The sequence below is a fragment of the Argopecten irradians genome, unplaced genomic scaffold (assembly GCF_041381155.1).
Source record: "Argopecten irradians isolate NY unplaced genomic scaffold, Ai_NY scaffold_0032, whole genome shotgun sequence".
Taxonomy (NCBI): domain Eukaryota; kingdom Metazoa; phylum Mollusca; class Bivalvia; order Pectinida; family Pectinidae; genus Argopecten; species Argopecten irradians.
In genome coordinates, this window is record NW_027187499.1 from 57,448 (window position 1) to 129,536 (window position 72,089).

Here is a 72,089-nt window from a genome sequence, read left to right on the forward strand (position 1 = left end):
GTGGCATATCAGATACAAGAAATACAATCCACTTAACTCCAACTTGTCACTGTAAAGTACTGGTACGTTAATCTCTGTAAAAATTGCTCTAGTTATCATGTTTGAAGAAGGATACATGACATTTGAGTTATACTTGTAGTTTTTTAACAGAGTTTACATTTAGTTTACATCTTACTGACACATCAAGACGGGCTTTACATTATAATTATGTGTTTTTAAGGCGTTGTTTTTATGTCGATTTAATTACAGTTTCTACAAAAAGCAACCTGATATTTTCACAATTCATTATTAGTTTACATGTTATTTCGACAGCTAAATTGTATAAATAATTGCAAAAAAACCATCAGTGATTCGCCAGTGATTCGCCCTTAATTTTACTAAATTAAAAAAAAAAAAACAAACACACACAAAATAGCTTTTTTCTTATATGAAAACGAAACCTTTCGGTACGAGTTACCTCCCTCCCAAAAACGTAAGGAATACGTTTGATGATACATTCCATTATATGTAAATGGGCTGTTACCACTGGCATCCAACATGTATTTTATATAAGAGAAATTATACGGCAGGGTGGGAGGGTGGCAAATCAGGTCCAAGCAAAGGTCACCCAATCCAACAGAGTACAGTACTGGAATACAATCAGGTAGATAACTCCAACTTATCACTGTAAAGTACTGGTACGGTAATCTCTGTAGAAATTGCTCTAGTTTTCATGTTTGAAGAAGGATAAATGACATTTTAGTGATACTTGTAGTTTTTTAACAGAGTTTACATTTAGTTTACATCTTACTGACACATCAAGACGGACTTTACATTATAATTATGCGTTTTTAAGGCGTTGTTTTTATGTCGATTTAATTACAGTTTCTACAAAAAGCAACCTGATATTATCACAATTCATTATTAGTTTACATGTTATTTCGACAGCTAAATTGTGTAAATAATTGCAAAAAAACCATCAGTGATTCGCCCTTAATTTTACATTAGAAAACTTGATATGGCAGGGTGGGAGGGTGGCATATCAGATACAAGAAATACAATCCACTTAACTCCAACTTGTCACTGTAAAGTACTGGTACGTTAATCTCTGTAAAAATTGCTCTAGTTATCATGTTTGAAGAAGGATACATGACATTTGAGTTATACTTGTAGTTTTTTAACAGAGTTTACATTTAGTTTACATCTTACTGACACATCAAGACGGGCTTTACATTATAATTATGTGTTTTTAAGGCGTTGTTTTTATGTCGATTTAATTACAGTTTCTACAAAAAGCAACCTGATATTTTCACAATTCATTATTAGTTTACATGTTATTTCGACAGCTAAATTGTATAAATAATTGCAAAAACAAAAAAAAAAAAAACATCAGTGATTCGCCCTTAATTTTACTAAATAAAAAAAAAAAAAAAAAACACACACACACAAAATAGCTTTTTTCTTATATGAAAACGAAACCTTTCTGTACGAGTTACCTCCCTCCCAAAAACGTAAGGAATACGTTTGATGATACATTCCATTATATGTAAATGGGCTGTTACCACTGGCATCCAACATGTATTTTATATAAGAGAAATTATACGGCAGGGTGGGAGGGTGGCAAATCAGGTCCAAGCAAAGGTCACCCAATCCAACAGAGTACAGTACTGGAACGCTAATCAGGTAGATAACTCCAACTTATCACTGTAAAGTACTGGTACGGTAATCTCTGTAGAAATTGCTCTAGTTTTCATGTTTGAAGAAGGATAAATGACATTTTAGTGATACTTGTAGTTTTTTAACAGAGTTTACATTTAGTTTACATCTTACTGACACATCAAGACGGGCTTTACATTATAATTATGTGTTTTTAAGGCGTTGTTTTTTTGTCGATTTAATTACAGTTTCTACAAAAAGCAACCTGATATTATCACAATTCATTATTAGTTTACATGTTATTTCGACAGCTAAATTGTGTAAATAATTGCAAAAAAACCATCAGTGATTCGCCCTTAATTTTACATTAGAAAACTTGATATGGCAGGGTGGGAGGGTGGCATATCAGATACAAGAAATACAATCCACTTAACTCCAACTTGTCACTGTAAAGTACTGGTACGTTAATCTCTGTAAAAATTGCTCTAGTTATCATGTTTGAAGAAGGATACATGACATTTGAGTTATACTTGTAGTTTTTTAACAGAGTTTACATTTAGTTTACATCTTACTGACACATCAAGACGGGCTTTACATTATAATTATGTGTTTTTAAGGCGTTGTTTTTATGTCGATTTAATTACAGTTTCTACAAAAAGCAACCTGATATTTTCACAATTCATTATTAGTTTACATGTTATTTCGACAGCTAAATTGTATAAATAATTGCAAAAAAAAAACCATCAGTGATTCGCCCTTAATTTTACTAAAAAAAAAAAAAAAACCACACACACACAAAATAGCTTTTTTCTTATATGAAAACGAAACCTTTCTGTACGAGTTACCTCCCTCCCAAAAACGTAAGGAATACGTTTGATGATACATTCCATTATATGTAAATGGGCTGTTACCACTGGCATCCAACATGTATTTTATATAAGAGAAATTATACGGCAGGGTGGGAGGGTGGCAAATCAGGTCCAAGCAAAGGTCACCCAATCCAACAGAGTACAGTACTGGAACGCTAATCAGGTAGATAACTCCAACTTATCACTGTAAAGTACTGGTACGGTAATCTCTGTAGAAATTGCTCTAGTTTTCATGTTTGAAGAAGGATAAATGACATTTTAGTGATACTTGTAGTTTTTTAACAGAGTTTACATTTAGTTTACATCTTACTGACACATCAAGACGGACTTTACATTATAATTATGCGTTTTTAAGGCGTTGTTTTTATGTCGATTTAATTACAGTTTCTACAAAAAGCAACCTGATATTATCACAATTCATTATTAGTTTACATGTTATTTCGACAGCTAAATTGTGTAAATAATTGCAAAAAAACCATCAGTGATTCGCCCTTAATTTTACATTAGAAAACTTGATATGGCAGGGTGGGAGGGTGGCATATCAGATACAAGAAATACAATCCACTTAACTCCAACTTGTCACTGTAAAGTACTGGTACGTTAATCTCTGTAAAAATTGCTCTAGTTATCATGTTTGAAGAAGGATACATGACATTTGAGTTATACTTGTAGTTTTTTAACAGAGTTTACATTTAGTTTACATCTTACTGACACATCAAGACGGGCTTTACATTATAATTATGTGTTTTTAAGGCGTTGTTTTTATGTCGATTTAATTACAGTTTCTACAAAAAGCAACCTGATATTTTCACAATTCATTATTAGTTTACATGTTATTTCGACAGCTAAATTGTATAAATAATTGCAAAAACAAAAAAAAACATCAGTGATTCGCCCTTAATTTTACTTAAAAAAAAAAAAAAAAAAACCACACACACACAAAATAGCTTTTTTCTTATATGAAAACGAAACCTTTCGGTACGAGTTACCTCCCTCCCAAAAACGTAAGGAATACGTTTGATGATACATTCCATTATATGTAAATGGGCTGTTACCACTGGCATCCAACATGTATTTTATATAAGAGAAATTATACGGCAGGGTGGGAGGGTGGCAAATCAGGTCCAAGCAAAGGTCACCCAATCCAACAGAGTACAGTACTGGAACGCTAATCAGGTAGATAACTCCAACTTATCACTGTAAAGTACTGGTACGGTAATCTCTGTAGAAATTGCTCTAGTTTTCATGTTTGAAGAAGGATAAATGACATTTTAGTGATACTTGTAGTTTTTTAACAGAGTTTACATTTAGTTTACATCTTACTGACACATCAAGACGGACTTTACATTATAATTATGCGTTTTTAAGGCGTTGTTTTTATGTCGATTTAATTACAGTTTCTACAAAAAGCAACCTGATATTATCACAATTCATTATTAGTTTACATGTTATTTCGACAGCTAAATTGTGTAAATAATTGCAAAAAACCCATCAGTGATTCGCCCTTAATTTTACATTAGAAAACTTGATATGGCAGGGTGGGAGGGTGGCATATCAGATACAAGAAATACAATCCACTTAACTCCAACTTGTCACTGTAAAGTACTGGTACGTTAATCTCTGTAAAAATTGCTCTAGTTATCATGTTTGAAGAAGGATACATGACATTTGAGTTATACTTGTAGTTTTTTAACAGAGTTTACATTTAGTTTACATCTTACTGACACATCAAGACGGGCTTTACATTATAATTATGTGTTTTTAAGGCGTTGTTTTTTTGTCGATTTAATTACAGTTTCTACAAAAAGCAACCTGATATTTTCACAATTCATTATTAGTTTACATGTTATTTCGACAGCTAAATTGTATAAATAATTGCAAAAACAAAAAAAAAAAAACATCAGTGATTCGCCCTTAATTTTACTAAATTAAAAAAAAAAAAAAAACAAACACACACAAAATAGCTTTTTTCTTATATGAAAACGAAACCTTTCGGTACGAGTTACCTCCCTCCCAAAAACGTAAGGAATACGTTTGATGATACATTCCATTATATGTAAATGGGCTGTTACCACTGGCATCCAACATGTATTTTATATAAGAGAAATTATACGGCAGGGTGGGAGGGTGGCAAATCAGGTCCAAGCAAAGGTCACCCAATCCAACAGAGTACAGTACTGGAACGCTAATCAGGTAGATAACTCCAACTTATCACTGTAAAGTACTGGTACGGTAATCTCTGTAGAAATTGCTCTAGTTTTCATGTTTGAAGAAGGATAAATGACATTTTAGTGATACTTGTAGTTTTTTAACAGAGTTTACATTTAGTTTACATCTTACTGACACATCAAGACGGACTTTACATTATAATTATGCGTTTTTAAGGCGTTGTTTTTATGTCGATTTAATTACAGTTTCTACAAAAAGCAACCTGATATTATCACAATTCATTATTAGTTTACATGTTATTTCGACAGCTAAATTGTATAAATAATTGCAAAAACAAAAAAAAAAAACATCAGTGATTCGCCCTTAATTTTACATTAGAAAACTTGATATGGCAGGGTGGGAGGGTGGCATATCAGATACAAGAAATACAATCCACTTAACTCCAACTTGTCACTGTAAAGTACTGGTACGTTAATCTCTGTAAAAATTGCTCTAGTTATCATGTTTGAAGAAGGATACATGACATTTGAGTTATACTTGTAGTTTTTTAACAGAGTTTACATTTAGTTTACATCTTACTGACACATCAAGACGGGCTTTACATTATAATTATGTGTTTTTAAGGCGTTGTTTTTATGTCGATTTAATTACAGTTTCTACAAAAAGCAACCTGATATTTTCACAATTCATTATTAGTTTACATGTTATTTCGACAGCTAAATTGTGTAAATAATTGCAAAAAAACCATCAGTGATTCGCCCTTAATTTTACTTAAAAAAACTTTTTAAAAATACCACACACACAAAATAGCTTTTTTCTTATATGAAAACGAAACCTTTCTGTACGAGTTACCTCCCTCCCAAAAACGTAAGGAATACGTTTGATGATACATTCCATTATATGTAAATGGGCTGTTACCACTGGCATCCAACATGTATTTTATATAAGAGAAATTATACGGCAGGGTGGGAGGGTGGCAAATCAGGTCCAAGCAAAGGTCACCCAATCCAACAGAGTACAGTACTGGAACGCTAATCAGGTAGATAACTCCAACTTATCACTGTAAAGTACTGGTACGGTAATCTCTGTAGAAATTGCTCTAGTTTTCATGTTTGAAGAAGGATAAATGACATTTTAGTGATACTTGTAGTTTTTTAACAGAGTTTACATTTAGTTTACATCTTACTGACACATCAAGACGGACTTTACATTATAATTATGCGTTTTTAAGGCGTTGTTTTTATGTCGATTTAATTACAGTTTCTACAAAAAGCAACCTGATATTATCACAATTCATTATTAGTTTACATGTTATTTCGACAGCTAAATTGTGTAAATAATTGCAAAAAAAAAACCATCAGTGATTCGCCCTTAATTTTACATTAGAAAACTTGATATGGCAGGGTGGGAGGGTGGCATATCAGATACAAGAAATACAATCCACTTAACTCCAACTTGTCACTGTAAAGTACTGGTACGTTAATCTCTGTAAAAATTGCTCTAGTTATCATGTTTGAAGAAGGATACATGACATTTGAGTTATACTTGTAGTTTTTTAACAGAGTTTACATTTAGTTTACATCTTACTGACACATCAAGACGGGCTTTACATTATAATTATGTGTTTTTAAGGCGTTGTTTTTATGTCGATTTAATTACAGTTTCTACAAAAAGCAACCTGATATTTTCACAATTCATTATTAGTTTACATGTTATTTCGACAGCTAAATTGTATAAATAATTGCAAAAACAAAAAAAACCATCAGTGATTCGCCCTTAATTTTACTAAAAAAAAAAAAAAAACCACACACACACAAAATAGCTTTTTTCTTATATGAAAACGAAACCTTTCGGTACGAGTTACCTCCCTCCCAAAAACGTAAGGAATACGTTTGATGATACATTCCATTATATGTAAATGGGCTGTTACCACTGGCATCCAACATGTATTTTATATAAGAGAAATTATACGGCAGGGTGGGAGGGTGGCAAATCAGGTCCAAGCAAAGGTCACCCAATCCAACAGAGTACAGTACTGGAACGCTAATCAGGTAGATAACTCCAACTTATCACTGTAAAGTACTGGTACGGTAATCTCTGTAGAAATTGCTCTAGTTTTCATGTTTGAAGAAGGATAAATGACATTTTAGTGATACTTGTAGTTTTTTAACAGAGTTTACATTTAGTTTACATCTTACTGACACATCAAGACGGGCTTTACATTATAATTATGCGTTTTTAAGGCGTTGTTTTTATGTCGATTTAATTACAGTTTCTACAAAAAGCAACCTGATATTATCACAATTCATTATTAGTTTACATGTTATTTCGACAGCTAAATTGTGTAAATAATTGCAAAAAAACCATCAGTGATTCGCCCTTAATTTTACATTAGAAAACTTGATATGGCAGGGTGGGAGGGTGGCATATCAGATACAAGAAATACAATCCACTTAACTCCAACTTGTCACTGTAAAGTACTGGTACGTTAATCTCTGTAAAAATTGCTCTAGTTATCATGTTTGAAGAAGGATACATGACATTTGAGTTATACTTGTAGTTTTTTAACAGAGTTTACATTTAGTTTACATCTTACTGACACATCAAGACGGGCTTTACATTATAATTATGTGTTTTTAAGGCGTTGTTTTTATGTCGATTTAATTACAGTTTCTACAAAAAGCAACCTGATATTTTCACAATTCATTATTAGTTTACATGTTATTTCGACAGCTAAATTGTATAAATAATTGCAAAAACAAAAAAAAAAAAACATCAGTGATTCGCCCTTAATTTTACTAAATAAAAAAAAAAAAACAAACACACACAAAATAGCTTTTTTCTTATATGAAAACGAAACCTTTCGGTACGAGTTACCTCCCTCCCAAAAACGTAAGGAATACGTTTGATGATACATTCCATTATATGTAAATGGGCTGTTACCACTGGCATCCAACATGTATTTTATATAAGAGAAATTATACGGCAGGGTGGGAGGGTGGCAAATCAGGTCCAAGCAAAGGTCACCCAATCCAACAGAGTACAGTACTGGAACGCTAATCAGGTAGATAACTCCAACTTATCACTGTAAAGTACTGGTACGGTAATCTCTGTAGAAATTGCTCTAGTTTTCATGTTTGAAGAAGGATAAATGACATTTTAGTGATACTTGTAGTTTTTTAACAGAGTTTACATTTAGTTTACATCTTACTGACACATCAAGACGGACTTTACATTATAATTATGCGTTTTTAAGGCGTTGTTTTTATGTCGATTTAATTACAGTTTCTACAAAAAGCAACCTGATATTATCACAATTCATTATTAGTTTACATGTTATTTCGACAGCTAAATTGTGTAAATAATTGCAAAAAAAACCATCAGTGATTCGCCCTTAATTTTACATTAGAAAACTTGATATGGCAGGGTGGGAGGGTGGCATATCAGATACAAGAAATACAATCCACTTAACTCCAACTTGTCACTGTAAAGTACTGGTACGTTAATCTCTGTAAAAATTGCTCTAGTTATCATGTTTGAAGAAGGATACATGACATTTGAGTTATACTTGTAGTTTTTTAACAGAGTTTACATTTAGTTTACATCTTACTGACACATCAAGACGGGCTTTACATTATAATTATGTGTTTTTAAGGCGTTGTTTTTATGTCGATTTAATTACAGTTTCTACAAAAAGCAACCTGATATTTTCACAATTCATTATTAGTTTACATGTTATTTCGACAGCTAAATTGTATAAATAATTGCAAAAAAACCATCAGTGATTCGCCCTTAATTTTACTTAAAAAAACTTTTTAAAAAACCACACACACACAAAATAGCTTTTTTCTTATATGAAAACGAAACCTTTCTGTACGAGTTACCTCCCTCCCAAAAACGTAAGGAATACGTTTGATGATACATTCCATTATATGTAAATGGGCTGTTACCACTGGCATCCAACATGTATTTTATATAAGAGAAATTATACGGCAGGGTGGGAGGGTGGCAAATCAGGCCCAAGCAAAGGTCACCCAATCCAACAGAGTACAGTACTGGAACGCTAATCAGGTAGATAACTCCAACTTATCACTGTAAAAAGTACTGGTACGGTAATCTCTGTAGTATATTGCAACTGAAATTAATTGTAAATTTTACCTTAGAACCTAGTTTAAAAACTTAACCATCCTGAACAGGTAATCCATCCAACATTCGAACTGCCGTAGGGGCGGGGTCCGATTTGGGGATAATGTGAATTCCTTTACATTAACGCTAATCATAAAGTACTATTCATGTGAGTAATACAAATTAAATGGGCCTCTTGTTATATAGTTTATCTGGATTCCGCCATCCTGAAAAATGTATTTAAAAGTTCTTCTATAATTATTGTTTTTGAAAACTTGTACGAATTTAATGCAAGGTCGCCCCAAGAAATGAAGTTTTTTTAAGACACATTCTACAAAATAATGCCCCGTTTGTGCAGAATCCAAATCGGCATAGTAAAGCATATTGAAATATTTTCTCTATTCAACATGTGCCAAAGTTGACAGACAAAGGTTATTTAATTGAATTACAAATGTATTGGGATTAAGTTGATAAGGTTTGAGGTATTAAAATTATATTACATTCAATGTTTTGTTATAGACACCAGAATCAACGTCGAAAACATCAACAGTAAGTCTGTTTTATTCATTTGTAAAATTCGAAAGATGGAAAATTATTATATTATTCGATGAAAATAGAAATACATGGAGTATATCAATCCAGAATAAAATAAAATGTGGATTTTATATATTTTTTCTCCTTTCAATAATATATATACCTGTATATATAGACTCAGTTACGATTGGACTCACTTATATATATATATATATAAACTCAAAAATACTTATATTATTACTTGATAGACCTCAGCGTCACAGACGATACATGTTCTCGCAGGAACACCAACTGTAAGTACAATTGTTGTTTTCTGTTTGCAGTATTTCCAAAATTAATCTTCCCTTTTACTGATAATAGTATCCACATTCGCCGACATGTTTTACAAAATTACGCGACTAAGAGTATTACCTTAAATTTGAGGTTTCATTTTTCATGGATTTATCAAAATTATATTACATTCAATGTTTTGTTTCTGAACAAAAGCCTACTGATAATTAAAGTCATTTTTATATTTTCATAGATCACATTCAAGCTAAGACCACCCGTAACAGAGTCACACAATACTTCTTCGTCGACTCCCACCACGATTTCATCATCATCGCCAAGTGGTATCCTGGCACTACCGCAACACTTAAAGCCAATGGCACAATCCCAGACAGCTGTGTCTCTGCTTCCTTCACTTCCATCTAGTTCTTCAACGACGGCATGGTCGCCTTTATCCACCTCCACAATATGGTCGACACAACAACAATCGGCGATATTAGAGACGTCTCAGACAATGCCCTGGTCATCGTGGCCTGAAGATTTGCCAGGAAGTCTTTCACCAGTAAGTCTTGTGGTTTTTGTATTGAGCATGTTATTCACTAAGTTTTACCAAATTCAGAAAATACACGGAAAACAATACAATGCAATTACTAAAAGATTAAACTCAGTGTCATACTTACGGTATGCTAATAAGTTTATTTTTGCAGTTATAAAGGCGTTCGTCAAACTAAATCAGCACCTCATTTAACATGAACAGCTTGGTACCAGTAATGCTACTGAGAAATTATCTGTCTTCACACTCAGACGTTGACATGTGATATGAAAACCTGCAAGTAAATCAGCTATATCATGGGATCATTGACGTGCTGAATTTTATTCTGACTTAGGGACTTTCAACAACGTTGCTGTAACCAATGTAAACCAACATGTGGTCCATCATATAGACTATTGTAAATTGCCAGACTTATATTTCATTAAACATCTTCAGTTTGCTTTGATTCTAGCTCGGATTTTTTGAAGTCTTCGTTAATTAAATTCTATGATATCATGGATTTTAAACACAATAGGCTTACCAACAAAGGATTCCTGGTGACAGCCCACAGAGAACGGTTTGCTTGGTCTGTGGCAAAACAATGGAAACTCAGGGTTGTTTATCTTGTGAACAGGATCAAGCCTATGCCCAAAGTCTTGCTATTGATCGTACAAGACAAGTATGTCAGACTCGAACGAAATATGAGTAATTGAATAATAAAAAAACTTATTTAGAGTTACTGTGACGAGTAAATTTTGATTATAACGATGAGCTGTCTGTTATTAGAGTAAAAAGATTTAGTATATTAACCTGAAAGAAAGTATTTGTTTCTGGGATAAGACATTATGCGATTTCATCTGAAATCATTACATTTGTGAATTATTTTTCCACTCTGATTAATGAACTAAAATGTATTTACTTCAAATGGCTACAGTTAGAAAAAAATATTCCATATACAAATAATCAAACATTTGCAATCATCGCATTTCATCGCTTAACATTGTATTCACTGACAGGAGAACGAGAGGACATCAGCAAGTAACCAATCAATATTTGACGATCTACCAGAAATACTTCCCAGGAAATGGTATGTTCAAAAAAATCACACAATTTTAATGAACATTTTACCAATATATTGCTAGTAATCTCAGCGCCATATCAAAAATTTGTATCACTTTTGATTTTAGAATAGTTCGTATTAATGAGGTTTATAACTTGATTGAAAATTTCCACAAGTATCAGAAATGGTCTGGAGATGGTGGTCTCACCGGACAATTGCAGGTAATGCAAAGGCCACGATCAGGTCCATAGGGTTGTTTAGTTTTGTTATAATCGCTGAAAAAGAGACATTGTGACAACGGAACAAACTTTCATAGTTTGCTTACAAGAGTTTCTTGCCGAATCATTATCTGTCATTTTATTTTTTAATATGAACATTTTGATACTGTACTAGTAAGATATTTAAAGTGTTATTTTTATCAGGTATTTTGTAATTGTGTAACGTAATAAATAAGATTATCTGTTTCCAAAATAAAAATAAGCCTAATGTTTAATATGAACTTTCATTTTATATTATATTTTTTTCCAAAAAAATGATTAAAAGCTTTAGGTTATGATATGATTATTGTAATATATTTTGTATCACACCCTCTTACACTTCGGGCTGATGTCAGGGTGTCAGGCTTGTTATTATATGCAAATTGTTTGGTAATAACCTCAACAAACATTTTGTTTTGGCAAATAAGGACTAGAATCTGCATTAATCTCTTGATTTCATATTTCATTTATTCAAAAGGCACTGAGACAGGCGAGACTTGCTGTTCTTGACAGTGCTTCTTTGGATTTACCTACAGTTGTAAGTATGTGATTCCTAGAATGACAAAGTCCACAAACAAATATCTAAACAGACTAAGGTCAGAAAACCATAAACGTGTGCCAATGATCTTCCCAAGAGCCTGACCAATGTGGTAAAAAGGACCCACAGTTGTCCAACTGTATCTCTTCAGAACTTAGTTGTTAAATTGTTCAAATGATTAAGCATAAGTCCATGGGACCGAGAAACAGAACATACATGAGTCACATGATGTAGTCGCCCTGATTTAATTTTACAGAGAACGTTACCGATTTACGTTACTTTAATCTTTTTATTATCGAAAATGGAATATATTACATATTCCAATCGAAAGGCTTAAATTGCTGCAGCAGGAGTTTAAAACTAGCAATGTAAATCAGTTAATTAATTTTTTATAAAAAATGTTTTTCTTTTCAGTCAACTGACAACAACGGTGAATACACCAGCCCTGCCCATCAGTATGTTTTTTACTTGTCGAAGATTCTACTTTCAAGATAAGCAACATGCAATTGTAGTTTTGATATATAAACAAATCAATAACGTATTTGCGTGCATCAAATAATAATCTGCGAAATATTATTGCTTAGATATTACTACATCTTCGCTATCCAAGGCTTCTGGTTCGTGGAGTGTCACGTAATCGGAAGCCTTGGCTAGCGAAGATGGGATTACTATAGCAAATCAGAACTCGACAGTTTGTAGAAAGAATGTCAAATTAAAAAGATCCTTTTGCTATGTAAAACGATTCTGTGATTAATAGGAACTAGCATAAGTAGTATTCAAGAACAAAGTTTATAAGTTGGACATCATTGCCAACATGTTGGCGGAGTCACAATAGCACATTATGTTATACAAACTAGGTATCTCATATTGAAACATCGAATTAACATAAAAAATGCCCTTCAAGTAACCAGGTTTTAGCCATTAAGAATACACTATAGCGTATCTAATGTACTAATAGGTAGCTTTAAGTAAGATATTTTATAAAAAAAAGAAAATATATTGTATAATTGAATGAATGATCTAATAATTTGGTTCTGGTATATCATAATTGTTCATTACTTGAAACAAGCTGGGGTCATTTAAAGTTGTATGGTATGAAATAGAATACAACAACATCCCATCACATTCGTCCTTCTTCGTAAAACAGTTTGCAATAGACACTACAATAAGGAAAAAAGAGATGGGGACAAAACAATACACTAATTAAAAATGTAAAAGATAGGTACTGAAAACATGTTTTACTTTTACCGTATGAAGAGGTTATATTTCTTTTAAAACTAATCATGTTCTTTGTTCCAGGCCTGAAATGACGACACTGACTTCTGTACTATCTATGTTAAAAACCCACATAGATTCAGAAGGAAGGAAAAATATCGTCAATGTCGACAGAGGTAATATATTAGATGGGGGTTGTCGCGCCTTTCAGAGGACCCGCTTCAATCATTGGGCACCTCTGTCAGTTGCCTTTGCAGGAGAACAAGGGATAGATAACGGAGGGCCAACTCGAGAATTCCTGCAGTTGACAATTGTGGCATTAAGAGATAGCAACATCTTTGAAGGTCCTGTATCATCTAAATCCTTGGCTTTGGATTATAGAGGTATGTTTTAGTTCAGATGCAATTTTTCCATCACAACAAGTTCGGGCACAAAAGGGTCACTGTAACGGGATGAGCAATTGCTGGTTTCCAAAAGAACAATAGACACAGGTTATTTACAATATATACAAATTTACATACAAAACCATTTAAATGGATATAGACATAGTTACAAAAGTATATATCGATCTCACTCACTTGCATACCTTACAAACATATATTGAAAGTCTCAGTAAAGGTCCGCTAATAATTGGATCGGCACTGTGATATGAAATTTTGTTGTTGTTTTATTTTCAGCGTTACAAAAGGGGTTGTATGAAACTGCTGGAAAAATTATTGCATACAGCTTTGTGCATGGCGGACCAAACCCAGGCTTTCTTAGTCCAGTCTTATACATCGCTATTGCCAAAGGCGTGAATCACACAGAACCTGGGATTAATGACATTATGGATTATGAGACACGTGAAATAATTAAAAAGGTTGTTAAAATATGTTATCATGTTTCGATCTGTGAATGTAAAATTTATCATAGATATAATGTTTGTAAATAGAAGATGATAAGGTATATCAATACACAATGTATATGTACGAAGGATTTTGTGAAAACTATGGAAGTGCTTTGGACATGTGTGAAGAATTGCAACATTTTAACATCATTTTTCAATGTATTATACATGTATTTATATTTGGACACCCACCCAAGATCATACTAAAGTAAGGGTATCAGTTTGGGTCGTTACATGCAAAATATTTTGCAAATTGCATATTGTATGCTATTCAGAAAATTCGATTGTTTAGGCTCATGGTAATTTCAGAGGTCAAAGTAGTAATTCTAAAGTGAATTTTTTTCAGAATTAATTCCGTCTAAAATTAAATAAAGCATAAAAATTCAAGAACTACTAAATTTGAATGCAATAAAATGATTCAACTATGGTAACGTTATGGATGTTATTTTTTTCAATTCTGAAAACTCTTTGCATGGAAAATATCATCATTTGATCAATAAAAAACAATACAAAATAATTTGCTATTGGTGCAATCGGTACTTCATTCAATATAGGACATAGTGTCACGGAATTATTTTCGGGACACAGTCAATTATTTTTTATATTTCTATCTTAAATTCCATTCAATGGTAGCAATGGTGTAAAGTAAGTAACTTTGGTAACTGAAGAAAAATACTAATTCGTCTGCTCCTGATATTTATTGAGAAAAAAAAACATTCGTCAGCGGTGGAGCATCTTTAACCTTGAGCGACACCGTACAAAATTAAAAGAAATCTTAAATGTACACAACGTGTTCAAAGTTGAGCATTCGTAAAAAGAAAAGGAAATAATAAATACAGAACAGTAGGGATTGCTATCCGAAATGGAAATCTTTAATTACATAAGCTCTGTGCTGCTGCAACTGCGTATAAAGCATCATTTTATGCCCTGTATTTCAATAATTTTCACAACTTAATGCATCAAAACTTTGAGTTTTCAATATAATACTGAAAAAAATATGATGTTAATTTTTTAACTTGAGATAAAATATCTCGGTAATCTTCTGATAAAATCATGCATACTATCTTATAAAATTTTGATGTATTTTCGATCAGCCTTGCTCAATGAATAATTAACTTATGTAGTTTGTTCTCCATTTCAGGGTTATAAAGAAAATTATTTGTACATTACTACACCTGAATAGATTTTTTTTTAACACGTGCTTCTGAGATTTCAAAATAAATTACGTATCCTATTTTTCATTTTTATCAACAAGATCGCAGATTCAATAGATCTGGCCTCATTCCAAAAAGAGCTTTTTGATATAAAGGAGACGGTGGCACTAGCAGGGTGTCTGCCATTGACATTCCGCCTCGAAGACAAACCGAAATTTGTGACGAGCATGTGCCATTTCTTAGCCATCGGCCGTGTGTCAGTGGCCCTAGAACAGTGAGTGAGAACCTTTTGAAACAAACTATATTCATGTAAACAAAGATAACTTAACTTTCATATTAACACTGATGGCCAAAGCCACCTGCTATAATTAAAGTCCCATCACCCCAGATACATACATGTAGTTACTTTTTATACAGTACTGGTTGTTCTGAAAAATGTAATTTTGGCAAGGATGTTTATGTCCATTTCTAATAGCTGTCTATGAATGATAATGCATTTTGTATAAAGGAAGATGGTCCATTTGGGCCCTCTGGCGGCCATGAACGATAACATTTACTTTTTGTTAAGGTATCCGGGGATTAGGTCATCATGACATGAAATGAAAATGAAATGGAAAATATAAGTTACTGTCAAAAAATCGATCACTATGATAAGATTTTTTATTATTCCAATTATTCAATAAATAAAGTCTATTTAGTGCCTGTTAAATGATAAAACTGTTATATTTCATGTTTCATCATTATGTGTTTCCCATGTTCCCATGTATAAAGTCATTTCATAAATTATATGAATTACACACGTTTAATATAGCCTATCTACATTGTGATTTGTTAATTCATATTGAATAGTGTTCCTACACATGGGAACCGACCTTCTTTTCAACATACGAAATTTACTACGAAAACGCAAAACAATATCCTTAATTAAAACCATCTAAATACAGAGATTCAAGATATAACTTTTATAGCATTACAAGCTACGTTCAATACGGAAAAGAATTATCTACACCAGTAATCATCAGCTAAGAAATAAATAGACAAAGATACGGCTGATGCAACACGGTGCGTAAAATCAGTATCAATTATTATTATTACCGCCTTGTGTTATGTTTTACCATTTGTTTAATTTCGATATATCTAAGCATACTAATTCATAAAAACAACAAAACTGGATCAAACAGAAATGTTACCCTTGTAATTAACCCTCTATATCTCACAAGGGCTCCGACGTGACTTTAAGCATATCCCATATCATGATAACCTAAACCCCAAGTATAAGTAAACAAAAACATTACTTACCGGTCATGAGCAACAGACGGTCCAAATGACCTCCACTTTTTATTTTTATGTATGTTTTCACAACTAGCATATCAATTAAAGCTTTGAAAGAATTACTAAAATATCATACCTGGCATCTGTTTTGGACTAGAAGTATAAAATATACCGAAAGTCTGTTTAACAATACTTTTTATTGACAGATTCCAGAAAGGATTGATGACCTGCTCTGTTCTGGAGCAAATTAGACTCCATCCTGAGATTTTTCAATCTCCATTCACAATGGAAGATGATCCATTAGACGCACTAAGCGTTGAGTCATTCTTGACCATTCCAAGTTCAGCATGGTCGGACCAAGAATCTAACAAATATAGAGCAGAGAGAAGAACCCAAGGATATTGGAGAGATTTCCTTCAAGATCTCGAAGGTTGGTTTGTAGATTTAGTGTGTTCGCTGTATATCATCATTTTTAAATGGTGGCTGAGACAGGTACATTGTAGTTACGGATTCAAGCATTCTGTCTAAATGTATACTGAAGCAATGTATATTCCACCTGTCGGGGAATAATTGTTTTCTAAACATTGTCTAGAATGCAGATGAAAAATGAGTTTTGTAAGGAACATCTTTTAACCAAAACCTATAACCTGACATTGTATAACTTTCAACTTCATTAACTGGTTTCAAAGTTATCAGGGAATCAATATGTGGCGAACGAATCTATTGCATTGGTAACCAGTCTCTCCTGCCTCAAACGCTACTACTAACAGATCGAAGTTTCAACAAAAGCCATCAATCCATGTAAATCTAATACAACATTCGGTCAGACACACTAACAAACACTATAGGCACATCCGTTTTCCATGTAAACAAAACATTGTTACAGAACGTAAATTAATTAATTGGAATATGACGAATCATTGCCTTCATTGCTTTTTGATAGCTATGTTCATTTAATCTGGAAATGAAACGCAACAAAAGTGACATAGTGTCATTGACAGTGACTGGTGATATTGATTTGATGGAATTTTATCATTTTCACATTGCTCTAATCAAACATTTACATGTAAATAGTATTTCAAATAAATTGATGTAAGATATATAATTATTTAAATATGCTAATGATAATCGTTGTTCATTGCAGAAATGGACAAACTTGAAGATCTTCTTCAATTCGTGACTGGACTCAGAACTGTTCCTATTCTCGGTATGGTTCCATCTCCGAGTACATCCTTTGGCCATTATGACCCAGATGATAGCAGGTGGCAATTTCCTATGGCAAACACCTGTGCAAATACATTGCGCATTCCAGTGGTAGAGGAATACGAAATATTCAAAACTAATATGCTGCGTACCTTGGAAATGGTTACAGCATTTACCAACGAATAGTCATTGGAGCAACAGTGATATTCTTTAAAATGAACAAAAATCACATTATGTTTTCGTTACATTTCAGTCCATATGACCCGAAGGTTCAAAATGACCATTATCATACTTCGTCCGACGTCGTGCATCGTCCGTATTTTTTCCTTCTAACGACTTCTCTCAATAACCGAAATATCCAGGGTATTCATATTACACATGCAACATGCCGGGATGATGCGCTACTAAGATTGTTCTAATTAATGACATTGACTTTTATTCAAATTCACAGAGGTCGAATTTGCTTATTATGAATAACTAAGAGACCTAAAGTCCTGATATGTGAGGGATAAATGAATACCAAATTTGTTCAAACGAATGTCATTGACCTCATTCAAAGTCACAGGGGTTAAAATGACTAAATTATTTAAAAGTCTTCTTATGAATAACTAAAAGACCTAGATACCTCATTTTGCCCTGTGACATGCTCGGATGAAGAGCTACCAAGTTTCTGTAAACGAATGTCCTTTAATCTGCATTCATCGGAAAGTCTATAACTGTTAGTGGAGGAAAGGGTGAACATTTTCACTCTATTTGATTCTTTCTATTGTTACAAAGTTGTTTTGCTTTGCTGTATTTTGACCGTCTGATGACCTTTAGGCCGATAAGCCTCTTGTTATTGAGTATTTCTATGTTTATCACACCAGGTTGATTATTATTTTAAATGGCATTTAAAACCACTGTAATAGAAAAATGAAGGTACATAGTAATGTAATAATATTACGTGCCACATATATAATTATGCAGTATTCATATTTTATGGCAGTTTTCTTATTTCAAATGTCTTAAAATATATAAATAGTAACTATACTTTCGTGTTATTCTTTGGTAGACATGGTCTTCACATTAACATTTGGTCAAGAGGATTTTGCTTTAAAATCTTATATAACATAGTTTATTTGTTATTCACATATGTCTTTTACATCCACTTTGTTTGTATATCGTGCATTTTGTTTAACTTTGTATTAATGAAAACGAACTATACAAAGAAGCTATATTCAGTTATGGAATACGGTATAATAAACATTTGTCATGGTTTATCATTGCTTCTGTTCATTTCCACATGCCTACAATGGTCTGCATTCTTCATCTCGTTTATAAGCATACTATAATCTGAAACTTTAACGGTAGTCTTTTGACATTAAGCACTGAAAGTATTGTCTGTAAAGATCTATTTGAGCTTATATAAATATTCATTGAGACTAATTACACTTTGCATTTAGCTTTTTACATCGGTACATATACGATCTCGGACGGGTTTGAACATTAGACTATTTCGATATTCATTTACAGATGTTTGTTCTTTAAAGTTATATATTAAATATAACACGATAACATGAGTAAATATTCATTGAGATTATTGCAATTTTGGCATTTAACCATGGCCAATTATAATCCTCAACATCTTACATCCGTTTGGTCTTTCAACACAACACTCGGTAATTCAGCCATTGTCTTGGCTAATGAGCATCTCCTGTAAATATTCTAAGTCAGACGTTTTGGTTTAAATGATATTTGTTATTAAGAGCGCAGCTCTATACGAAAGCCGCGTAGAGCTAAAATTCGTATGTGAGCATATGGATTCCAATACATTTTCAGTACCCCTTGGACTTTGAAATCGTGTCCCGTGGGAAAAATCTCGCGCCTTCATGCAGGCAGCTAAATTTTGATTTTCGTCATCAGCACAACGAGATTTGAAATTTTCTCTATATGCAAAAAGTACATGTGTCATCAGGACACACTTTGAAATAATATATTTACTGTAAGTAGTTTTAGTTAACTACACAAAAGACAAGAGCGGCAAAATGAATGTACCGGTCAAAATGATATACTGTATCAATCTCTCCCAGGGTCACATTCCCTACAATAGACTGGATTACCTGCCGTAGTTATTCTACTCTCCGTTAGGCTTCGCTCCGAAAATACAACGACTTAGTATTTATGAGCGCAGCCTTGCGGAGAGAATTAGTACTAAAGCAGGTAATCCAGTCTATCCCCACATTTTTTGAATGTGGGGACCGCAATGAACTCCGGGAGATATTAGTACACGGCACCGTCACCGTGACGTCAGGAAGTTTGGTGCCAAAGACTACGGACATATTCCCGCGCACTTTTTAATACAATGTATGTTGCCAAATTTAAGAGGGAGACAAGATCGAAAAAAAATATGACGACTGCTAGACACAATGTTGCAAATTAGCATTTACTAAAAATCCATGATCGGACTACAAGTTTAAACAGTTTTAATCTCGTTCTGAGATTATAATCCTAACTATACTTACATTTTTACATGTAGCTGCGCTCATGAACCTAAATAAACCATGGAAATTTGCTTAAAACACATATTTAAGACGTGTCAGATACCTTACTAAGTAAAACATATGAGTTATTGTGCAAATTTGTCAAATAAAATAATTATAATGGAAATTCCATCCTTCTGTATTTTGAACCGGCCGGTCGAATTTTGCAGACTAAAATAGTAGTGTTGAACTTTAGTGACCTCCCACAATGCACTGCTGAACGTAAACAAAATGGTGGGTCGAAAACGTGGGTGAAGCAAACACAAACGAATTTCGATAGAAAACGGATTGCGACAAGAGTCAGTAACGTGCGCGATTTGGAAAGTAGGTAAATATAAATGAATCGCTGCAATGCAAGAGACGGGAATTACTTCCCAATTAATACTTGCGTGATGTATATGTGCAATTAGGTCAAGAACTTCCCTTCGCGGTGCCCTGTCTCGTTTGACTCCTCACTTATCATTCCTACGCTTAACCCAAATTGTTTTATTACGGATATTAACAAATATTGCTTATACTTCTGATGCCAACTATCGTAAATTAAAAGTTATCTTAAAATGTGGAAAACTAATATTAATTGTTGTGTCAGCAAGTTTGTTGTTCATTATAACCTCGCTTTCGACCAGCTTTCGTTTTGTGTTCCAAAAATAGAATATGACTGTCTATTTTTATCATTTTTCGGGTAGGTATTCCCCACGTTTTCCTGTCGTTTTAGATAACCAATCATTGTAATAAGATATTCAATAAACATATGAAAACCTTATCTAAGCATACAGAACAACTTATTTTAGGTTCATGTCCCTTTAAATTCATATTAACGACTATGGAACACCCAATATAATACGATACGCTGCATTAAAGGTACATATCCACGAAGCAAAATATGACATAAATGTATTGTTTTACATTCCTTATGAAACATATAATAATGACAATAATAATATTGACATTAAAAGTAGTTTAATTGATGCCCTTGATCAATACGATTAAGCATGTACAACATGTACGCTGTACCCATACCTGAGCCAAAGTCACGCGCGTTAAACAAATACATTACATAACTACAGAAGGAGCTGATGAAATTATTCTTTGACAAAAATATGCCTCTAATAAAGTAAATACACTTTTGTACGGGGGATTTGAGTAGTTCTACTCAAAAAAAATCTTTACTACACTGGCAAGGCCAGGGTTTGGCATATGGCGGGCAGTAAGCGAGTTTGAGCATTTCACATACATTTCACTACAGTGAACTTTTCTGGCATAAATAGAAGTAAAACCAACTTCTCTAATTTCTATTACAACTGGTTCGTTTCCTATATATGTGCAAATTTCAATGAACTGTTAGACTGAATTGTTCCTTTATCAAGAATCTTTTTCATTAGGGCTTTGGGGTTTATAAGTGTAACGTCCTATTAGCAGTCAGTGTCATGTAAGGACGTGCCAGATTTGTTGGTGGAGGAATGCCGCCGGAGTTCACGGAAGATACCACCGAACTGCAGTCCGTACCTGGCAACTACCCCACATGGGATACGAACTCGCGTATTGTCTAGAAATATTATCTAGACAGGACGTTTTACGGATGACGGTTTGACCAGTAAGAATATGCCATGGCAACTTAAGAATGTCGTCAGTGTTTATTATATTTAGACAAGACGTTTTACGGATGATGGAATATTGATTTATACTGCATCTTTGCAATTTTTACCAAGACGACTGATTTCTTCTTGTAGAGAAATCGTTTTGAAGCAAAATCGACATATGCTGTCGAAACGTCTGTCGACTTGTGTGTAAGATGTAGCGTTTTTTTCATGGTATGACGAAGTCTATAAGATGTGATGTTACAATACATTGTGCCACGTCGCTATTTAATCAGTAGTAAAGTAGCGATATATAAAGGCAAAAGGTGACCCTTATACGTTTTCATAAAATACAGATATGATTAATTTTCGTTTTTTTTTCGGGGCGAAAAAAAGACGAACAGACGAAATGGCACAAATCAGCCACCGTAATTAAGCTAACCAGAAAAGCAAACCAGATTATAAAACAATTACGTTTCATCTTCTTATGCACAGTTTCTGATGTCGGTCAAGTGAAGCGATTCTGATTTTCAATATTACATGAAATGTTACATGCCGTTGATATGTGGCGATTCTTTCAGAATACATGATTTGAAGATATGACAGCAGTATTTTTAAGTTGGTCAAAAATCCAATATGGCCGTTATGACATCATTTCCGGTTTCAATCACAAGTCAATACCTCGTTAACGACTTGACCCTTTTTCATTCTTGTATATGTTCTGTTGAATCAGAAATGGAACAAATAACTAATGTAACACTTTTCTGTTAAAACGTCAACTTCTGGTTGGAAATCAGGGTCAAAGTTGAAAAGTGCATTTTTTTCGAGAAAGAAAACCACATTCAAAATCTTCGTCTCAACTTATTATGCAGGTAGCATGCTAGAACAAATGGCTACCATGTTTGTTTATAAGAATTACCTTGACCTACATAGAAGGTCGCATGGGCCAAAAAACTCTTAAATATTGAAACGACTTCGTAAAGTTCTGGAATGCCTAGAGACCTATAAACGGTTACTAAATTTGTTACTATGAATGATCATGACCGAAATTTCCTGTTGGTGGAAAGTCCGTCAAATTGTCCATAGAAAATTTCTAGATTCCAATGATTGTTTCACGTTAAAAATTTCAACCTTTTTTTACAGTTGTTATATAGAACAAATTCGCAAACTTTCACCTAAGTGGTATGGGGGAAATCTGCTCCTTCGACCTAAATGCCACCGTTTTCATAAACCAAAAATAAATACACAAATTGGTGGTAAACTGGTTTCTAGATACACAAGATATATCTAACAAATTACCGTCATTTCACACTAAAACAACTAACTTATTATAGCTACATGTAAGTTAAACTGTAAATTTACCCGTACATCATGTACACGAACATGCTAGTTTATTCAACAATAGTTTTTTGTAAGTATGGAATATTCTTCTCGTAACAAGACGAACATTTTCAGTTTTTATCTTCTTTGTGATTTACTATTCAGCTTTCGTACACCCTTCTTCTCGTTAAAACATCGCGTATGAAATGGCGGCAATTTACAGCTTTTTTTTAAATATTATACCGACAGATGTTGATATGATATATTAAAACAATTGTTTCTTTTAAGACTACAAATTGACTCTTAACTATATAATTCAATACTGATTCTAGCTTTACCGTTTTTTATTAAATAAGCACACTTTTACATATTACAATGCAAGTCATAATTGGCTAGAAGTACATGCCATTCACATAAAACATAATCCCATTATTATGTAATAGGCGTGTAGTAAACCCAAATAAGTCGTAGGCAAACGTTTGTAGAATTTGGTTCACGTGTTTTTAATTTTTCCATGGTCATGGCAATATCATCTCGATACTGTGTTATGGCCAGCACTATTTGTCAACTGTTCTTTTACAAAATTTTAATTTGTTTCATAGAAAAAAATCTTGAAACAGAACAACCTACGATATCAGCAATTGGCGAATATGATTCAAAATTGCACAAACTGTTGTATCGTCCTTTACTATCCATAAACTCATGTACTTGCAATTTCTCATTCTAATACAACAAGTCAGTTAATCAGTAACTACAGTGATACAATTGTATACAGTGTAAAATCCTTTTACTTTAATTTTATAAATAAATAGTATTTCAATATCTATGATTTTTTCCATTTCTTACATGCACAACATAGTGTATACTTATTTGTTGTGATATGAAATTTTATTATCAACATTTTATTATTCTATTAAATTAATATGTAGACTTATGTTTCCGGCAATATTTACACGTACATTGTCATTTTATTATTTTGTTTATTACATCATCCATTCCTAATTAACACCTCAGCATATCACATATACATATACTCTTAGTATTGTATTTTGAGTAAGAAAAGTGTCTTTCTGACTTCTTTTCTAATTAGTAGTTATCTGATGAAGTAATTGGTATTTGCTGTCATGAAACAGACTTATCGTTGTGCCGTCCAATTTTCATCTGAAACCGCAAGGCATCGTGAAAGCATGCATGTTATATGTTAGTCAGAGATACATGTATGTACTTAGACAATGTCTGGTTTAGGCCTAAATCAGACATCTAGCTGTCATTATGACCAAGTCTGGTGTCGGGCTAGTTATATGTACATAAGAGGGAACTATATGATATAGTATTTGAAATAAAAACTTCTGTTTAATACATAACGTGTATCTGTCTATAGACAAAACAAGAGGCCCAGAGGGCCTGTATTGCTCATCTGGTTTGTAATGCCAAGTAATGTTCTAAATACAGGTTCATTGTTTCTTTTCTGAAGGAATTCGAATATTTACCTCTAATTCACCTACTGGGCCCTACCCATCCTGCCCCGGGGGGTCAGAGCCAACATTTATAGAAGTTCTGTTCCCCTTCCCCCATGGATGTTTGTGGCCAAATTTGGTCACAATCCATGCAGAACTCTAGGACAAGTAGCGATTTATAGGATTTACCTCTATTTCCCCTATTGGGCTCCACCCCTCCTGCCCCCGGGGAGTCAGAGCCAACATTTATAGAAGTTCTGTTCCCCTTCCCCAATGATGTTTGTGGCCAAATTTGGTCACAATCCATGCAGAACTCTAGGACAAGTAGCAATTTATAGGATTTACCTCTATTTCCCCTATTGGGCCCCGCCCCTCCTGCCCCCGGGGGGTCAGAACCAAACTTTATACAAGTTCTGTTCCCCTTCCCCCAGGGATGTTTGTGGCCAAATTTGGTTACAATCCATGCAGAAACTCTTAGGACAAGTAGCGATTATATGATTTACTCTATTTCCCCTATTGGGCCCCGCCCCCTCTGCCCTCGGGGGGTCAGAGCCTAACTTTATACAAGTTCTGTTCCCCTACCCCCAAGGATGTTTGTGGCCAAATTTGGTTACAATCCATGCAGAACTCTAGGACAAGTAGCGATTTATAGGATTTACCTCTATTTCCCCTATTGGGCCCCGCCCCTCCTGCTCCCGGGGGGTCAGAGCCAAAACTTTATACAAGTTCTGTTCCCCTTCCCCCAAAGATGTTTGTGGCCAAATATTGGTTTTGCAATCCATGCAGAACTCTAGGACAAGTAGCGATTTATAGGATTTACCTCTATTTCCCCTATTGGGCCCCGCCCCCTCCTGCCCCCGGGGGGTCAGAGCCAAATTTTATACAAGTTCTGTTCCCTTCCCCCAAGGATGTTTGTGGCCAAATTTGGTTACAATCCATGCAGAACTCTAAGACAAGTAGCGATTTATAGGATTTACCTCTATTTCCCCTATTGGGCCCCGCCCCTCCTGCCCCCAGGGGTTCAGAGCCAAACTTTATACAAGTTCTGTTCCCCAACCCCCAAGGATGTTTGTGGCCAAATTTGATTGCAATCCATGCAGAACTCTAGGACAAGTAGCGATTTATATGATTTACCTCTATTTCCCCTATTGGGCCCCGCCCCTCCTGCCCCCGGGGGGTCAGAACAAAACTTTATACAAGTTCTGTTCCCCTTCCCCCAAGGATGTTTGTGGCCAAATTTGGTTACAATCCATGCAGAACTCTAGGACAAGTAGCGATTTATAGGATTTACCTCTATTTCCCCTATTGGGCCCCGCCCCTCCTGCCCTCGGGGGGTCAGAGCCTAACTTTATACAAGTTCTGTTCCCCTACCCCCAAGGATGTTTGTGGCCAAATTTGGTTACAATCATGCAGAACTCTAGGACAAGTAGCGATTTATAGATTTACCTCTATTGGGGGAGGCCCCGCCCCTACTGGTCAGAACCCCGCCCCTTCCCCCTACAAATTCCGGGGATTTCAGAACCGGAAACGGATTATAACAAGCCATCTCATGTTCCCCTTCGGGCCCCAAGGATAAATCTCCATAAAAAGTTAGGAAACAAGTATTTTTACGGCTCGTTTGATCAAATGTCGTAAATGTAAATAAAGGGACTGACTCATACCGGGCGGTACTATTGATCGTTCAATGGACGAATGGAAGGATGTTATAGTCCCTCTGTACACACATTTATATCTTCATCTCCAACTGCAACTGTCCTGTCTAGCTCATTCTGCAAAAAAGAATTTCATGTATGTTAATAGTAATAAGTATGTGTAAATACTATTTTGTGAACTGCTAACACACGCGTATCAATTTTGCATGCATAAAACTACATGGCTTTGTTGAAACGATATCGACAGTTGGTTGGAAAAATCGTCCAAGAATGATAAATAGAAAGTCAAACTGAAACATGGTTGCTCCGGTAACAATTGGGAAAAGGATTTAGCTGAGCACAGGGATCTGAAAATTAGTCACATTTTGTATCAATTTAGACTCACCAGAGTGCCCGTTTTACAAATCATATTGTACATGGTACTATGTACTCGTATATCAGGTAGAAAGATTTTACCGGGTATTGCTCTTGACCCATAGAACGTCTAAAATGGTCTATGAGCACTCTGATGAGTCCTAATTGATTTACATTGAAATTAATTCTCAGAACCATATGGATCCGAGATCAACGATGATACATTTGGTAGCCTTCACTTCATCACATGGTGACGAAACTAGCGTACGAGTGCACCGGGTTTTTCTGCTCTAAGATACTTCGTTAAAGATGCTCCACCGCCGACAGAGCATAAATGATATTCATCATTTGAACAAAAATTGGTGTTTAATCGTGTATATATATATATGTCTAATTAACACAAAAAATAAAATAAAATAATTTATTTCGCCTTCGGTTCATGCGCAAAGTAGTACTTCATTCCATATAGGATATACATGTAGTGACACGGAATTTTTTCGGGATGCAGTTAACTATTTTTCAATTTTTTAACTTGAAGTAAAATTAGAAGTTCAAACTTTTCAATGGTGGTAACGGTGTAAAGTAAGTTACTATTGTAACTGAAGACAAATACTAAATCGTCTGCTCCTGTTTTTGATAGTGAAATAATACCGCTTGTCAGCGATGGTGCATCTTTAAAAGTTAGATGCTAGAGAATTTCCAGCTATCAATCCCTGTTTCGCCACCGTATATGAACATGTAACTTAGTGGAAACTTAAAGACCGCGGTACACGCATGTACCACAGGGATCTGAGAATTAGTTACATATTATATAATCATGGACCCACCAGAGTGCCTTAAGACCATTTTTAGACGTTTTAGAGGTCTAGATCAAAAAACGATAAAAACATACTCTTCATTGTACTATATATACGAGTTGCCGATATAATTTTCACACCCCACCCTCACTTACTCGCTTAAAAGGGGACATGATATCACGTCAAAATACCAATGATTAGCACCACAATGTGTAAACGATTTGATTTACCATAACAGAAAAAAACTTTCGATAATGATTTATCAATTATCAAGTACAATATTTACTACTTGTCGAATCATTATTATATAACAATGACGGTTGTAGTTCGAATTTTTATGATTTTGAGAGATACAGAGGAAATTAATATTTCATTTAAATTACGCAGTCAAATATTATCAAACATAATTATACCCCACAAAACGCGTTTGTGGAGGATATTAATTTGGGCTCCGTCCGTCCGTCCGTCGTCCGTCCGTTCGTCCGAGATTCTTTTCCGGGCTGTAACTCAAAAACCTTTAAACGCAGCTCATTGAAACTTTCTGTAAATCATACATGTGCCCTAGTGATGCCTTTTGCTATTGTAGACATTCCATGTTCGGTGTTTTTCTATTACCATAGATACTTGGTGAAAGATACCAAATTACTGTTTCCTTTTGTTTGCCGACTATAGCTCAAAAACTTTTCAGCGTACATGTAGCTCTTTGAAACTTGCAGACAAGTGCCCTAGTGGTGCCTTTCGCTATTGTGGACCCTCCATGTTCGGTATTTCTTTCTGTTACCATGGAAACTTAGTCAAAAATACCAAATTACTGTTTCTTTTTGTCACCTGCTGTTTTTTTTTTTTCTTCAGTTTTACAATACATTTTTTAGTTATACTTTAATACTTTGAGCTTGAGATATACCTGTATCAGTGTTTTCATACCAACACGTGGCAAGGGGGATAATGCCACGCTTTGCGGCTTCTTGATGATGTTTTGAATACAGAATTGCTAAATCAACGGTCATTTTTATCATTTTGTAAATGATACGTACTATCTTTAAGAAGGTCTATTAATTATAAAGCTTAACGTATTTTTCTTAAAGTGATCAATAGTGACATATGCAGAAATATTACACGGGGAAACCACTGAATATCAGCCGGATTACTATTTCATGTGATAAATATTGACGTTATTTCAACATACATTACATACATATTGTACATATTCTACGCACATACAAATGAATCACTTAAAATAATTACCTGCACAAGAGCCATAAAGCAGAACTGCAACAGATTATCCAAGAAGTTGCCGCTGTATTTCCCTTCTTCTTCAAGAGTCTTGAAGAAATCAATCCAGTACTGGATACATTCTTTCCTCAAAAATCCCCACCAACTTTCAATTCTTTGATTTGCAGTGCTTGCCCCAGCAATGTATGGTGTCCTTGTCTGATTGTTACGATGGAAAAAAATCTGGAAATCGCGCAACTTTCCATTTTCAGTACCATGATCAGTTCTGATTATACAAGGAGTACCAGAACATTCTTTTACTGCCTCCAAAAAGTATCCTCCAACTATTTTTGGATCGTTGTTAGAATAATACACGTTCATCCAGATAATCTGCCTCGAATACCCATCTATGCATCCATGAATGCACATACCAAAAGGTTTGATTTTATCATAGCCGTCTATATGCCAAATATAATTAGGCCCCTTTGCAAAATAGGCCCTACGCGTTAGACGGCGAGATAGTTTCTACACCAACAGGGTCTATTTCTCTTAGGATTAGACGTACGTCTTCTTTTCTAACGCTTAGTCCCATTTGTTTGCATTTTTCGTACATAATTCTATATCCATGAAGTTTTCCCGAATTCCGAAGCTCGTTACTCACCGTCGAAACAATTTCACCTAAATCAGTATATTGTCTTCGGCGCAAATTCATACCCACAAGTTGTCTTTTCAGCTGTCTCTCACTAATAATAAAGTTATGTCTCTCAAACAAAAGAGCCACTATATTCCTGTATGTTAATCCAATGTCAAAGTATAGTTTTATCAGAAAGTCACGTTCATTCGTATCCGCCATAGCTAACTGATATAGATAAAGCTAGAACATTCAGCTCAGATAAGTAAACGGACGAATTGACAAACCGTGTGCACGGATTGGTAAACCGTGCACTCAAATTAGTAAACCGTGCGGACGGATTGTCTAACCGTGTGCACGGATTGTCAAACCGTGTGCGCGGATTGATAAACCGTGCGGACGGATTGACAAACCGTGTGCACGGATTGGTAAACCGTGCACTCAAATTAGTAATCCGTGCGAACGGATTAGTAATCCGTGCGAACGGATTGGCAAACCGTGCGGACGGATTGACAAACCGTGTGCACGGATTAGTAATCAGTGTGCACGGATTCACAAACCGTGTGCACGGATTAGTAATCCGTGTGCACGGATTGACAAACCGTGTGCACGGATTAGTAATCCGTGCGAACAGATTGACAAAACGTGTGCACGGATTGACAAACCGTGCGGACAGATTGACAAACCGTGTGCACGGATTCACAAACCGTGTGCACAGATTAATAAATATATTTCCATGTCCCTTCGCGGGCTCCGTACTTTACTGATAGTCTAATAAAAGGAAGCAACAACATTAAAACAATAATGGCTTTAATGGATACCACTTCCAGAGTACATCTATTAACTGTACCAGACCTGTATCTATCAATTGAAAATTGAGAATACAACAAAAATGAGTGTTGCAAATGTCATGAGATATATAGGTCCAAACCCAAGTTGTTGAAAAGAAAGGGAAAATGGGGTTAGGACACATGTTAACGAGGAAGAGGTAAACAAAAGAGGTTCATGGCGTTGATACGTTTGCTCTTATCAGTGTCAATATAGCGTTTATAGCAAAGGGGGTGACCTTGCTGTGAACGGGGAAGAACAATTTCAATAGGAACAGCTCTAAATTGCATGGTCTATACAACTTTTAAAGACAATAACATACCCCATGGGTGAGACAACAAATCCAGACACTGAACATGACGGGATGGGTCAAATACACCTTTAACTAAGAAATTATTAGGTCTCAAAAAACCAAAGAAACCAACAAGGCAGGCTGCCCAAAAAACATAGTTGTCTTTACAAGTAAAATCTAAAATATCGTGAATCTCTAACAACAAACGGGCAGTTACTGGGGACTTACATGATTGTGATGTGCCAATTTCTCTCTTAACACCCGTTAAGACATGATTTACATGCCAGGTTGTAGTAGGATCAGGTAGATTTTCAGACTTGTGCAAGACTGATATAATATTTAAGTAAGATTTTATACTGCTAAATTTGAATTTTTTCACATCAACCAAATAGGCGACATACATTTCTACAGTCTCTATATCTGCCGGAACACTTGCTAACTTATGGGTCTAAGTCTCTGATGTGGAACTAGCCCACCCCTTCTTTTTCAGTCTTTCACACCGTGTTTGAGTCTCTCTGTCTGGGGATCCGCGTAATCCCCACCTATAACATAGAAAAGAAGGGGAAACATGCTTTAACAGCTCATCGGCAGTAAAGTCAATAAGGTTATAACTAGTCACAACACTATACAAGCGAGAAAGCTGACCTTGCTCATGAAGGCGAGAAGCACTATCTGCGATAGTATTAAATCGTCCATTTATGAATTTTGCTTTGATTTTGAAATTATAATATGCAGGTATCCAAAATAACAATCTTAAACAAAACATAAGTACACTATTCTTAGAGGACCCTTTGTTGAAAATGCTCATGGTGGTCATATTGTCCGTTGACACAATCACAGTTTTATTACACCACCAAGGGGCCCAACGTAAAGCTGATAATACGACAGCCATTGTTTCTTTAATATTAATATGTTCGGAGGACATCACTGGCAGGTCTAATTCCCAATTGACATAAAAGTAATCACCATTAAAGTACCCTGCGCATCCTTTATCACACGCGTCTGTCTGTAGGCCTGTTACAGGTGTTGACTCTATAAAGCGGACACAACCATTAAAAGTTGACATAAACGTTATCCACCAGTTTAAGTAGGAGAAAAAACTCATTATTAAGTTTAACTTTTGCATTAGAACTTTTATATTCACTTGGAATCAAATTTAGCATACGTCTGAGAAAAGGTGCGGCCTCCCTTTATCACTAAAACATGCCCAACTGAGCTTTCCACATAAAGATTCTAGTTGTTTGACACTTGCACGCTTTTTTTCCAACAAACGTATATAGTAAGTTTTGAAATTCTGTCATTTTTTTCCTGCGGTTAACTCAATGTTAGTTCCGTCGTGTTGATTAAGACTCCAAGGAAGATAAGCTGCTGACTAGGACCTTCGACTTTGTTCCACGATATATTGAAGCCCAATTTTCTCAGAGTTGAGATGAGTAATCGAAGACCTCTACTGCATTGTTCAAAAGTGTTTTCGATAATCAGAAAATCGTCTAAATATGCGATAACTGTCACATTTAAATGGACTTTCATGATATGACACACAGACGAACTCAGCTTTTGAAAGATTTTAGGGCTTTTGGCATGCCCAAAAGGTAATTTTGTGTCATACTATATATGATGGTGATGTTTCTCCTTAAACGTCCACTTTAAGCCTGTGAGAGTATAATCTGAAGGATGAATTTTTACTGAGCGGTTGCAGGTAGGGCGTTAGAATTGTACCTGCTGCCCCTATTGCATGATCGTAAAAGGCGACTAAATTTAGGATCTTATCTTTTCTCTTCTTCCTAACTGACTTAATCTTTCCTAATGCCTCCCTTGGCACCGCCTCACTTTTGGCCTTGAGTTGAGCGTTCGCCCTGTGAGGAAGGCTCTGGGTTCTGTCCCCTGGCCGAGACACACCAAAGTCCGTAAAAGTGGTAGTTTCTGCTCCTGCTTAGCGCTCAGCAAAAAGGGAGTGGGACGACTGGTTCGCCCGTTGTCAGTATAATGTGACCGGGTGGGGGTGTGTTGCTTGGTGTCCTCGGCGGCATGCTTCAGTGATATAGCACTATAAAAAGGGCAAAAGTTCCACTATACAAGAAGACACAACATGAATATACCGCAGTCTCCCGAAACATCGCACCTCGCACAACATACAAGCAACACACCGCATACATGGGAGGCCGTCCTTACATGACCATAGCTGTTAATAGGACGTTAATTAATCAAACAAACAAACAAACAAACTGAGCGGTAGGCACTTTTGAAATCCACTTTTGCTAAGAAATCACCTGGTTTAATGATAGAAATAGCACTTTTTAAATCCATATAAGAACAATCTGTATCCGAGGTATAAGAATTTAAGCATGCATGTATAGGCCGACTAGCATCATGAATTAAACGAACATCCCCGTTAGCTTTAGGGACAGCTCCAAGCGAACTAATTATTGTCGGTTTTTTATCTGTTATTACGTAATTTTTAGCGATAACTCTGTGAGTATCTGATCTTCAACTTTTTCATTACATAAAGCAGCTGAGGCATAATTGTCCCTTACGACTTCTTGGTATGGACCAAATTTTGAAGTAAGCTTAAATCCATCACGTATACCAACTAAAAGTTCCTCCCTATCCTCACAGTCATTGGGGAGAAGTTCTTCCCACGCCCCATGTTTAAGACAGTTTGTACAGTCTACTGCTGAGCTGGCCCGTTTTTGGAGTCCCTATGACAGTGGGGTAAGATTTGGAAGTGTCTTGGGAGTGGTTAACGGCCGAATGAACACTTGAAAGGCAAATGGCACAATTATGTGCCATCCTACTTGTCGGTCGCGTACACATGTTACTGTTGAAGCTACGACAGATTTCTTTCCCGTTAGGCAGGAAGGGACCCTTCATACGTCGATCCGGTGCACTGTTGTGATATGGGGTTTGAATGTCAGCCTCTTGAAATGCCCTAGACGTGGCATTAGAGGATTTATGAACTAGGTTGAATTCCCGTAGATCTTGTCTGTATGTCCCCCACTCAAAATGCTCCCTGGCTTGTTGTTCTCGATATTCCTTATCATAAAGGAGCACGGAAAACCAAACATACTTGGACGCGAGCCGGAAAATGTCAGCTGTATACTTTAAGTATGGCGCAGAATTGGGGAGATTGCCTGATTTTGTTAGGGCATTCATTATTTGAATGTTCGCGAACCCCCATTGTTCTAGTGTCACTTTTTCCAAAGTACGAGTTTTACCTATTCTCACCTCCATATTTTGCCTTGATTCACAGTGTCATATTGGGGAATAGGGTCCTGCCAGATATGGTCTACGATTTTTAAACATTTTCGCTGTTCGTTGTTATTGTTCAAATTGTTCAATATCAACTCACCGACACTGGCAACGGCTCCACTCTCGTGACCTTGACCGTGATCCCTAGAATTGTCTGGTGTCACGTAATCTTTTGCGAGTTCGGTTCGTATTTTTTCCTTTTCTTCATTAATTTTTCTTCGTATCATAATTTTTTCTCTGTCAATTTTTATCCTTTTCAGTTCGCTTTGCAGTTGTTGTAGCTCTTCGTCGTCATGATCGTCCACGTGGTCGCCATCACTCCCCGGCATGGGTCCATGTTCTGGCATCGTCAAAGATTCATGGAAAACGTCTTCCGTATCACTTTCGCGGGATTCTTCTTCGTTTTGAAGGGCGTCGATAAATCCTTTTAGTCTTGCTCCCGCTCCTGTTCGCTTGGGACGAGCCCCGCCGTTACCTTCAGCCATATTTCAGCAAAAATCAATCAGCCTTTAGCGTGGCTGTTGAAGCACATGTCAATTGAAAACGAGGCGCGGTAAAACATTGCGGAAGTACATCAATTTTACAAGCACTATAAATACAGAATGCGGGAAAATAGCGAAACGACAATACTAAAATTATATTTACATGGAAATATTAACGTCCTATTAACAGCTATGGTCATGTAAGGACGGCCTCCCATGTATGCGGTGTGTTGCGTGTATGTTGTGCGAGGTGAGTGTACTGGGAGACTGCGGTATGTTCGTGTTGTGTCTTCTGGTATAGTGGAACTTTTGCCCTTTTTATAATGCGGGAAAATAGCGAAACGACAATACTAAAATTATATTTACATGGAAATAACACATTATATGACCCTTGGGTCTCACGTTTCCCCTTGGGGAGGGGGTCAAGTTTACTATAGTTCATATAGGTTAAATACATTTATGAGCATGTATGCTCAATGTTCTTAGGAAATGAGTCAAACTTGGTTATAATTATAACCCCGAGATAGCATTTTAATACCATATCCATATTGGTCGAAAGGGGTCACACAGGCTAAAACTTCAAATAACTTTTTCTAAAATTCTGGAAATGTTAGAATCAAAAATACTCTTTATTGATGGAAAAGTCTTAATGTGTTTTATGAAAACTGTGAATTATAATACCCTGGGGTCTCACGTCTCCCCTTGGGGAGGGGGTGATTTATGAACATTTTTTGCTCAATTTTCATAGGAAATGAGTCAAACTTGATTAGAAATATTAGCCTGTGTTATAGTATTTTGACATTCATATCAGTCCTCGCTGACCCCCTGGTGGACCAGAGGGTCGGAACCAAACAGGGTAAAAAATCTTCTGAGTTCAAAGGTTTGATGGAAGCAAATGCTCTACATAGATTAAAAAGTCAAGTTTATAAAATAACAGACCGATTTCAAGGACCAATATATTAGAGTTTATATGTCTGTTTCATTCTCAACGAACTCGGGTGACCGTTAAGGCCAATGGGCCCCTTGTTTTGTTTAGTTTTCAAATTAGTTCCTTCTACACGTGTGCACGATGTTACCATGTCGAAGTTGAATTATGATCTAAGTTCATTTTGTTAAAGATGCTCCACCGCTGACAAATGGTATTTTTTCACTATCAAAAACATGAGCAAACGATTTAGTATTTTTCTTCAGTTACAAAAGTTACTTACTTTACATCATTACCACCAATGAAAAGTTTGAACTTCTAATTTTACTTTAAGTTGAAAATATAAAGATATAATTAATTGCATCCCGAAAAAATTCCGTGTCACTGTACCCTATATATGGAATGAAATACTGATTGCGCATGCACCAAAGGCAAAATATATTATTTTATTATAATTTTTGTGTTAATTAGACATATATATATACGATTGAACACCAATTATTGTTCAAATGATGAATGTCATTTATGCTCTGTCGGCGGTGGAGCATCTTTAAGGAAAATGTAGGTAATTTTAATAATACAAAGATGAAGTGCCTGATTGCCGAAGATGCAAATTCTATATTAAATCAGTAAGAAATAAAAATCCAGAAAAAAATCCAGAATAACTTGCATTGGTTTTATTTGTAGCATGCATGGCGATAGGCGATCAATGTTTACTTTTTTCGGAAAACTAGTTGCATATGTCAATAATCTAATCTTATTTTCCAGACCTGACACTATATAGTGTGCCTTGTACTTCTACCTTTTGGTGATTCAAGCGCACAGCTGAAAAGTTTTTAATACGATTTTAACCCAAATTGTAGTGGTTTTCAAGATTTGAATTGAAATCAAAATAACGAATTTAAGGATTATAAGTTTAAATTTAGAGTCGGTCTGGAGGCAGGAAACAGTAAATGTTTTCTGGTCTTAAACTGTTCTATTCCATGTAAAATTGGAAGTATATTGATTGAAGGGGAAAATGTGCATGCATTTGAATGTCTATTTATGCAAGTTATTTTAAAGAAATATATTCATAAGTCTAAGATTTAGCCTTATTTTGTTTGATTAATTAATGTCCTATTTACAGCTATGGTCATATAAGGACGGCCTCCCATATATGCAGTATGTAAAGTTCGAAGTGTGTGTTATGGGAGACTGCGGTATGTTCGTGTTGTGTCTTCTTGTATAGTGGAACTGTTGCCCTTTTATAGTGGTTGTTCATATAAGCACAATCATACAGTAATTAGTGATGTCATAATGGCCATTTAAGCTTCGGTGGTTAAGCTTTGTACAGTACAGTGTGCATTTTTAATTAACGATTTCTTACTTATTTTTCTGTGAACATATTTAAAGTACAAACACCACACACATTATCAATATCATACATACCTTTTGATAGATGTTCATTTTTGCCAGGGAACTAATTTTAATTGAACTTTCCAGTGGTGCTTATGGGGAAGGTAGTTACATCAGCTAAGTGTAATAAATGAGGGTGAATACCTTGGGGGATGAGGGTAGGGATAGGTTACTTCAATCTGATTAAAATGCAGATCCTTTTTATCACAACACGTTTGATATGAGGTTAACGTAGTGATTATAAGGATCTGTATTTTAATCAGATTGAGGTTACTTTAGTTAATATTTTGTTTGTTTGTTTGATTAATTAACGTCCTATTAACAGCCATGGTCATGCAAGGACGGCCTCCCATGTATGCTGTGTGTTGTGTGTATGTTGTGCGAGGTGCGTGTTTTGGGAGACTGCTATATATTCATGTTATGTCTTCTTGAATAGTAGAACTGTTGCCCTTTTTAGTGCTATATCACTGAAGCATGCCGCCAAAGACACAAAGCAACACACACCCCACCCGTCCATGTAACTGTCCAATACTTTACCTCTATTATATAACGCCTGTATGCTTCTATGAGACATGAGGGTGGGGGGAAGGGCGGGCAAATGTAATATTACCATGTTACTTTCATTGGAGAATTCCTTCTAATTAGGGCCCCAAGCAATGGGCCTCAAACCTCTGGATATATCCATATGAATGAATCAACAAGACTTTTTCAGAATTCATCACAAATTCGAAACATCTAGAACTAAACGCGGCGAAGAAGATAGAGGTAAAATATTTTTTTCTTTTTAATTTTGATATTGAAAGTTAAGTTCAATAAATGTTTTCCATATGCATTTTGCAACAACATTATGTAAGAGAAGTTGGGCATATCTGTATTGTTAACCACGTCTGTCCAGTTGCATTACATCCTCCATATTGAGATAGAAACAAAATATATTTTTGTATTAAATTAAGGTATTCCTAAATCAAATGAAAGATGTTTTTTATATTTAAGTCCATGAATTTGAACTGTTACTGATACTAGTGACAAGAAACAAACTGGTATGTGCTCTCAAACATTATTCACGCATAGAACCATTTTGTGTATTGGTCAATGAGGTATGACCATAGCTGTTACAGGTTAGCGTGTCGCTGAAATATTATTTATTGTTTCATATTTACATTTCTGTTTTCTCTTTGCTTTATAACCTTATAAACTGCGAAATCGTTTACACTTGCGTAAACTCAATGGTTGCCGCACAAGATTACACACACCGGATTACTTACTTCCGCAAGTAATGTGAAGGCGCTTCTGATTAGGCCTATTGTATCTGTTCGACAAATCTTCAATATACTGCATGTATGATGTAATGTAATTCTTTAATTATATATCAGCAAATACAATATTTAATAAAAAAACGTATAAATGGGATTAAAAAAAGATAAAATTAATGTGGAACTATATTTTGTGCACTCTCTGAATTTGACAACATTTCCCGCCAAATTGAAGCCAGCTGTTCCGGGATTCCATCAATTGACCAGCTGTTCCAACAATCGTAAAACATAAAAAACAAGAGTTTTTATTATTTGAACACTAATTTTTAATGAAATGGTCGGTCGAAATGCAAATATAAGAAATGATTGTTATTGTTTGTTGTTTACTGATGTGTAAACTGCATTTTATACATATATTTTAAATGACGCGCTCTTTATTATCCTTAATCACACATGTACTTGTTATCATCTATAATAAATTCACTTTTCTTTATTCACATATGCAGTGGTTACTGTCAATATTAGAGAGTATGGGATTTCTGGAGCCTCGAAGTAGACCAGTTCCAAGGAAACTTGAGAATATGCATTTCTTGCATGCTGGACAGTACAAGCCCAAACATCGACAACCTGACCAGCAGGAGCAAGAGGTTCGTCTTCAAGTGTTTAACAAATCTGCACCCGCTATCACAGACATCACATTCGTTATGCGAAGAGGACCATATTATCAAGTGAAGTGCTATACCGGGATTTGACACTGACTGACTTCTAGTTTTGTTTTAATGTTTAAAGATGCTCCACCGCCGACAGAGCATAAATGATATTCATCATTTGAACAATAATTGGTGTTTAATCGTGTATATATATGCCTTATTAAAAAAAATAACATAAAATAATTTATTTCGCCTTTGGTGCATGCGCAATCATTACTTCATTCCATAGAAGATATAGTGCCACGGAATTAATTACAAAATTAAAAAAAAGAAATATATAAAAATTCTTATACGATAATTCAACTTTAAAGTTTATTCTAATTCGTAAATTTTTTTACAGATCTGAACAAACTTTGCAAAGCTCTTTCTGTATCAACATTCAGGTGACCGTCAAGGCCTCTTGGGCCTCTTGTCTATGGACAAGGTGATCTTCATCCCGGCGGGCGAGAACGACATTATTGACGGGACCATGACCAGTAATAAACGCCTACTACTACAAATACATGTAGTACGTTTTGTTTAATTATCTTCGGGGAAAATCTATATTATTATTAATGGCGCATGGTATGTATGTAAGCAAAGCTTATATTAATGTTAATATTTAAGACAATCATTTCATTTATCGCTTTGTTTAATCCTTTAATCACTATCCTCCTCACCAGCCCGTCCAATAGAAGATCTGACAACACCCATGAGGGGTCATGTTTGGATGTTCAATGCATTTTCTGCACATTGCTACATCAGTTGACAATGCCATTTCCTCCCAGTATAAACATATACAATTACCTACGTTGTGCTGTTTGGACGAAATGACTTCGTACACGAAAATAATTCTGACAGCTTTTTCTTACAATTTTGTCCCCTTAAAGTCACATTCAAGATTATGGCAGCAGCAATTTGATTGGCCAATTTCAAAGGTCACCTGGACAACCCCTAATATACATCACAGTGATAATAAGGATATATATTTTAATCAGATTGCCGTAAAAAACCCTTCAATTCTAAAATCCAAGAAGGTGGCCTGTCGGTCATCTTGTAGACCGATCAGTCTTAACCAAAATGTGATATGCACAACAAGATCCCTAGGGGAACCTGTATATGAAATTTAAGACACATTCTTTTAAAGATGCTCCACCGCCGACAGAGCATAAATGATATTCGTTATTTGAACAATAATTGGTGTATTATCGTGTATATATATGTCTAATCAAACACAAAAAATAATATAAAATAATTTATTTTGCCTTTGGTGCATGCGCAATCAGTACTCCATTTCATATAGGATATAGTGCGACGGAATTTTTTCGGGATGCAATTAATTATTTTTCATATTTTTAACTTGATGTAAAATTAGAAGCTCAAACTTTTCAATGGTGGTAATGGTGTAAGATAAGTAACTTTTGCAACTGGAGAAAAAAACAAAATCGTCTACTCCTGTTTTTGATAGTGAAATATTACCATTTGTCAGCGGTGGAGCATCTTTAAAGTTTTCTGAGAAATAGCGGTTACAATCATCAAATTCCAAAATCAAAGATGGCAGCCTGTCAGCCATCTTGTTGACAGATCGGTCCCAAAATGCAATATGCACAACTAGGGCCTTAGGGAAACCTACATGTGAAATATGAGAGACTTCCCTTCTGTACTTTTTGGGAAATATCGGTAACAAACTTTAACTATCAAAATCCCAGATGGCTACTTGGCGGCCATTTTGTTGACCGATTGTCCCTAAAATGCAATATGCACAACGAATCCAAAGGATAACCTTCATGTGGAATTTGGGAAGGATCCCTTCAGAACTTTCCTAGAAATAGCGGTAACAAACCTCGATTGCCAAAATCCAACATGGCAGCCTGTTGGCCATCTTGTTGACCGATCAGTCCCTCAAGCTGATTAAAATACAGATCCTTATTATCACTACGTTGGATAAGAGGATCTGAGAACATCCCTTAAGAGGTCACGTTTGATCGGTCCCTAAATGCAATATCCACTTGAGGCCCTCAGAATTTTCTGAGAAATGGCGGTAACAAGGAATGTTAACGGACGGAAGGATTGTTTAACGTCCTTGATTAAGGAGCGGCCACCCATGTTATGCGGTGTAGTGCGTGTATGTTGTGCGTGTTTTGGGAGATATAAGAAAACTGAATATTTTTTTTTGATGAACACTTTTTATATTTGTTGAAGACCCACCCATCCAGCCGTTTATGACTGGTAGATGTTTTTTTAGACGACGGGACAACCGACATAAGGTCACCGGCCCTTCGGGCCAGGTTAGCTAATAATTTATAAGTCTTTAACAAATTGACATATATTCGCAAAATAATACTCTCTTTTTTCATAATGAAGCTCATAGACCCCCCTGGGCCGCCGTCCACTGGTTCTCGGCATCCTCATCCATACCCCCCGTCCCCATTATATTCACTATTTCTGAAATCACCGCTGAATTACATCTCAAATAAAAATATCCAAACTTCTAACATCAACTATATATTTACATACATTTTTAATTGCGTAAAACCGCCACATGCTCCGAATTTTGACAGTGAAAATGTAAACAAATCACCCTTCGCCCGCCCTACTCGCATGACTTAGGTGTCTAATATTGATTTCCTCTTAATTGTCTATTATCGCACTGAAAAAGTGTATGCAACTATCGTCGCCTATTTTCTCGCTTCGAGGTCCCTCTTATGCCGCATAAGCACCCTCTTAGTCAGTGTCATGCCGATTTGAGGACAGATCGGTAAACAATATGGCCACTGGACAGTCATCTTGGATTTTGATAGTTGAGGTTTGTTACCGCTATTTATCTCAGAGTACTGAAGGGAGCATTCCCAAATTTCATAAGTATATTCCCCTTGAGCCCTAGATGTGCATAATCTATTTTGGGACTGATCGATTAACAAGATAGCACTATAACACGATCAAGCAAATTGACTCCTAAACAAACTGACTAAGAGCAGACAAACAAAAATAGTATAGCAAAAGAAAATGCAACAGAGGAAAAAACCTCCATGAGCTGACACAAGTTACATTGACTAAAGCTGTTAGGTACTACTGATCTAGATTTGAATCTTTACAGCTTGTCTATGGGATATTGGCTAAATAGTGGGAGTCTGATTTTGGCGATGTAGTGGAATATCACAAGGTGCTACTTAGCGGCCTAGTTGAATTTGTCCTATAGGAAATACATACTTCTGTTACATGTGGACACCTGCGACCGATGGCGTGCAGGAAACTTTTCCCTCCATACCTGACGGGTTATCCCGCGGGTTGCTTGGAAAAGCCTCGGGTTGACCAGCCCAAAATCTTTCACTTGGGTTGAGATATCCCTGTCGACTTGCCAGACCCATGTAAGATTTTATTAGCCTACCACTTAAATCTATATGTAATTTTTTTTACCTATGCAGGGATCAGTAGTAGAACTCTGGTAGCAAAGTCTGTAATTAATAAGTTGTGCAGACAAAGGAAAAACATTTTAAAAAAGAATAACATAAGTATCTCCCTTAATACATGTTGGGAGCACCAATGGTACGCCTTAAGCTGTTGATATCATGGGTCAATTACACTTCCCAATAAAAAAAAAATAATAAGGGGGGGGGGAGGGGGGGGGGGGGGGGGGGGGGCCCCCCTTTTTTTTTTTTTAGAGGCAAACAATTATTTGATAGTGCATGGGGTCGCGTTGATTATTTCTTTATAGGGCAAACGTCTCAATTCATGCTATCAGTGAAGGCGTGATTATTTTCGTATAAGTGAGGTTAGATTTAGATGGGTAGATATTAGTAGATTGCTTAGATTTTTGTAGATTAGGTTTTAGAAGATTTGGGGCGGCGGTAGCATGCTGTTCTTTGTAGCTCTTAGTTAGGGATTTTTTATAATTATTTATTAAATATAACAGGCACATTACTTACTCGTACCTTGAAATGAAAAAAATAAAGGGTAAAGAGTTTTGTGTTCCCATTCCATCGTTCCCTCTGCATGTAGGCACTTAGATCATCGTGCATGAAGGTCCAAAATTTTAGGTCCACAGTTTTACCATGAAAAAGTGATGATGTAAAAAATTTTTTTTTTTTTTTTTTATTTTTTTTTTTTTTTTTTTTTTTTTTGATGGGGGCAGAGAAGAAAAGACTAACTTACGAATGACAACCGCCTAATCGAACCGGCCTATCCGACGAAAATGATTTGGTGAGAGATGCAGTGGAGCAAATAGCACAATCGCGAATATTATTATATCTCGGCATATGTCCTTGAACAAAAACAAAAAGATTGGGACCAACAACTTGTTAACGTCCAGATTGATTGCAAGCTTAACCGATTCAGCAACACAATGATAGCACCCGGTATTACTCTCCTTTTTGAGAGGATGGTTGGCCGTTCGTTTCTTATTAAAATTTCTATCCGTTCTGACTTTTTTTTGCGGCGGATGTAGCCTCTGTTTAAGGATAATTTAGAATTTCTAGAAGTCGGGGTTAATGCTTACAATTTGGGCAAAAAACATTTAGAGACCTTTTAGAGACAATTCATTAAATTTGACACGAAAACAAAATTGAAATAATTCAGCTGATCGAATTGATATGATCGCACTTGTTTAACTTACATAAAGCCGAAACGGTCACTACTACTGATCATACTGAAGTCTACTCTAGGGAATGCCAACTGTAACAGATAAGAGGGGGATGTTAAAGGGACAGATGTTCACATCACGCTAAATTCATTTACAGCATAACGCAAGAAGCAAATTATGGCTATACAATGTATTGTTCTACATTTCTTTATGAAACAATAATAAACATAATGGATAAATTGACAGAATTCTACCTCCTACGTCATTGTTTAGTAATTTTTACAATGATGACCGTTTTGTAATTACAAATCGTATGATCTCAATAACGATTAAGCAGGTAACCAATATGTACGCTGTACCAAAATATCCGAACCTAAAAGTCAACGGCCACGTTAAACAAATGCGAACTACATAACTACACCTGTGGAGGTGAATATAATCATCTATTATTAGTGAAAGGACAATTCAACAGCATAAATAAGGTAAACACAACCTTTATTCCCAGAGCAGATTTGACGCTGTATCTAGATCATACAGTAGGCTTTACTCTTACGATCAAGGGGACTAAGGGTTTCGGCATATACAAGATATTCGATCCACAATGTGTAATGGCGGACAGCGAGTGAGTTTGAATATTTCACACGCATTTCACCTCCATGGGATTTTCTGACATATCACATTAAAAAACCGGACTGATTCTAATTTGCATTAGAAAACTGGGGGTTTTACGATATATATAACAAATTTTAACGTTATTCGTAGAAATAATTGTCCCTTTAAAATAGTAATTAAATTATATGTAAAACTTCATTGATTTTTAATCCCGGGCATATACTAGCCAAATCACAATTTTTATTACAGGGGTCCTATGTTTTTCTGTGGCTTATGCGGAAACACTTTACCGTTTCAGGGCGAGGTTTTTTGCCAAGAGGTGCATATTGCATGGGGCTGGGGAAACGCGCTGGCTTTGCATGGCCAGTGTCAAAGATGCAAAGGATTGAGCAACCGCCCTCTCAACATATATAATGTCCAATTGTTCAAATTCATGGGTGGCTCCCTCCCAATGATTCTGTTAGCGGAGAATATAAACATGTGTTTGTTATGATTTAGTAACGTCTTATTAGATCAGCTATGGTCAAGTGTAATTATGCTTTTGACGGCAGCCTTGGCCAAGTATGTGGATGTGTATAGCTTGTATGTTATGTGGCGGAGTCCTGCGGTATAAGTGGGAGAGACCTGCGTGTTAAATTGGATGTTTGTGTCGTTCTTGTATTGTGGAAACTTGGGAAATCTGATTAAAAATATCGGAGATTCTTTTTTCTTCACTCAACGTGTAGATATTATGCAGATCACTTTATTATCCCACTCTTCAACGTTTCTCTAGAAAGGAAGTGCTCTTTAATCCAATATGGTTTTGAAACCCATTTGCACCACAACCTCCTATGAAATCTAAGTACTGTTTTATATTATATTACCTCTATTTTGCTCCTACTATTGGGCCAACGTCCCACCCTGACCATGTTTTGTCTGTCGTTGGTTGTGGGGGGTGGGCAGAGTCAAATATTCCATGGCAAACTCCATTCCACTTCCCTCCAAAGGATGTTAGTGGCTTCAAATTTGGGTACATTCCATGAAGAAAATCTGATGGTACATTATTGTAGTGATCTTGATTCTGTGGACATTACGTAGACCAAACAGTACGGAGACAACTAGACGTCCGCCGGCGCAGTCATGGGATTCAAGATCGCTCACCCTTGGCCTTCTTATTCGGAGCGTCAGGTGTGGGTCTAGTACGAAGGATTTATATGAGGCTGCTATTAGATATCTGAAAGAAATTTGAATCGGAATTGATTGAATGTTACAGGAGTGCTCAAATCAAATTGATGGCGTTTATAAACAACGCTTGAAATACTGGAATATTATAGTGTTGTAATGAGATTTCTTATGATTGAATGAGAAAACAGAAAAAAAAAGTTTGTTTTGGAATAGGCCCGGAATTATGTATCATCTATACTTATTGATAAAAACGATAACACTCTGTCGTCAACGGTTCAATCTTAACAAAAAAAACTAACGAATTTAGGATGGAAAAATGAGTATTGCATAACCTGTCTTTGAGCGCAAATGCGCGCAAACATACCAGGCATAAAAGTCTCAATATGTTAGGGTTCTTGGCATTATGCCGGCAGGAAGGTTTGATTGATTTATAACACGCACTCTAGATCTTTAAACGCTGATGTGGTTCATTTAGGTAAATGGACTGTCCACCCGACATGTATGCTGTGAGCATGACGTTTTATTGATAGAGCAATGGTGTGTTTTTTTATAGGTAGGATCTGCTGGTATTGTTTTCATTGTTTTTGTTCAGCCATGTCATTTGTAAATGTGGTAGGAAACTAGGGACCAACATAAAGAACAATTTTCGAGCGGATTGATGGAGTCCATTGCTTCTTTTGCTGTTTATACAAAAACTAGGCTAGGAACATTTGTTTCCCCGGGCTCATGCAGAGAATAAATTTCCCAGAAAAAATTGAGTTCGCTACTTTATAAAGGAGATAAATTCCCTACATGGTCATCAGTTTTCAACAGCCAGGATTAAGCTACCAAAAGCATAGATGCAAAAGATGGGCAAGAAGACGTTTCCTTGGCTGAGAACATCATCAACTTGAGTGATCACCCCACCGTGGCCTTGCTTGACAATGACGGTCACTGGTGATGTAGAAAGGTTATCTTGTATATGGTTAGCTTGAGTTTATAAGAGCTAGGTTTGCATCATAAGACAGTTTGAATGTTTGATTATTTTAAACGTCCTTTTTAAACAGGGGCCGAGGATCATGTAGCAACGGCTCCCATCCACATAGTATGGCATGTGTGAAGGCGTGTGTGAAGTGCTAAGATGAAGTGTTTTGGGTGTGGGTTGGGTGGTTGGGTAGAACCTTCTCTCACGGTTTGTTTCGTGTGGTCCTTTGTACGTTCTTGTATAGTGGAGTCTTGTTGTCCATTTTTATAGTGCTGAGAACACTGAAGGATTGCTCGCCGATAGGCACGCAGTAGTCAACAATACCCCAACCTTGAGCATTCGACAATAATATGGACGACGGGCGGAGCTAACGTCGCTCCCATGGCTCAGTGCTATTATCACTGAAGCCCCCATGCTGGCTGAAAAGACAGCCTAAGGCAACACAATCACCCCCGCACACCCGGTTCACATTCGCCCCAGTGAGGAGAGGTGCTCTGGGTTCGTGTCTACCGTTGGCCTAGGGGACGAGACACAACCAAAGTCATATAAAAAGTGGTAGTTCTGCTCTGCTTAAGAGTAGCGTTCAGTAACACCAAGGCAGTGAGGACAGACATGGTTATCCCCTTGATTGTTGTTGTCAGTATTAAATAATTTGACTGGGTTGGTGCGTGTGTTACTTTGTGTCTTCGGCGGCATGCTTCAGGTGAATAAAGCACATATAGGAAAATATTGGCGAAAACAATAGGTTCCACTAAAATTCAAGAAGGACACAACACAAACATTAGCCGCCAGTCTCGCCAGTAGCACTAGCACCTGTCGCAACAACTATACATCGCAACACACCCGCATGAATGGGAGGCTCGTCCTTAACATGGGACCAATGGCTGTTCGAATATGGGGACGTTAATTAATCAAACAAAACATCACGAAATCCACTGACAAATTATTTCTTTTTTTTTCTTGACAGTGCATACGGTCTCTCTTCGACCATCAAAACACTTGCGGAATAGGGCGTTTACATAGTTGGTCCCGGAAACGATGTAGCAATTGCTGGGAAGATCGGATTAACAGGCACGCTGTTTAGGGGCAAATATTTCTACCGGTTCAATGGGCCTGTCCAATAATAGTGGCTGGGAAAAACCTTATCAGGTGTTGTTACATTTGTAAAAGGAGAGACGTAATATTGACAAAAACTCTGTCCAGAGCGGTGTTGTTTGAGAGGGGCGACATTCTGAATTACTCGGCTTATATTTTTGAAGAGGGAGAAAGCACATTGTGAAAACTAAGCGGCGGACTGAAAGAAAATTTCCAGAGGGTCTTGATAAGGAAAATATTGGGCAGATATTGGATTGCTGTGATTTCGAGTACTCCGCTTATCTTTGAAGGAAAGGACTTATTTCCGCATCGAGAAGAGCAGATTTTGGGGTAGTTAATTGCTATGTTTACACACACTCCGCAATGCTCGATGCATGCAAAATCACAGCCAGCGAATTACGAAGAAGAATAAAATACCACATTTAATCTTACACGATGTTTTTTAAACACGATTTATGAAAATCAAATTAGGGACAGTCGACATAGGGCAGGACTTAATGTAGGGACAAGTGATATTAGAGCGGGATCAAGGCGATTCAAGGCCGCGGAAGTTTCTAAGGCATGGGTAAGGAGGAGCAGGTGTCGACAGTCGTAAAGTATTCCTTGTTGTGCATATCGTGTATACGAGTAACAAAAGTACGATTGTTAGAAAGGGGTTCTCATTGAAGTAGTGCCCTTCGTAGTGTGAATGAGCATATGGGTCAGAGTTTGAGGTGTCCGCATCTTGTAGGGAATACATCATATTATGGAAAGGGGGGGGAAGACCGCCTTTCTTAATGCTACAAAAATCAGTATAACTTACATTCCGCGTTTGTGCGGCCGGTGCCGGGAAACGTGTGGACAATTAATGTATCCTGAATACTAAGGGGAGATTTATGTCAGCATGGCGAACCATGATAGTTTGGTTTGAGTGTTCGAACTACCAACTTGGAACAAGGGTTACAATGGAAGTATCTTTGTCATTCTGCTTGGGGTCTTGATTACGCCTTGAACAGGACAGCAAACGAACACAGGCTCCGTTGTTATGGGTCGAGGATCCCAAGAACCATGATCAGACGTGTCTAGCTGCAAAGCAAGCAGAAAATATGCACATTAGTGGCAACAGAGCACGAGGTAGGCATGTCAGTACCAAACATTCTGTGTCGAAAAAGTATCTTCTCTGTGTATTATATCCATGTATAGGATCTTTTACGAGAGAGGGTTGTGTGTGAATTCCACACTGAAGGGTCACCAGCGTTTTTTAATTCTCTCACGTCCAGATGAAAGACGCATTCAGACTATCCTGAAGAAGGCAATCGCGCCCCATTACGTAAATGGTGTTGCGAAATAATAAAGTGCAAAAACTATAAACAACCAAACACTATGCGCAAGTGTATATTACCGAAATGCCGCGGATATTATGTCATGTGGGTCAGGTTGCTGGAGTGCAAGATGGCAGCCTACCGACGACAAGTCTTGCCATTGGTATTTGTTTGGTTGGGTTCTGAAACAATCGCACTTGATGTAAATGAGGTTTAAGCATTTGTCATAAGTATATATGGGTATAACAGGCTTGGGGACACCAAAACTTAGAGGAAGGAAATGGAACAAGTCTGCACTGTGCTTGTATTACTGGCATGAAAATTCGCTCAACATGAGAACTACATGTTTGTGCCGAGTTTCCGAAAACTTCTTTGCAAGCTTAGATCGTTGAATTCCTCGTTGTCGCGTGAAGTGCGAACGTTGAATTCAATCTATCTGACAGAGAAGTATCCTGTTACCCGACTCTCGTGTCTGGAGCACAGCGCCCTTACAGGACAGTTTTAATCAAGTACAAGACGGATGAAGCGATGACTTCGCCATACCAAACATAACGACGAAAAGTTAAGTCACACAGAAATCTCTTTGTTTTCGATGATACAACCTGAAACTTGGATAAGGAGAATATTCTACACAGTAGTAAGCTGTAGGGCAATTCCCCTTTCCTCCATGAACTCGTCATATGTGTCCGATTTGATAGGGCCGAAGCATGTGCAATGCTACTGACTTAAAATGACGAACTGATAGATTGACACAGTGTGGATACTTTGTACCAAAGCATGAATTTGGAAATTTCGTCGAAGGGGGACAAGTCTTGCAGTGATGGCCAAGTTGCATAACTACGAGAGTTCCGCGACAAGAACCAGTTGGCTATAACTTACGAAGTTTGAGCAGTCGTGAAAAGGACTAAAAAACACTAGCCTTCTGTCTTTTGCTCGTCAAACTCCAGCGGGAATGCATGGAATGCAGTCGCAAAATCAAAAAACTAAAAACAATCCAACCGCAGGTTTGACATCATAGGAGCTAGAGGAATGAGTTGTCTATTTGAACGCTAAAGACAGAAAACAATAGGCTAGGTATTGTCCCCCATAGGATGGGACACATTTTATATGAACACTTTGCCTAAAACTACGACATATGGCACGAGGCTTAGACTCCAGGACCGTTACTGTAAGGAAGAGCAAGGAAAATGTGACTTGAAAAAACACACTCTCGAGTATGACGAATGAAACAGAACAATACGCCTACTATCTGCAAATGCCTCGGAATCCGAACCCCCCCCAACCCCCCCACCAATAACACCCCCGGGGGGGGGGGGGGGGGGGGGGTGTGGGGGGGGGGGGGGGGGGGGGGGACTGTGCGATCGCATTATGAACATGAGAAACTAGTACAGGTTAGTCCAAGAGAGAACTATTGCAATGAACACACGGAAGGCCTCTCACACGAGAATATATTGGTTGGTCAAAGCATATCACATTACGCTCGACCTTGGGACAACAGACAATTGAGAAGGCCTTCAGTTATAGTAATACCGCTGATGGGACGTGAAAACAATAAACACACAAAAGTTGATCTCTGTTGTATATTAGCAGAGAAACAACTTGAATGTAATCCAACAGACACTAACATGACAAAGGTTAAAAGTATTGAAATCGGGATATCTGACAACAATAGGATCATATTAATTTTCCGTGGCTAAAGTGCTTTGAAGGATTGGTAGAGAGCTAGATGACATAATCGATTTTGGGCGAACACGTAGTGAAATCTGGAGTTTTCAAAAAAATAATAGAGTGGGGAATCACTCAGATCCTGAATTGGTAGTACGCGACTTGTCGAAAGTGATTTCAAAGAGTTTTCTACAGCAAAATCAATTACACATCTTAATTCACAAGGTAAGGCAATCGTCACGCTGTGTTTAAATGTCTGTGATACAGGCTAAACTAAGAAGGACGTAAAAGATTATTCACATGTTGCACTATCATGGACAAAATACAAAGCCTTGGTCAATAGGTTTTCTAAGTATGTATGGAGAAAAGTATTGCGCTAGGTCCGGAATCGATTGTCAGGCGAGCAGAGAAGCAGAATTAACGCCAATTACCCACTTTAAAATATTAGTGTGGCGAAAGTCATGTATAAGGACGTTGCCTAAAGAGACGTCATGTATAGCGGAGTATTCTTTGGCGCGAACTGTATGTGATGGTCTGTAAGGGTACGGGCACCTCCCATGTAATGATGCTGTGCGTGTTTTGGGAGACTGCGGTAAAATTCATGTTATGTCTTCTTGTATAGTGGGAACTATTGCCCTTTTTATAGTGCTATATCACTGAAGCATGCCGCCGAAGACACCAAGCAACACACCCCACGAGGTCCACATTATACAGACACAACGGGCGAAACCCGCATTAGGGACTTGAGGATAATGTCGGAGACACAGCTTGAATGGATTTTCAAAGCCAAACACCGAAGGGAATCAAGTGAGGATTCATTTCACCGATGCATGCATTATTTTAACATGTCTTCGTTCCAAAGGTGTGTACTACAGGAATAGCTGGGCTTCGAAAAGGAGGGAAGCTGCGTTGTCGTCCTCCACAAATTTAAAACATCAATATGGTGGATAGAGTGTGTCGACAAACAAAGTGTTCAGTTTGCTAAAACGGTTTTTGCAGATGATGTTCAGGCAAATTTTATGATGACAAATGGATACGACCGTGTGAATCGTTTGTTTTGTGAACTTATAAACGAATGGTTTGCTGCTGAAGATGGGACCCATGGAAATTACTGTTAACTGCAGTTTCTGTTGTAAACACGGGGGGGGGGGGGGGGCCCTTACAACTGAGAGAATGGGCTTACTGGAGTAATGTACGTTTTGATTTTTTTTAATTCTTTATTTATTTTTCGAGGATTACAAACAGCCCGAAGGCTACTAGGATGCTCTCTCCCCCTCAAACATATATCAAAACAAACAATATGTTACAATTTGACAAAAGAACATACAAAATGTCGCACACGTAAACAATCACCCACATACATACTTTATGAGAGGAGAGAGAAAAAGATAGAGAAAGGGAGAGAGGCGAGAGAGGGGGGGGGGGACTTGCAGACTAGAGAGAGGAGAGGAAGGTGGGGGGGGGGAGGTGGTTCAAATCTGTTTGGATATATTGTACTTTATATGCAAATATTTGGTCAAAATAAAGCTTTTTTTATCAATTTCGTTTAGAGTTTCTAAGCCACATAAAATTATTTTTGACAAGAACATTTGGCATGAGCTCTACAATGAGGTTGGAATTGAAATTTGGAGCGAATATATGACATACAGTACGGAGCACTATTGGAAACGGATTCAGTTATTAGTTTGGGACATTGTAAAAAAGAAAATGGAATTTACATCTTCTGCGGAGATCAACGGCAAAGTCCACAGTATTATGTAATTGGTTTATGATGTTTGAATGTTCTATGTTATGTATTTAAAGGCACTTAACCCCCTTCTTAAATCTAGTGTGTGATTGATATAGCCATTACGCCTGTTCAAAATTATATAAAATAGGATTATTTGTGGAAGGTGTATAAGTATTGTGACAGTGCAGAAGAGAAGGACCTTAATGGATAGAGCTATTTTCTTTAAGGATGGTCGTTTTGAATGTTCAGTCACGTATAGATTTTGGCAAGACATGGAAAGGTTAATGTTAAGAAAGATTTCGTATACCTGATAGTAGAAAAAAAAAAGAATTGTATTTTTCTAAATGTTGTATTATTAGTGTTCTTTGGAGACTAATTGTGGACAGATAGATTTTCAAATATTGAAGACACCGAATAATGGATTAGTTATAACTAAAACATTTATAGTAGCTGCAATTGTATCGTCTAAACACATAGGTATAATACCTGATCCCAAAATAACCAAACAGTTTTGTTTTTATGTGTTACCCTTATTACAACATTTGGCTTATTAAAGCCTGCCACTACAGCAGTACACTTTCATTAAAGTTCAGACACTTGCAGACTACAGATAACTCAAAATAAAATATATGTGCCAAATTCCTTTACCGATCTTTACCCATAGTTTTATTTAGGGTTTCTAGGCTATGAACGCGGGATAATAGATGCTAATGCTTGTAAATATGATTTAATATACTGATGGGCTTAGTCAACAATTTCAGAGATGTTAGAATGCCAGCTAAAGGATACCAGAAATAAATAATGCCCCAAATGATTATGGTTAATCAACATGTAAAATCGGAAGAGATATTATGTATTAACTGTTGCGGTTTAATTAACAAAAACATTTCTATTTAGACGAAAATAAAAAACTCATTAATTATTTTATGTTGCGTTGAATGTGACAAGTCATTCGTTTTGCCCACTGGGACAGAGAAGTTAAAATCGTCTTTAAGTGTATCTACTGAATCGTTCCTATTTATGGTTGCTGAGAGAGATGTGTCGTCAGCGAATAAGTTAATGTCAGATGAAATGTCTACATTGATATCATTTACATAAACTAAGAATAAAAGCGGGTCCAAGGATCGAGCCCTGGGGGACACCAGAGTTGATATATTTATGACCAGAAGATTGACCATTTAAGACTACATACTGTTTTCTATTACAAAGATAACTTTTAAGCCAATAAACCAAACTTCCTCTAATACCTATGTTTTCTAATTTGTGAATTAAACCTTCGTGCCAAACTTTATCAAACGCTTTTGAAACATATAAAAATACTGTGCAAAACATCATCTGACCCATTATCCAATACTTTTGTAAATGATTTTGTCGGATTATTTTTAACAATTGATTAATGGTGGTAATCCATTCGTTTTAAATTCCACGTGAATTTTCTTTTGATAAGCAAAGTATGTTTGCCCACAAAGAAAATCATTAATTATACGTTTGTATAACTATTTTTTCAAGACATTTAGGATATATTTGAAAAGAAGTGTGATATTGGTCGATAGTTTTTAACATTATATTTTTGCTATCTTTTTTATTATGAACTAGGACAAACTTATGAGCTGTTTCCCCTCCTTCCCACAAAGTGGAAGACTAATATATACCCCCTGATCTGAGAGAAATATTAAAGATATAGTGCCCAAAATATGATGACTTAAAGATTGACAGCTAATTTTTTAAGAAATGACAATTCTTCCTATGCCAGCTGGTGGCTCCCTGTTGGCCTTTTTCGGGGTTAAGATAGTGCTGACTTCAAGTCATTATAAGTATGGAAATACTTCCTAACCAGAATCTTCTGGATGACGGATTGTGATTACGCAGCTAATACCTGATTTACCAGGGTAAGTTTTATTAAACTTTAACCTATTTGCGCGGTTTTCTCGAGTCATTTTTTGGGGTAAGCTACTGGTTTCTTCTCAATATTATCCAGTGGATCAGACACAATTGATCAGAGAAGTAATTTTGTTGTTAAAAAAGATATCTGCACTTTCAGTTAATCATCCGTGGATAATAGGTGATTGTTTTATCCATTAAAGGAAAAGGAATAGCTAATGACCCTCCATTTTTTTTTTGCTAGAAGAGATTCTAGTGTAATTGTGACACAGCAAAAAGTTCAGGATTGGTCGAGGAATTTCTGATTAGATAGTCTTTTTAGTAATTCGGTGGTTTCCTTGCCAACGTTAAAGTGAATCGCGCTCAAAATCGCGTGACACCAAATCACACCACCCGATTTGCTTCCCTACGAGCTACCTGGAACCATGGAACATGACTTGTCGAAGTCTACCTTTACCTGTTTTTTGAAATAATATTAAAAATCTATCTCTAGTCCTAAAGCTACACGCGACAGTACTCTTCGTTTGTTTAACCACGTTTTGACGCGAGGACGAATAATGACTACTTTATTTATGATAAATGTTTTGCACGTATCTAAGATAAACTTGTTTTACATTTTCAATTATATCATCTAAAAGATCAAAAACACCAAAGAATATATCGACATGAGCGGTGTTAAATTAAATGCATTTCAAACAAAATTCAAACCATCGATATCAGCAGTTTTGTAGTCTCATATGGTTCTCTGATATGACTGAGGCTTTGGAACATAATATTTCAGTTTACAGGAAATAGAACTATGATCAAGATTACAAAGTGGTGATTTTATATAAACGTTTGCCACCATGTGGACTTTATCAACAAAAATGAGGTCAAGTATATGTGATGAATTTGCGGTAAAATGGGTAGCTTTATCAATTAATTGTGACAAGTTATTTTGGATCGCAATATCAAAAAGACGACGTCCGAGTTCACTAGTCACGTGCTGGTCATCCCAGGAAATACATCTATCATTAAAATCACCAGTAATTATGATATTTAACGGGTTTTCGGACTGCATGATTTGGACAGTGTCTGAGAAATAAGATAAGAAGTCGGTTTTAGTGCGGGCATCCTGGTTAGGAGGACAATAGATTGTACTAAATAAGATATTTCCTGCCTGATGAGTTTATTTCTAGTACAAGACTTTCAATATTTGGGGATTCTAAGTCTAGCCGACGTTTGCATTTAATAGTATTACGGGTATATATAGCAACACCTCCACCATGTCTATTTCTGTCGTTTCTGTAAAGGTTAAAATTTTCTAATTGAAGAATAGAATCTTCAATTTCTGGCCATAACCATGTCTCAGATATAGCTATAATGTCATAAAGTGATTGCAGAAAACGCTCTCAATTTCATCTAACTTATAAAAGCGACTCTTACTTTCATCTGTGGTGGCCAAAATACTCCGTGCATTTATGTGACATATAGATAGATAGTCAAGTTTATTAGGACCGGGGTTAGGCTGGACGTCCCCACAAGTGAGGAGAAGAAGAAACAATAGGTAGCATATGCAGAGTAAAACACTAACAGAAGCAGGGTGAATACAGCTATGTGAGGATTTAAATAATGGTTTGCACCGTACATTAGCGCTTGTTATAAAAGAATAACAGCTCCAAATGCCAATCGTGTACCTGTATTGCTCGAGACGGATCATTACAAAGAGGAGAGAGTTAAAGAGTAAGGAGAAAAAGGAAGTAGGGGAAAAGTTCGAGATCGAGTGATAGATCGGAAGAAATAGGGAAAATAGAAGGAGGCGTATATGAAGTAGGACAGTACATAAGGAACATGCTTACCACTAAAAATGCAGTTTGAGATATAATTTGATACCACAATAAACAATGGAAAATGTAGATTTAGATACAGAGATTGGGAATTGTTTACATCCCCAAAATTACTTTACAATTAACATTTAGCTATGACACTGACGACAAAGACACACTTGTAGTCATATGTACAGTACATGGACACTAGTGCATCATTACATTTACATGGCTATTAATAATTTCAACAGGACTTAGTATAAGTTTTGCCAAACATTTGCAGTACATTGATAGTAGTAAGCTATTTATGATACAAATAACAGTATATACAAACAGGCATATTAAGTTTTCTTTCGAATATACATTACTGGACCTTACCGTTTACTGCTTAGTACTTGTACCTTTGCAAATCAGACTAACAGACAGTGAACCTTCACATTTATCAAAAAGATGTTAGCGCGATGGGATTTAGATTATCCGACATGATATTGGGTCAGATATTTTGAATACATGCACGATATGAAGCAAAAATGTAAGGTATCATACAAAACTGAATTTACCACTACACGTTTAAGATAGTAGACACCGTGGTGTATTGACGATTAAAATGTCAAAAATATTCTATTATTTTGTGAAATATAAAAATAATGAGGCAGCGAAGTTACGCCTTCATACATAATTCATGCTTACCAATAACAATGCAGCATGAGATACCACAATGAATCTAAAATATAGATACAGAGATTGGGAATTGTTTAAATCCCCAAAATGAATTACTTTAAAATTGACATTTAGCTTTGCCACTGACGATAAAAAACACTTGTATCCATACACAGCACATGAACAATAGTGCATTAATATATTTACATGGTTGTTAATAATTTCAAACAAGCATTAATATAAATATTGGCAAACATATGTAGTACATTGAAAGTAGTTAACTATTTATGATACAAATAACAGTATATACAAACAAGCAAGTATCATAAGTTTCCTTCGAATGTATATATTTATATTTTTTCTCCATACTTATCGTTGTTACTTAGTACTTTTAACGTTAAAAAAAAACCCAGACAAACAGACAGTGAGGCTTTACAGTTATCAAAAAGATATCAGCGCGATGGGATTTATATTAACCGTCATGATACTGGGTCAGATATTTTGTAAACATACATGATATGAAGAAGAAAAAGAAAAAAAAAACAATGTAAGGTATCATACAAGACTGTGAATTTACCACTATAAGCTTAAGATAATAGACGCCGTTGTGTATGACAAAAATCAAATTTTGTGAATTATAAAAATAATGAGTCAGCGAAGTAACATCTTCATACATAATTCAGATTCGTAAATCTAATTCTTTATAATTGCAACTGTGCCCTGACCGACAACAACAAATGGGCATAGCTCATATGACTATTTCAGAGAAAAGTTATATGCGGCATATGAAACAATAGGTAATGTGCCATACTTTTTCTGTGAAAATTACCATTTCATAATAGTAGATACTGTGGTATAGTGAGAATAAGATAACAATAATGACTAGGATCTGTACCATAGGTTGAATGTGCATATACACTGTACATCTCGTACATAATTCAAGAATACATAAAACTAGGTTTCGATAATTACTTTTGTACACTAATCCTGGAACAAAGGTATTAATAGCTTATATAATCATTTGACAACTAATAATAATGCCTTTTTTCAAGAGCTTGTAAACTTATGAATAAAGGGATAAAATCTTGAGTGATTCATAGCTGGGGTGCTCATTGTGTGAGTTTAATTACCAATCAGATTGCCATATAAGTATAAACATGTTGTTGATAGTCTAAAAATAAGATGAACTACAGTTTTTAATTTGATGTCAGTAAACCATTATAAATAAAGTCATCGTGATGATTATCTACCCTATAGGAGGGTATCAATGTCGGTATCAAGGCGAATGACATGAATGTTTGCCACGAATATCGCGCGCGCGAAAACTTTAGCGTTCCATGCCCAGGCGTCAGATAAGTCCTCATGAGATTGGGCTTCGCGCAAGAGATCTTGATTCCTGATGGTGAGGTCTTCGTGAATCGAGACTCGGGTCGACTTTAGTTTTGACCTGGCTTTCATAATAGCCATTTTGTCATTTCTTTTCAAGAGTCTCACTATCATTGGTCGTGGATTAGGGGATTTTACAGCCTGTGCCATAGTACGCTTCTTTCCAAGTCTGTGAGCAACCTCGATATCGATACCGCGTAGATCCAGAGAGGTTTCGAGGATTTTTGGATACTTCGGACACACAGTTTTCACCTTCCTTTTCAGGAATGCCAAAAAATTTTAACATTGTTTTTCCTGGTGTATTGCGCGACGTCGTTATTACAGACTCAAAAAAATGCGCGTAAATGGTAAATGTTTTCAAATTCCTCGTGTATGAAGTTAGAGTTGACATTGCTGGAAGAATGCATATAATTTTGCAGCTCGGCGATCAGGGTTTCTTTTTCTTTGTTTTCAAGTTCCAAACTGCTCAACCGTTTCGTTTTATCTATGTTTTCATTTTCAAGGATAACCAATCCGGGCCTCAAGATTATCAAACTTTGAATGAAAAGATTCAAGTAATGCTGTCTTAATACCATCCATTGCAGTCTCTACTGCCACAGATACAGCTTTCTCAATGATGACTTTGAGATCCGTAGACAATATCTTTGATTTTTTACCTTCAGGGCCTTCCAATGTAAACGATCCACTAAGATCACAAATGGCTCGTTTTATACCACCTGTACCTAACGGGGTGGGATGTAAATTGTTCTTTACTTGGAGATACATTCGACTCATCCATCATTTTGGACAGCAAGGTATATAAGCTGTTTAAAAAGATGTGCACACCGGTAAGAGGTACGAGGGTAAACAAAGTCGAGCAGTGTGACACGTAAACACAGTTACCGATCGCGCGACTAGGCACGCGAAAACAGGTGTTACACACGCGCAGTGTATGTGGACAAAGGACAGGTAGCCGAGCTTGTCAATGGAGATTCTATTTATAGACACACGAGTGAACAGTACATTGATTATAAATATTTTCGAATATACATCAATTTCATGTGAAGTTGGCACTTACTGCTTCGTGTAGACGAAGACTGGGATGTTATCAGTTACAGATGCAAATTTTGTGGTCACATGTTCCGTATGACTGTCACAAATCACTACTTTACATGACCGCTAATGAGCGCGTGTTCATGCACGCAGTGACACCACTTAGATCTGATATGTTTTGATTGTTTCCCACCTCATACCAAATATATCAAAGGAATCCCAATAGTCACTAATGAAGGTCTTTTGGTAAAACATAGAACGCAAACAACTGCAGATGTTTCCGTACTGTGAAGGGCAAAGTTATAACGTACGGGCAACTGGATCACAGGAAATCGAACAGTTTTTCGGTACATTCAGAGATATGGATCTTGCTGGTAGTGGGACCATAAGCCAGATGATATTACTATGAGTTTAGGAAGGGCAGTTGAGGTCTGCAACTGCAGATGTGACTCATCAAGGTATAGTGCAACATTTAATGTCAATATGTTATTAAAAGATCGGCTCCTACCATCATAATATATAGATATAGATTTTGCTAAGTAATTGTACAACATACTAACATGTACATAGAATATAATACATGTACACTTTTTGCACTACAAATGTAGTCATAAAATCAATGCATATTTTTGTCGTCCTTTTAGGAGCGCAAAAACATATGTTTGAAATAAAAATTAAATACACAGATTCGATTATGTACTATAAAACTTTTGTTTTACAGAGAATACTTTTTTGACACAACGGAAAGAACGCTGGTGGAAAAGAAGAAGAAAAAGAAAACATCGATAAGCTCCCCGAATCGTCCATCCCGAGGCGAAATGGGTGTACGCCAATATCACAGAACTGATGAATCGACGCTGCATAAACATAAACGGCGAGGATTGCCAGATATCCCGGACTAAATTAATCCCCTGTTTGTCATACGTACTATGAAAGTCTGATCGAGTCGAATTGAAAAAAGTGAAATTTATAACGGCTTAGTATCTTGTTATAACGGCAAACATATAGATATGTCATCACTACAATTTAGAGTGCTGTGATAAAGACTTCAGCATGTCATAATAACAACACGACTATATCGTTCTTTCGAGATACTTAGTCGTTATTACGAGATAAGTTTTCATTACGAGGGTCTTTATAAGGAAATACTAAGTGGTTATAATATGACACATGCAGGCTTTTTTATGAAATGACGCATGCACAACAAGTGACCAGTTTAAGAAATAAAATGTACTTATAACGCAGGTTGATTTTGTACCAGTTTGTACGTTCATATTTTCTCATTTCAATAATAGAATAAAGAAAAACATAAAATAATTTCCGACAAAACTATTGACAAATATAAAGCGTTGTTTAAAATAGAATAAGTGCATTATTTGTGACTGTTCTGGGCACAATTATTGCTTCAAATGTGTACAGACTTTCTGGTGTCTGTGGAGATTCGGTCTCCATTTATATATGGCACCGCAAACACAGCTGTATCTCTTTCCGGTGTGGGCACCGGCGACATGCTCTTTCAAAGTTAGACTAGAGCTGTATCTGTTGTGACATGTTTTGCATATAAATTTCTCGTGGCCTGTACAACTCTTCTTAAGGAACGTAAGTCCTGCTTTGGACGTAAACTTATGTTTACATCCTTCGCATGCAAAAGGTTTTCTTCTACTGTGGAAGTTCAGGTGGTTTTGCATGTGACCCAACCTAGTAAAGTCTTTGTCACAAATGTGGCATTTAAATTTTTTAACTATGTTTTCATGTTTCCCTCTGATATGTTCTATCGGGGCAGATTTCCTTTGTATGTTTTTGGGCAATGGTCGCACACGTGAATAATATCAGTATGATTACCCATATGACGTTGCAAATTGTCATGATCTTTAAATATTGCAGAACATTTTTTTTTACATTTTACGGTATTATTGTTATGGGTTTTTAGGTGTCTATCAAAGTTGTTATGTGATATTCTCTTTCCACATTCATTGCAAAGTTTTTTCTTGCTTTTGGTGTTAGGAGTAGAAGTGGTAGGAATGTTCATTGGAATTTCTTCCTCCCGTTGAATATCTGAGAGATCCAAAAAGGATCCATATTCTCCGTGTACTTCCATTTTCAACAATAAATACACATGGAAAAATTAATATTTTAATTACTTTCAAATACAATTATAAACTTTCTATTTGTACCTGAATCATTAACACTAGCAAGTCACCGATGTGAAGCAAGCTCGAATCCCGACTGGGGTTCAGACTACATCGTGTCTTTTGTTTCGGTAATACAATTGAGGCTTTTCATTTTGTCATTTGTCATCGGGGTGTGGAATCATGACAAAGAATAGGATATGTTCGTAGCAGTTTAATGGTGACAAGAAAAACCTACAAAAGACAATACAAACATTCAAACAATCGAAGTCACCGGAATATTAACGCAAAAGATTCACACGACCCTACACTCATATTACATGCTAGTCAACTTACCAGGCTTCCTGAACGGCGAATCCTATGGATATAAATATATCTATACTTCAGTATCGCTACATTCTGTATAATATGGGCAGATCTGCTGGGCTCTGCTCGCGCAGGAGTCCGGCGATAAAGTGCCAGAGATACCATATAAGGCATCACGCCATGTTTATTGTTAACGTAAATAACCTTTGTTACTGAAAAGTATCAGTTAACGTTGCAACAACTTTCACAAAAAAAAACCAAAAAAAAAAAAAAAAAAAAAAAAAACACGAAAAACAAGAGATCCCAGAGGGATCTTGCACCCAAGAAATAATGATCTACGTCTGACAATGGGAAGTGGGATTTTTTCTGTGCTTTTTAAACTTTTACGAAATATTGCATAACAAATTTGAGAAAGATCCTTTCAGTTCTTTCTGAGATATAAAAACAATAACAAACTTCAATTATCAAATTCCAAGATGGTTGGCTGTCGGCTATCTTGTTGACCGATCAGTCCCAAAATGTAATATGTAAATAACCAGGGACCTAAGGGAACCTGCACATAAAATTTGAGACAGATAACTTTATCACTGTCTTGGAAATAACGGTAGCAAACTTCAATTATCAAAATTCAAGATGGTTACCGTCGTCCGTCAATAATCGAAGTGTAGAAAATGTATCTTATATTAAGACCACGTGGTATAAAGGTCATCTGGACGTAACCATCTACGGGATATTGTCAGATCCTTTATTAAACGGAGTGGTTATAAGGATCTGTATTTTTTATACTTTATTTAACGGAGTGGTTATAAGGATCTGTATTAATCAGATTGACTTCTCCATAACCTCTGGTCGGATTTCAACAAAATTTGACTGGTAGCATCCTTATGGGCTACTAACTGAAAATTGTACAAATGATGGGGCTGACCTCCGGGGTATTAGACGGCAATAGACGCAGGTCAAAAAGGCCAATTAAGCTACTATTTTCATGTAAATTACTTCCTCTCTGAACCTATGTATTGGATAGCATATTTGAATGGTATTAATAGCAGCATTTTTTGCTTGCGATTCCAAATTAAACTTTTGGAGTCAATTTTGCTACTTTTATCCCCCGCCCAACGAAGTCAATGGGGACAACCTACGTCAACGGAAGTGATATCGGGCACATCAAAACAATGGAAAAACGCCCGCTTTAAGATGAAAATCGGCTGAAATTATGACATAAAAGCAATGCATCTTCTAAATCTATCATGCGTCAAAGACAGTGTATTGTTAGAGACTCTGGGACATTATTAGATATCATCAAACTAGCTCAGATTATGCAAACACCTCGACACAATAATTTTCGACAGCAGGGATATCGGTCACATTTTAATCACTAAAACGTTATAAATTGCAAATAAATAAATTTTGCTGCCACAAAACTGTCCCGTTTACTAATATGTATTATAGGACTGTTGAAAGAAAATATTTCATTCATTATATCTGATATTGGAGAATCATATACGATGCTTAATTAGAAATTATGAAACTGATATCGGTCACACTTAGAACTTTAGGAGTAACGGTCACATCCAAAGTTACGAAAAATGTGGATAAGACGCCAAAATACTTTTGTTAAATTTATCTGATCTTGGTAGACGATATTTTAACCCCATATCAGCAAATGATAAAGCGAGCTATTGAAATCGCTTTTCGTCTATTGCTCTCCATTCGTCCATCTTTTTTTCCACTGCGTGGCTATTGGTCACATTTTATTCACCGAAAATATGTCAAGATTTTGAAATGGTTTGTCGCTTCGTAAAGATTGCTGAAATATTGCAGCGTTGTTTTCCCTAACTAATCATTCAGGTAAAGAGGAAATACTACCGAGATACATGATACATCATTAACTATTATCGTAACTATTTTTTTTATCTGAATACTTTGGTTATTCGTACACTGTATATTGTTTCGTTTTTGTCTATACATGTATTGGTACACATCCTTTGTTCTTGCATTGTCTTTGCGTGGAATGTTTGCTGAAGCAAAGTAGAACTGAGGCAACCCTTACCAAGCAAACTACATCTCCATGGAGTACCATTGTACTCTTTTGAAGTACGTTTCTGTGTTAAAGTAATTATAATCTAAAAACTTCGCAGTGACAATATACAAGAAACTACATAAAACTTAAAGATGTAAAGGCATCCGATGTAAACAAAAGGAAAAAACACACTGATCTATAAGCCACAGAAATACGCGAATACATGATAGACAGGATCACTGAGGGTTTTTAGCTGTTTAGCTGATAGCGTTAGTACAGTTCTACATGTCAGTTCACTAATAATTTCTCCACAGATTTAACACACAGTAACAATTGAAAATGTACTTAAAATATATCTTAAAAACAATAGCACAGATGATCATATGCAAACAAATTAATAAAGCAAATCAAATGCGCTTGGTAAGTATACATATAAGGGTTGCAGTGAAAAAGTAATTATATGTATATGAATGCTTTGAAGCATCGTGGTCGTCAAATAATTTCAAGATAGCCAAATATTCATTATTTTGTAATCTTATCTGTCTCAAAAATGAGCATTAATAAATACAATCCTATGTTAAAAATGATTATCAAAATATCTATATCGAACAAGTTACAGATCGGTCCATTAAAATTATCAAAATATCTCGCTGTCTCCGCGTCGGCTTATCTCTGAAGGGGGACAATCGCGGTGACATGTCACCATAAATCGTCACCGAGAATCTTCAAAGCGGCGTCTCCGCAACCCATCGTGATATCACGGTGATCCGCCATGTCACCATGATCCGCGGCGATCGTTTCATCGCGGATCTTCAAAGCGGGCGGTCCTCCGCGGATCGCGGTAGCACAGTCCCCGAGTATCACGGTGTCAGTGTTACGCTGGCAAAGATTACCTGAGATATGTGTTCCGTCGGCAGACGGTGAAACGTTGAGTCATATCGAAAATATAGAACAGTTCATTATAGAATACAATATGAAATATAAATAATTGCTAATCTTTTTTCATATTTTAATGTGATCGTAAGACATTAAATAATTAATTAGCATTGTAATGTGATCGTAAGGCATTCTTACGTCTAAATAAATATATACATATTTCAGAAATTTCCAATGTTTTTAAAGCTTTTGTTTTTCTCTAACACAAGTGACCGATAACTTGGACACGCTTGTTCATTGGTGGGCAATTTTATGAATATTAATCCAGCAAAACTTGCAATATTTATTTAGCAGAACCTGTAACGGTAAATAACTTCTGTCACTAAAAAGATTCCCCGTCTTCTGGCATATTCTGTAACAACATTGCGAATGAAACCAACTTCATTTTAAGCGAACCGTTAACTTTACAGCGAGAAAAATTCTTTTAAAATTTGGAACGACTTTTGTCTTCTAATGATCTACAATTTCTACAGGATTTAGGCCTCTTTATTAAAAACTCTGAGGAAAGCGGCCTTGATAATTGTTTAACTTGTTGTTTTTAAATACACTGTGTGTTCTGTATGTTTTTCACTGCCCTTTTGTATGAATGGGTAAGGGTTAACCTAATCCTAACCCTAACCATAGAAAATAATAAAGCTGTGACACTCAGTGGAAAACATTTTTTTTTATGATTGGCTGACTAAAGCAAATCCTCTGTCGATAGAAAGCGTTGCTGTAACATGAATATATGTTTTTCAAAATCTCTTTTTTATTAATCAATGTATTCAAGAGTCATAAAAACGTATTCATATACGTATAAAAAGACAATCGTACAAGTATTTGCTTGTCTCATGAAATACATACATGTTTAGAGTATTTAAGGTGAATAATCGACTTTCTACATTTGTATGTTACCGTACTGCATAGCTGTCCTAATTCGAATACAGCGTTGATAAAATAACTACCGCATTGTTTACATTAAAGTTTTTTTTACTTAGCGATGGGTTTAATTTCAATGTGGCTTATCTGAATGATCTTGAATTTTATAAGAAACCGAGGATAAGAGATATGAAGCTTCAGATAAATGTGTTATATAATAATTCAGGATTGTAAGATTTTCATGATATAAGATGTGGGAAATTAAGTTACGTATATTTTTGGTATAATAGATATGCATGTTGATAATGTGATTTTGAAAAGAAAATGTAATAAAAAAGTCAGAAGAGTACTAATGTTCTTGCTGTGACTTTATCGCACAGGTGTTTCACTGGTAAATCGTTTTCTAAAAGAGACTATAACTTACCTGTAATTAGCCCCTATTGTTCTCTATTCGTCCTTATTAAAATAGGATATAGCTCGTCATTTACCTGTACAACATCGATCACCATGGGATGTGTTAATTACACTGTGTCCTAACACCCCTTCCTCCTCTCGACAGAAATAATAAATGTATTAATTATCAAAACTACAAAACTTAATGTGATTTTCATTTTTTTATTATTATTACCAGAAGCATATATCATATATGTATATATGTTTCTGTTATTATTATTTCTGCGAAAGCAATTCAAATATTAACGAAACTGTCTTACAGAACATTAATGTCCAAAGCATTATTTTAGAAAAAATCCATGACAATTGAAAGATTTCTCACGAAAATAGCTAAAACAGATAATAAAAATATAAAAACGATATTACAGACACGCTGGTTAATATTGTTCTTGTTATGTTGAAAATTATCAACGTACGAAGAACGCAACTCGGGAGATTTGTAAATAAATTCGTGAAGTTTAAAAATCATTAACATGATGAGTTTGACCACGGGAAGAGGTGAGATTTGGCATCTACATGTAAATATTTTTTAAACGCAATTAATATATATATTAGTACTTGTATTTATATGAAAATGGAAAAGGGAATAAAAAGATGTAAACGTTTGCATTTCTTCAGATACCAGAATGTCCGTAATGTACGAGTATACCTACATCTACATGTAGAACACGTGTTCAGAATTCGAACTGAGCAGGTACGTTATATTGTAAGCCTTCACACGTACTTGGCGCTGCTTAAGCATTCCGTGTAAAATGGAATATTTCATACTATTGATTTTGATTGATACATAACTCTATTTACCATATACGTATCGTATAGATTATAGATACCATATATCACCATGGGATGTGTTAATTACACGTGTCCTAACACTCCTTCCTCCTCCCGCGGTGTGTTATGTACCTGTATACTTCACAGCTGGTTGCATGTGTGGAGAGTAGAGCCATATAGAGAGTAAAATGGTAGGACAAAAGCCTCCCTGGACAAAAGCCCCTAGGACAAAAGCCCCTCCGGACAAAAGCCCCTTAGGATAAAAGCCCCTCCGGACAAAAGCCCCTTCTTTATAAAATAATGTATTTTTTCTTATTTCTATTTTTTAGATATTATTTGCTATTTGATACATTTGGGTATTATCAGAGAAGAGTGTCAAACATAATAAAAAAGCATAATTATGATGTGATCATTTGAATTCTTTTAATTTTTGAGTTATTGATATCAAAGAAAGAATAAAAAAACATGTATAAAAGAAACCATTAATGTTTACTTTATCATAACACACCTACCAGGCTAACAGCTTGATGTTTGCATTGATTATATATAGATAATTAGGAAAGTATGTTTAATTACAAAATATTTCTATCATATAGTGTCATAATTAGATTAACATCAATATAATTTTTTACATTTTTTTTCTATAAATCATAAAATCAATTTATCAAAGTTTTAGTAAAATCCCAATAATCCAGTAAATTATTACATTGTGTCTTATTTTGAACTACATGTATATTTGAAGAAAAAAAAACTGATATAAGAAAATATTTTATATTTTTTTTTACTATATTTTTGAATTTAATTTTTTTGAAAAATGAAGGGGCTTTTGTCCTCTTTTCCATTAGTATGGAGGGGCTTTTGTCCATGGGGCTTTTGTCCTAAGGGGCTTTTGTCCGTACCCCGAGTAGAATACAGGTAAGTTGATAACTATCGAAACAGAGATGTCAGCAAAAATTGGAAGACAGCATTGGAAAGGGAATAATCCAATCTCCATTTTGTTTTTTTAGGATATTTAGGAAAGATCGGAAAATAAAGAAGAAGTCGTGAATTAAAAACTTTTTACTTTACGAATGCGCTGCTCAATTTGATAAGTTATCATTTCAAAATGACTAATTTTATTTCTAAAATGCTACGCCCTCGCCCCCTATGAATCTTACTGACCCTCTATGCCTTTATAGGGGGTCAGTAACTGACTATATAACTAATAATAGCCAGGTCAAAATAAAATAGTTTGAGGTCGATAACTAATTTGTCATGACTTACGTTTTCATAAGAACGGTCTTGTGTATGTATAGTGTATCGTCTCTAATGTAGCTTACGACCGCTTTATAGCTATACCATATACTTCCAAGAATTCATGTTTACAAGGATTGATGTTTACAACAAGAACTTAAAATAAAATCGGTTTCTAAATATAAGTTTCATACTCATTGTGAAATGAAGATGACTTTTATTTTAAGATAAATGTGTGCAACCCTCATCCGCAGACTACACTCGTCAGCTTCCCGCTGTGATAGACAGATTTACCTGTGCCCGGCCGGCTAACTGGTCATCGGAAGCAAGGACGAATAAATCCATGTCGGAAGATTATCCAGAAGCCGTCAGTAGGATCTGTATCTGGCGTTTAAGTTATACGTAATGTTGTTCATTAATAAAATTCTTGCAATATTCCGGACGAATTTTACGAAGGTATGTCGTCACGTGCCGAAAAATGTCCATATATAACCACTACAGCTTGACACGTATGTGTTGTCATAGCGACGGCTGCCCCAGATCATAGCCACGGGCGTTTACCTGTAGACTTTTTTGTGCAGTCAGCTTATGATTTTTTGGTTATCGATAGACATCATGTCTGTGAACATTTAGCAGCACCATTGAAATTTCGATGATGAGTTTTATTTTTATATATTCGTCCTTGATATATTATTATATATCGTGAAGTATTATTTCGTATTATTTACAATAATAAAATTAACCAACCTTGTATACAGACGGAGGAAACTTTCAAGCTGTGACAATGATTTTATTATCATACATGTAAACATACCGTTGTGTAAATATTACGAACTAATATTTCTGCTACCGATCTTGGTAATTAAGGGAAAATTCAATTGTTTTCTGTAATCAAAAGTGATTATTATTTCTTTGGTAAAATTCCAATATTCCAAGTGAATACACATATACATGAATACATGTATTATACCAAGGACTGATACGTCCTTCATTATGTTATCCAAGACCCGACCCGGGTAAGTCGGAGATGTCTCCTAGTTAAACTCACTTTATAATTTTTTTACGCTTTCGAGATATATGGCATGATTCTAAACCGAACGTTTTGTATATAAGTAATAATGTCTAACAATATATTTTGAGAGCAGATTTATATCATTTTCGTGAATTGGCGGCTTAAATTTTACATACAAAGTTTTGAGAACCGCCATAACACAAATACATATATGTATCATTTAGTGGAGTGATATATATCGATCCATTTTTTCTGACAAAAAAAAACCCGCCAAAACATTCAGCTTTCATACTGTACATGACTTGTTCATATTTTGCTGAAATTCATTCATTAATTAGTGTCTTTATTTATAAAACAGATCATGCACGGATGTGAAGAAAAAACTGAGACTATATATGTATATGTGTCATCCAAATCCTTCTTCTTAGCTGATGTCACGCTGTGTTGTAATGTATACTTCGATGGTCAACATCGTCTCAATACGGTCTCATGAGAGGGGCCAGATTACGTAAGGAAGTGAAACTATCCGCGGGAGTGAGCAAATTGACCATCATGTAATTTCAATTCACACTGTACACAGGTCTTGGCCCAATTTGTACATTACATATAGTGTAACAAGTGTATCATGTGTATATATTTTTCAATCAGATTGATGTATTTATAGTAGAAACAGTAATATTATTTACAATGGCATATCAAAAAAGAACTATTCAAAAGCAAGGATTTATAAGTGAAAACTAATAATTCCTTATCAAAAGTAATGCATAATGTCAGGAATGATATTTCTGATAATAGCTAGATTTCGGATATTCAATTCTTTGTGAGTTTTGGTCAATATCGATCATTATTTGATATACATATGATAATAATGATAATTCATATGACCAATAAACGTACTGCATCACTCTGTAGATGATTGCTTAAAACAGATATTTAGAATAGTTTGATATACTATCCAAATCTTTGCTTTAAAGAAAGAAAATCACGTATATTGAACAGAACATATTCAAATGGATATCAGGATTACGAGCCGTGCACATCTAATACGTATACAAGGTGATCCCTTTAGACTACATGTATTATTTTAGCATTAGTTCAGATGCAATACTTCGTAATATATTCATATAATCATATCATCATCCTAATTGGTCAAGAAGCTTATAGCTTAAACATACCGAGGATCAGGTATAATTGTGTGTGTGTGTGTATATATATAGTTGTAAATTATCATAGCCCCATATCAGAAGTACTATACACTACAAAACAGCCCACTGCCGGTAATGACGTCACAAGTTCGGTTATTCCCCAAAATCAGCAGTCGCATGAGTCGTTATACAGGTACAAACTGAGCAATTTTGAGGGAGGTATCTCGGTATAGCGGCCGATTTTTATGCGGTTTTGATATCATTGTCAGGGAATTTAACAGAATAACATATCAAAATATAATTTTCCTTTCCGTGTACAACATAAGCGAGTCAACATGAGCCATATGAGCGAGGTACTTCGACAGCGGTATCGTTGCCCAGACCAAGGACGTATATGAGACTTATAAATCCTTGCCCAGACGATTTTTCCTGAGATGTGCATAAGGCCATGCGATTTTAACAGGTTTTTTCTTAATCAATTTAAACGGCGCTTAAATTTCAGCTAAATTTAAGTGTCCGAATGAGTACCAGAGAGACAGCGATTGGCGATATCTGACTGCTAATTAACTAAATCTGCCGATATATTTGAAATCTTCTGATTCATATTACGTGTTTAGTGAATAAAAGGAGAACATTAATTTATTAATTTTTAATTCATATATATCTAGAAATTCTGCACTATATGTGCACTACCTGTGATGTAAAATACCAGTACATGGTTTCGCTGGTAGATCGTCGTGTGACCAAGACAAGGGTCATACCTCTTAGCACAGGGATCCAAGATGTCAAGAGTTTTTACACTTGGATACAATTGTAAGTGTAACAAGAAGTGAAATGATTGAACCTGGAATATTAAGCATGACATGATGGATGATTAAAAATACCTTTACCATACATATTGTTGTTGAACACCAAAATGTGCTATTCTAACAATTTAAACTAGATCATTTAAATAAGTAGAGATAATCACTCACCGTAGTCCACACCAGACTTACAAATCGAAACAATTCTTGGAGGTAATTGCACCTCAGATCAAACAGCCAAACTTCCCCAGATATTGTGGACACATCACCCCACACATCCTGGCCATAAACATCAGTTCTACGTGGAGGTAATTGCACCTCAGATCAAACAGCCAAACTTCCCCAGATATTGTGGACACATCACCCCACATGTTTGCAGAGTTGACAAAACACCTGTGTGACAGGAAAGGTGGTCGTGTGATTTTCTTGCAAGATGGATGGAATAGAACCCAGAGAAAATCTTCTTCTTACACTTATTCTGTTGTCGCTTCTGATAATTGCAATTATTCAAGTAGTACTCATCGGATTTCTAGTATCTTATTTCAAGCATTGGACCACATTGTTCCAAAGGTGGAGCCAGAATCTTGAATGTTGAAGGTAGGCAATTATTTTTGTTGCCTGCTACTGGCAGATGCTGCAACCCATATATTTTGCAGCTTTTAATGATATCTTGGTTATTAGAATGTTTGCATTGTATTTCACAAAGTTTTCAAGGATATGTTTGAAATGGATAAAAGCACATGTGGCAGAAGAGAGTAAGATGGATATAGTGGCTTTGTGTAAATTATACGACTGGTCTTTTGCCTACATGGTTCTGAAAGCATTTGGATTGAAGAACTGCAAGCAACAATTCTCAACCAAGTTGTTTATCTGTACTTTTTTGATGCTGTGGAATGTTTGATATTTACTGGTTTTATAAAGGATATGAGCTACAACATTGTATGGTTTTGAATTGTTATGGAATTCAAAGTTTGAAGGGAAAAGGTAACAACTTTTTTTTTATAATTTTCTTTTAGATGAAGTCATGCAAAATGTGTTGAAAAGTTTCTAATTAGATATGAGTTGACGTGGTTTCATAATTTTTCCAGAGAGGCGTAATAATTCAATTACAGGGGGTACTTAATTTATATACCATCAGGGCCCAGTTGTTCAAAGGGTAATTAGCTTAATCACTTGAATAGTGACAATTTCATTTCTCATTTGCTGATAAACCTGTTATTATATCTACACTAAAATCAGCAATTAGGTAAAGAATGGAGTTATGAAGAAATTTGGAAAATTTTGTAAATTTAGTAATACTAGTTTTTATTTCATCACAATTTGCAAATGTGATTAGCCTAATCACCTTTTTGAACAACTGGGCCCAGTATGCTATCTAATATACTTAAGTCAAAATCAGGCAATCTTAATACCACAGGCATGTTTAGCCCGCAAAAAGTACCAGGTACCTCCTGATATTAAAACCCCCTGGCTTAGTTGCATGTAAATTTGTTTCACAATCTGTGAATGTACATTTGTAATGTATTATTTTGGTAAATACACCTCAGATACACACCCCCCACACATTCTGGCCATGAACATCAGTTCTATGTGGAGGTAATTGCACCTCAGATCAAACAGCCAAACTTCCCCAGATATTGTGGACACATCACCCCACACATCCTGGCCATAAACATCAGTTCTACGTGGAGGTAATTGCACCTCAGATCAAACAGCCAAACTACCCTTGATAATTTGGACACATCACATTTTTATTTCGTTGTTGTTCTTATGTTGTATCAGGTATATAATTGATTTTCTCAACTCACACTTGATCAACTAAAAGACCATAAATCTTGATTGAAGCGTTTTGTTAGTTTCAACTAACTTTGACATTTAATACATTCAAGCAAAGACAAAGAGAGTATCCAAACTATAGGTCTTTGACTAGCATACTCGTGAAACTTTAATACTAAAATGATAACGAGGTTCACTTTGACTACTGGTATATTGTATAGTAACATTACATTTATGATACCTTTATAAGGTATAATATTTCCTTTAACCTTTGCTTTGCAGATAGGGTGTTAGAATTGTACCTGCTGCCCCTATTGCATGATCGTAAAAGGCAACTAAATTTAGGATCTTATATTTTCTCTTCTTCCTAACGCCTCCCTTGGCACTGCCTCACTTTTGGCTTTGTGTCGAGTGCTTGCCCCTGTG

The 72,089-nt window shown here is 35.9% G+C and overlaps 1 protein-coding gene and 1 pseudogene across 1 annotated transcript; one reads left to right on the plus strand and one right to left on the minus strand.

Moving 5' to 3' along the window:
• Window positions 1-10,646: 10,646 nt before the first annotated feature.
• On the plus strand, window positions 10,647-17,902 carry LOC138311486 (G2/M phase-specific E3 ubiquitin-protein ligase-like). Its single transcript, XM_069252817.1, has 9 exons — window positions 10,647-10,810; window positions 11,319-11,412; window positions 11,927-11,986; window positions 12,401-12,441; window positions 13,286-13,584; window positions 13,879-14,060; window positions 15,343-15,515; window positions 16,720-16,943; window positions 17,658-17,902. The coding sequence occupies exons 1-9, from the start codon at window positions 10,647-10,649 to the stop codon at window positions 17,900-17,902; spliced, it is 1,482 nt and encodes a 493-aa protein (XP_069108918.1).
• A 12,307-nt stretch (window positions 17,903-30,209) lies between these two features.
• Window positions 30,210-33,002, minus strand: LOC138311488 (uncharacterized; annotated as a pseudogene).
• Window positions 33,003-72,089: the final 39,087 nt, after the last annotated feature.

Excerpts from the sequence above, each read along its gene's own strand:
- LOC138311486 (XM_069252817.1), top strand. The coding sequence starts at position 10,647 with ATGGATTTTAAACACAATAGGCTTACCAACAAAGGATTCCTGGTGACA. Across the intron at positions 15,516-16,719 it reads GTGTCAGTGGCCCTAGAACA|ATTCCAGAAAGGATTGATGA; the intron begins GTGAGTGAGAAC and ends TTTTATTGACAG. Across the intron at positions 16,944-17,657 it reads TTTCCTTCAAGATCTCGAAG|AAATGGACAAACTTGAAGAT; the intron begins GTTGGTTTGTAG and ends TGTTCATTGCAG.